The sequence below is a fragment of the Theropithecus gelada genome, chromosome 15, assembly GCF_003255815.1.
Source record: "Theropithecus gelada isolate Dixy chromosome 15, Tgel_1.0, whole genome shotgun sequence".
Taxonomy (NCBI): Eukaryota; Metazoa; Chordata; class Mammalia; order Primates; family Cercopithecidae; genus Theropithecus; species Theropithecus gelada.
This window is the reverse complement of record NC_037683.1, coordinates 43318796-43390884: the sequence shown is the minus strand read 5'-3', so window position 1 is coordinate 43390884 and position 72089 is coordinate 43318796. Positions and strand designations below refer to the sequence as shown.

The 72089-nt window shown below is 39.9% G+C and overlaps 2 protein-coding genes and 1 pseudogene across 8 annotated transcripts in view; 2 read left to right on the top strand and 1 right to left on the bottom strand.

The window, feature by feature from the left end:
- Positions 1 to 27494, top strand: part of NCBP1 (nuclear cap binding protein subunit 1) — a 40302-nt gene extending 12808 nt beyond the window's left edge. For 2 of the 5 annotated variants that reach the window (XM_025358628.1, XM_025358629.1), the window contains exons 6-23: positions 349 to 470; positions 2201 to 2270; positions 2809 to 2932; positions 5212 to 5309; positions 6012 to 6075; positions 7491 to 7601; positions 8575 to 8639; positions 9398 to 9460; positions 9707 to 9781; positions 12332 to 12435; positions 14640 to 14762; positions 15768 to 15870; positions 16677 to 16770; positions 18067 to 18170; positions 20532 to 20646; positions 22603 to 22731; positions 23341 to 23454; positions 24847 to 27494. In XM_025358628.1, the coding sequence (XP_025214413.1) occupies positions 349 to 470; positions 2201 to 2270; positions 2809 to 2932; positions 5212 to 5309; positions 6012 to 6075; positions 7491 to 7601; positions 8575 to 8639; positions 9398 to 9460; positions 9707 to 9781; positions 12332 to 12435; positions 14640 to 14762; positions 15768 to 15870; positions 16677 to 16770; positions 18067 to 18170; positions 20532 to 20646; positions 22603 to 22731; positions 23341 to 23454; positions 24847 to 24960 (1792 nt within the window). In that variant the 3' untranslated portion in view covers positions 24961 to 27494. Of the gene's footprint in view, positions 1 to 348; positions 471 to 2200; positions 2271 to 2716; positions 2933 to 5211; positions 5310 to 6011; positions 6076 to 7490; positions 7602 to 8574; positions 8640 to 9397; positions 9461 to 9706; positions 9782 to 12331; positions 12436 to 14639; positions 14763 to 15767; positions 15871 to 16676; positions 16771 to 18066; positions 18171 to 20531; positions 20647 to 22602; positions 22732 to 23340; positions 23455 to 24846 lie in introns of all 5 variants that reach the window. The other 3 variants (XM_025358627.1, XM_025358626.1, XM_025358631.1) reach the window with 3 other exon arrangements.
- A 1138-nt stretch (positions 27495 to 28632) lies between these two features.
- XPA (XPA, DNA damage recognition and repair factor) lies at positions 28633 to 51562 on the bottom strand. Of its 3 annotated transcripts, XR_003115882.1 has the most exons (8): positions 51280 to 51562; positions 47837 to 47947; positions 43714 to 43819; positions 41284 to 41449; positions 39161 to 39278; positions 36415 to 36644; positions 29495 to 29683; positions 28633 to 29313 (listed from the first exon to the last, which is right to left on the bottom strand). XR_003115882.1 is itself a non-coding variant. In XM_025358635.1 (7 exons), the coding sequence occupies exons 1-6, from the start codon at positions 51449 to 51451 to the stop codon at positions 36439 to 36441; spliced, it is 879 nt and encodes a 292-aa protein (XP_025214420.1). In that variant the 5' UTR covers positions 51452 to 51562; the 3' UTR covers positions 28633 to 29313; positions 36415 to 36438. The 3 variants fall into 3 exon arrangements, 2 of the variants coding, with proteins under 2 accessions (XP_025214420.1, XP_025214421.1); XM_025358635.1 differs by lacking the exon at positions 29495 to 29683; XM_025358636.1 differs by lacking the exons at positions 29495 to 29683; positions 36415 to 36644.
- Positions 51563 to 52163: 601 nt separating this feature from the next.
- LOC112607703 lies at positions 52164 to 54330 on the top strand (annotated as a pseudogene).
- The last annotated feature ends 17759 nt before the right edge of the window (positions 54331 to 72089 follow it).

The following is a 72089-nucleotide window of genomic DNA, read 5'->3' as shown; positions in this document are numbered from 1 at the left end:
GGGTTCTTGAGGGGTTACTGAATCCTGGTACTTCCATATAGTACCAGAAATCTTTCGCTGATAATCCATTAGCAATAAAGAAAAAACAGCAGACTATCACACTGTAAGTTCTTACTATCTAAAAATTAAGTTGACTGGCACACTGGTGGGTTCTCATAATATCTGTATGTTGATTTAAATGATGCTGTCCAGTAAGATTAGAACTAATATATCTGGAAATGCTCTGTATAAACCAGATGTCTTAAGTCCTATTAAATAGCTTCCATAGGATTTCATTCAAGAATAAATAAAATATGAATGAATATAATTAAAGCATATTTTAAACTTAACTTTTTAAAAATCCTTTAGGTGCGGCGAGATTGGTATGTGTATGCATTTCTGTCATCTTTGCCCTGGGTTGGAAAGGAGTTGTACGAAAAGAAAGATGCAGAGATGGACCGCATCTTTGCCAACACTGAAAGCTATCTTAAGTAAGGGCACAGCTCATAGTACTCTTTGTTGCTTAGGTAAAGGATATCTTATATCAGTGATATCATTTGAGTTTCTCAAAAATAAGCTGTAGAGTTCCTGAAGGTATTTTCTAGGTAATCCTGTTCTGCTGTTTTAACTCACCGAGACCTCAAAGTAGTCAGATATGGTTTGCTTACTTTTGCCAGTGCACAGGACAGTTGGTAATATAGCTTCTTTTAAGCTGCTTTTATATGTTTATAAAAGACATAAAACACCCTAGTGCAATAGTTCCTCAAATATTAGCGTGGATAAGAATTACCTGTGGTACTTAAAATGCTCAGACCCCAACCCCCAGACCTAATAAATTATACAATTTGAGAGAGAGGTTTGGACATCTGTATTATTAACACATTTCACAAGTGGAGAACCACTGCCCTAGCACATACAATGTGTTTATTTCATGTAAATTAATCCTAAATCAAGCTCTTAAAACAGTGGTCCTTAACCTTCCATCCAGGCAGTACTTCTTAAGTAATATGACACATTTCAATTAAAATAGTCACATGTCTTCCCATTACCCATCTCTCCCAAGCCGATGTAAAAGCTTGGTTTAGATTGTTAGATACAATGATAATAAATAGGTCTTTTTAGTAAATTTATGCTTAACTATCCAGCAACATGGTAATGGTTATGTGGCCCTTAAGTTTTTACAGATTGATTTTATTGTTAAATTTCACTTTCTCTTTTTTAAGTACTTTTTTGGATAACTGTTAATAGCTACTTAGTTGATTATTAAGTAAAGTTAAAAGAAGCTTAAAAAAATAAGAATCATTTGGCCGGGTGCAGTGGCTCATGCCTGTAATCCCAGCACTTTGGGAGGCCAAGGCGGGTGGATCACCTGAGGTCAGGAGTTCGAGACCAGCCTGTCCAACATGGTGAAAACCCATCTCTACTAAAAATACAAAAATTAGCCAAGCGTAGTGGAGGGTGCCTGTAATCCCAGCTGCTCGAGAGGCTGAGGTAGGAGAATTGCTTGAACCCAGGAGACGGAGTTTACAGCGAGCTGACATGGTGCCGCCACTGCACTCCAGCCTGGGCGACAGAGTGAGACTCTGTCTCAAAAAAAAGAATCTTTTGTGTGTGTATACATATCCTTTCTCTTTTTTATTCAAGTGATAGCCCAATATACACACTGTTCTTCACTTGGCTTTTTTCGTTTTCTTACTATAACTTGGATTTGTTGCATAAAAATACTTTATAAATCTTTTTAATAGTCGCAGGGTATTTCACTTTTTAATGTACCATAATTTCTGTAGTCTCCTGTTGGTGGACATTTAGGTTATTTTCAATCTTTTGCTATTATAAACAGTGTTTCAGTGAATATCTTTGTATGTCTTTGTGTACACGTGCAGATATATTTATGGGGGATACAAATTTTTAGAAATGGCATTACTGGGTTGAAGGTTCTAAACAGTTTTAATTTTGATAGATTTAGTCAAATTACCTTTCAAAGAGATTATACTCTCCCAAAGAGATTATACCAGTTAACCTCTTTGTCAACGATGTTTGAGACTGAATCTCGACCTGCGTCTTGATGATACACAGTACATTATCAAAACTGTTGATATCTGCCGCTCCAGTAGGTAAAATGTTATTTCATTGCTTTAATTTGCATTCTAATAACTATGAAGGTGACTGAGCATCTCATGTTTGTAAAAGCCTAAATGTAGATTTTCATTTTTATCTTTAGAAGACGCCAAAAGACTCATGTACCCATGTTACAGGTGTGGACTGCGGATAAACCACATCCACAAGAAGAGGTAAATTGATTTCAATCTCTTGTGATACAAGCTCAGTCAGCTCTTGAATAGATTCTTATCTCTGTAAGATACTCAGACCATTCCATTTTACCCCTTGGCTATGTTTCTGCATTTCATGATAGCTCCTTTTCATAGCTCTAGGTGTACGGTAGATTTTTAATAGATGATAGAATGTAATTGAAATATTCCCTTGTTCTTTGGGATGCCAGCTATTACAGAGTTGACGTATATTTATGTAAATGCTCAATTTGAAAAATGTAAAAACAAACAGTTCCAAACAGATAGACTTTATAAGTAAAATAAAAACAAAAACTTAGCACCTTTTTTTGTACCGTCTTACAAGTTAGCTTACTTTTGTGTCCTGTATTTTAAAGGGTAGTGATATTTTTATTTTGTCTAGTCAAAATGTTAATTATATTAATGATTAAAAATTAATCTGTCTTTAGTATTTAGATTGCCTGTGGGCCCAGATTCAGAAATTGAAAAAGGATCGCTGGCAGGAACGGCACATCCTAAGACCTTATCTTGCCTTTGACAGCATCCTGTGTGAAGCACTGCAGCACAATCTGCCTCCTTTTACACCACCTCCTCACACTGAAGATTCGGTGTACCCAATGCCAAGGGTCATCTTCAGAATGTTTGATTACACAGATGATCCCGAGGTAGGTGACCGACTAAAAGTCCTAGATACGACCTGTGTTGCATTGTGCTTGTGGGTTAATCCCGCTCGAATTATGCCTGTGGTGTGTTTTAATTTTGAGTTGTTTTTTGTCTAAGAAGGTCAATAGCAATGAAGTTAACTTTTTAATTCAGTGAATGATACCACCTCATTATGCAAGAAATTACATTTGGCATGTGTAAATAGATTAGAGAGACATGCACAGTTTGCAGGCTAAGAGTGTGGGTTTTGGGTTTTGAGAGCTACATTGGGTTGTGTTTTAATCTTGGTTTAGCCAAATACTAGCTGTGTGAATTTGGGAAAGTTTACCTCCCTGTGCTTTCGTTTTCTGAAGGTAATAATAATAGTATATATATCATGTTATGAGGATTAAATTATTATTAACATGTAAAATGCATAGAACAAGAACAGTGTCTGTCACATGATGAATGCTCAGTCATTCTGGCCGTTTTTCTTTCTTTTTTTTTTCTTCTTTTCGAAATGGGGTCTCACTCTGTTGCCCAGGCTGGAGGGCAAAGGTGAGATCTAAGCTCACTGCAACCTCTGCGTCCTGTGCTCAAGTGATCCTCCCACTTCAGCCTCCTGAGTAGCTGGGACCACAGGCATGTGTCACCTAGCCTGGCAAATTTTTTGTATAGTTGGGGTTTCACCTTGTTGCCCTGGCTGGTCTCGAACTCCTGGGCTCAAGCAATTCGCCCACCTCATTTTCCCAAAGTGCTGGACTTACAGGTATGAGCCACTGCACTTGGCCGTAATTATACTTAATAAGGTTATTTCTCAAGAAAAGCACCTAGTTTTAGATATGGTCCCTCTTTCTTTAGGCAACACAGCCTGTCTTGTGATTATTCGTATTGTGTGATTATTTGAAAACAAATATTTAAAGTATTTTTAATTAAAAAATTCCAAAGATTAGTCTAAGCTGATTTTATCGTTTTTAATATACATATTCTTTATTTCAAAGTCAAGTTTCCTGGCAGCCATTGTACTATTAAAATTGTATATTGTACAATTAAGAAAACTTACAGTTTTCATTGTGGGTGCTATCCTGTGTATTGTAAGATGCTCAGTGGTATCCCTGACCTCTACCATCTAAATGCCAATAGCAGTCTCCCTGCCTCAGTTTTGACAACCAAAAATATCTCCAGAGAGTGCAATAGGTCCCCATGAGGGCAAAATTACCCCCAGTTGAAAACTATTGCCATAAAAATTAATATTACCACCTAAAGTCAAATTTGAGTTTCTTTCTCCTATTGTCTCTTTTCTATCCTGTGGTAAAGTGCTTATGACCAGTAGGAATTTAGTATATATGTAATCTATTTTGGAATAAAAATTTGTCAGTCAGTTACATATACAAAATTATCAGCTGCCCTCTTTGCTATATTCCATAAGTAACCAAATACTTTAGTCAAAATTTTGTAGTGATCTACTTAGATATATTTAACTGAAAATCTGGTTTACATTTAAGACTGCTCATGTTTGTGATCAGATATTTTGTGTGTGTGTGTGCAAGGGAAACTAGAATGGGACCTCAAAATTTTTTTCTCCTATATTTATATTTAATTGGTATCACCTCTGTAAGGTGCATGTCCATCCCTTGCTAGAAGAGTATAAATATATAAAATACTTGTTACTCTCAAAACGAACAGGATTTTGTTTTTGTTCTGGCCTTTTACAAGTTGTTTATTAAAAAACATTAGAAATTGTAAAAAAAAAAAAAAAAAAAAATTAAAATCATCCAAAAGTCATTATTAAAGGTCTATTTTGTGTTTTTTGAACCTGTTTGCTGTGAATATACTTAAGAATGAAATAATGCCATGTAGGGAATATGTTTTAAGCTTAGACGATATATTATGGTTTCAATTCATGCATGATGTTTTATGGGTATGTGGTATTTGAATAGAATTTTCTGTCTCCATAGTTACTAATGGAAATAATTCACTCTCTTGGTTTAAAAAATAAACTCTGTAAGGCTTGTATTATCCAAAGTTATTTAGTTTCGTATAATAATTGGTGTGTAAAGTAGGCAGTGGTTGTATGGTTAGGTATGAGATGTAGTAGAAGAAACACTACAGCTGATACTCTGGGATATAAGTGAACATGGCAATGGAATTTACTGAAATATAGAGCTTTAACACTTCAGAACTTTTATCCCCACCACCCAGTATAGTGCCTGGAACATAATAGTCTCTCCAATATTTGTTGAATAAGTGAAAGAAATCTGTGTTCTAGGCCTGTAGTGTGCACATTTGGTTTTCTTTCCAGGGTCCTGTCATGCCAGGGAGTCATTCAGTGGAAAGATTTGTAATAGAAGAGAATCTTCACTGCATCATTAAGTCCCACTGGAAGGAAAGGAAGACTTGGTAAGATTCTTTCCATAGTACTCTTAGAAGGGAGAGAAAGCAGCAATTTTGATGATTCAGTAAGAGCAAAATGTGTGTTGAGAGTGTAAGAAAATTTTATCCTCCTGACTCCCTGTCTCGCTAAAATCAATTTCTAAAAACACTTGCATTACTTTCTTGAGGCTCTTCACCCTTATATAGTACTTTTCAAGGTGCTTTATAGTAATAAGCCTATGATGCCAGTCTTTTTGGTGTGGATATTTAGCATATGCTATGGAGAGCTTGAATGGCAAGTTATTTTGGGTTTGGATATGAGTGGTTTTGCTCTGTTTTCAAAACACCCAAACTTTGGAGGTTTTTTTTTTAATAAAATTTTCTTAAACTTTGGAAAGTTTGGTTTAGATTTTAAAGTGGAAATGAGTATAGTATTTTGAGAGTGATCTACTCTATTAAAACTTCTTTAGGTTAGTACATCTGAATATGCTTCCTTAGTATTATTACCTAGACTCCTTTTGATCTTTCAAGAAATTTTGGATGCATTAAAGATTTTCCATGTGGTAGACAGAATAATTGATGCCATAGTTAAATGAAGTAACTGAAATCTAGGACATTTCAAAGAAGATTTTTCTCTGCTTATATCTAAACACATTGCTTTTGAAACTGCTTATTTGACTTTTCATGTGTCTTCGTATACTTATTAAACTTAAATTACACTTTTTATAGTGCTGCACAGTTAGTGAGCTATCCAGGGAAGAACAAGATCCCCTTGAACTACCACATAGTTGAGGTATGCATTCCATGTGGAGCGTGTTTCTGAATTTCAGAATCTTTCTGTTGCCTTTAAAGTATAATCTACTCTTGGCTTATTTATTTATTTATTTATTTATTTATTGCTACTTGTCTGGCATTCAAAATTAACAGAGAAATGAGGAAATTGCTGTTAGTTTTGGTGCTCTATTAGCCATGTTAGGAAAGAGAAAAAAGGAGATTGAAACCAGTAGCCAAATGGAATTTTGAGTTGCCTATAAGCTATTTATATAGTATGTCTTCATTCATGGATCGTTGTTGTGGATAATGTAAGTTACCTCTAGCTCTGTTAATACATTGTCTACTTAACAGACGTATAAGTGGCTTAAATACTTTAAAATACCATTTTAGATAAATAACGTATCTTTAGTTGTGTTTATCTGGCTTCTCAGTACTAGCATAAACTTGGTTAGTGTATTATTTCCTGTAATACCAAGTATAGATGAATCATCATTTTTATACTTAGAAATCTAAAGAGCCAAGCAGTTTAGAAATAGAGTAGCAACACTTTTGACTTCATATTAACTCATACAAAAGGTTGATGTTAGTATACAGTTGAATACATTATAGAGATGTATATCAAAAAAAAGTGTTCATTTGACATGTGAGTCAAACTGTTAACTGCATTTTTTTTTTTTTTTTTTTTTTGAGACGGGGTCTTGCTCTGTTGCCCAGGCTGGAGTGCAGTGGTGTGATCTTGGCTCACTACAGCCTCTGCTGCCTGGATTCAAGTGATTCTTCTGCCTCAGCCTCCCGAGTAGCTGAGACTACAGGTGTACACCACCACGCCCGGCTAATTTTTGTATTTTTAGTAGAGACAGGGTTTCACCATATTGGCCAGGCTGGTCTTGAACTCCTGACCTTGTGATCTGCCCGCCTTGGGCTCCCAAGGTGCTGGTATTACAGGCGTGAGCCACTGTGCCCATCCCACTGCATTATTTCTTATTATTAAAGTATTCATGGACCAGGCTCAGTGGCTTATACCTATATTTCCAGCAATTTGGGGGGCTAAGGCAGGCTGATAGCTTGAGCTCAGGAGTTTGAGACCAGCCTGGGCAACATGGCAAAATCCTGTCTTCACTAAAAATACAGAAAAAAAAAAAAAGCTAGCTATGGTGGCATGCACCTGTAGTCCCAGCTACTTGGGAGGTTGATGTGGGAGGATCACTTGAGCCTAGGAGGTCAAGGCTGCAGTGAGCTGAAATTGTGCCTCTGCACTCCAGCCTGGGTGACAGAGCGAGACTCTGTCTCAAAAAAAAAAAAAAAAAAAAAAGTAATTCCATTTTCATTATGAATGCCATGGAGTTAGAGCTCAGATTTAGAATGTTAAGGTCTTTCTAATAGAAGTGCAAAGATAGCAGTTGGATTGAATTATGACTCATGATACTTTTGTAGGTGATCTTTGCAGAGCTGTTTCAACTTCCAGCACCCCCTCACATTGATGTGATGTACACAACACTCCTCATTGAACTGTGCAAACTTCAACCTGGCTCTCTACCCCAAGTTGTATCCTTTCCTTTGTTTTTAAACTTAATCTCTTTGGCCGGGTCTTAAAAGATTATTAAATATTTCTGCTTGTGGGTTTAAATTTTGTAGGTAAAAAATGTGGCTTTTGAAGTGTGTTGTGTGTGTGTGTATTACATGTATGTATTTTTATGTCTGTAAATACATATGTACCTATAAATATGTAGATACATGCTTCACTGTTTGGGTCAGAAAGTTCAAAAATAGACAACAATGAAAATTTGTTGCCTAGATTGACTTTTCCTCTCACAAAAGATTTCTCTGAAGCATGTGATGCTTGCTGTTTGATACAGCATTTTTCCCACAGTAGAACTACTTTCAGAGTTGGAATTAATCTTCTCAAACCCTGCCACTGATTTATTAGCTAGGTTTCTATGATATTCTAAATCCTTTGTTGTCATTCAGCAATGTTCCAAGGAGTGGATTCCATCTCAAAAAACCACTGTCTTTGCTCATCCATTGAAAGCAGCTTTTTATTTTTTAAAGTTTTATTATGGGATTGCAGCAATTAATAATAATGGAAAAGCTTGCTTTATTGTAAGAATTACCAGTATGTGACACAGACATGAAGCAAGCATATGCCATTGGAAAAATGGTGCCAGTAGACTTGCTCGTTGCAGGGTTGCCACAAACCTTGTTTGTTAAAAAAAAAAAAAAATGCAATTTCTGCTAAGCACAATGAAACAATGTATGCCTGTGCGTGTATGGAGGAGTATGGGGAAATTTGGGATCCGATGAAAATATTATCTTGATTTCACGAGTGTGTAGAGGTCAGATTAATTATACATCACTGATATTTCAAAGCTGTAAAAAAAAAAACAAGATCGATTGTATGAAAAGATGTTCAACATTATTAATCATTATAAAGACTTGAAATGTTTTATTTCTATTCTTGTCTATTACAACTTATTTGGGGTAGAAGTGGAGAATAGTTTTCCTTATCCTAAATTCACAGCTTGCACAGGCAACTGAAATGCTATACATGCGTTTGGACACAATGAACACTACCTGTGTAGACAGGTACAGTAATTGCTTTACTGCTGAGCTGAGTTAGCAGCTTTTACTTCCTGTACTTCATAAAGGAATTTGATAAAGACATTTTTAAGAGTTTCCATGTTTAGTTTTTTTTCTTGCCTCCCAAAATAACCTTTGTACAATAACCAGACTCATACTTGTTTAATGTAACATTACGTTTTTTGATGTCCATGCTATGGTTTTCTTTAATTTCATTCTCTAGTCAAGTATCAAAGACTATACTTTGGCTCTGCCATTTATAAAATGTTCTATCTGCAATTTCTTTTTTTTATTTGAGATAGGGGCTTGCTCTGTCAGTCACCCAGGCTGGAGTGCAGTGGGATGAGCATAACTCATTATCACCTTGAACTTGTGGGCTCAAAGCAATCCGCCTGCCTTAGCCTCCATCCTTGGTAGCTGGGATTACAGGCATAAGCCACTGTACCTGGCCTACAATTTCATCTTTTTTTTTCCTTCAGTTTCATCATCGTTTATATGAGGAAAATAATACATACCTTGGAAGTTGTGAGAATTAAATAATAAACACGTTAGGTGCCCACACAAAACAGATACTAGAATTTTATCTGTCATTGATCTAAAAATGATAAAGACAGTTTGCAGAAGATACAGCTGCATGTAGGGGAATATGCTTTTCATTAACTCTGTAAAATCGGGTTTTATCTGTTTGAAGACTTACATAAGTTTCTGTTCTAAATCCCAGCCATTCTTCCTTTTTCTCTCCCCACCACCCCTTCTCTACATAGGTTTATCAATTGGTTTTCTCATCATCTGAGTAACTTCCAGTTCCGTTGGAGCTGGGAAGATTGGTAAGTGATGGTGTGTTTTATCCTACTTTTCTGTAGTCAAAAAACTGCTAATTTTTAAAACTGTAACATAAAAGTGACTGAAATATTTAATTTCTTGGAAACTATTTGTAGTTAAGTACAAATAGTTACAAGTGCAATTGTAACTTAAAACTTGTAAGTTGTTATAAGTTCACAGATAATTATAGTACAAATGAGTGTAAGTGCAGATGATACATAAGAATTGATAAAACTACATTTCCTCCTTAGGTCAGATTGTCTTAGTCAAGATCCTGAAAGTCCCAAACCAAAGTTTGTAAGAGAAGTTCTAGAAAAATGTATGAGGTAAGTTTTTTTGTGTCTTCTCCTTTGTTTAGGTCTTTTAACTTCTTTGGGAGGATTTCTTTCTCTTCTCTGCACTTGTGATATGTGTTCAGAATATTGGATTCAAAATCTACTTACTCATCTTCCATCCCATTTTTAATCAAGATTTAGGCTAAAAAAATTAGGCAGCCGTGCCATACAGATCCCATGTGAATTTAAGCTGGTAAGTTCTTTTAAAGATGTTACAGGCTGGGCGCAGTGGCTCACCCTTCTAATCCAGCACTTTGGGAGGCCAAGGCGGGTGGATCGCATGATGTCGGAGTTCAGACCAGCATGGCCAACATGAGGAAACCCTGTCTCTACTAAAAATATAAAAATTAGGCGTGGTGGCACACACCTGTAATCCCAGCTACTCGGGAGGCTGAGGCAGGAGAGTCGCTTGAGCCAAGATTGCGCCTTTGCACTGCAGCCTGGCCAACAGAGTGATACTCTCATCTCAAAAAAATAAAGTTAAAAAAAAAAAAGGATGTTGTATATGAAATGAATTGAGATTTATAGAAAAGTTGGCACAACAGTACCAAGAATTCTGTATCCTGTTCACCTAGATTCCGTAGCTGTTAACATTTTATCATGTTTGCTCTCATGCTCACTCCCTTTTCCTCTCTCTCTCGAGACCCGTTATGTTGGTTTTCCTTTGAGAATCAGCTGCATACCCAGCTGATGTAACAGCCCATTATCTTTTAATGTTCCATTACATATCTTCCCAAAACAAAACCACTCTCCTACCTAGCAAGCATACAGCCTTCTAGATCAGGAAATTAGCTCTAGTACAATCCTACCACATAATTCACAGGTGCTGCTGAAATTTTGCCAGGCATCCCAACGTCTGTATTTCCTGTCTAGTCTATAATGTGTTTTTTTTTTTTTTTGGAGACAGTGTCTCACTCTGTCACCCAAGCTGGAGTGCAGTGGCGCGCAATCTCCACTCACTGCAAACTCCGCCTCCCATGTTCACGCCGTTCTCCTGCCTCAGCCTCCCAAGTAGCTGGGACTAAAGGCGCCCGCCACCATGCCTGGTTAATTTTTTGTAGTTTTAGTAGAGATGGAGTTTCACCGTGTTAGCCAGGATGGTCTCAATCTCCTGACCTCGTGATCCACCCGCCTGAGCCTCCCAAAGTGCTGGGATTACAGGTGTGAGCCACTGCGCCCGGCCTGGTCTGGAATCTTATCCAGGTATATGTGTAGTGTTGAGTTGTCATTCTCTCAGATTCCTTCAGTCTTGAACACTTATTATTTTTCTCTCTTTGTGTTTATACCAGTTTGAAAGAGTCTAGACCTTACTTGGATTGCTCTGATATTTCTCATGAGCAAATTGAGGTCTTAAATTGTTAATGCTCTTGGTGTGTGACATCTAGAGGCACATGATTCCCACCCCTGGTGATGTTAATCTTGATCCACCTGGTCATGTCAATATCTGCCAGCTTTCTCTACCTTAACCTCACCATTTTTCTCTTTAGTAGAATTGATCAGTATTTTGTGGGAGATATTCTGAAGTTTTACTCTTACTCTGTTCTTCATCAGATCTCCATCCTGCTTTTAGCAGCTACCAGTAGATGGTTGCCAAGTGATGATTTTCTCATTCCATTATTTTTTTCTGCATTTATTAATGGGCCTTCTGTAAGAGCTGTCCTTTCTCCCCTATTTATTTATTCCTTTATTTATATATCAGTGGGGACTAATTAATTTATATTTCATTCGCTGGGTTATAAACTATGAGGATCATTTATTTTGATGCCCAAATTGTCCCTGATATGTACATGAGGAGTCCTGGTAAGCTCTCTGTTTTGTTTTGTTTTTTTTTTTTTTTTTTTAGTTTTTTTTTTTAATGTCCCCCGCCATTCATTGAGCATTTCCTTATTTTCTAGAACAACATGTTTAGGATCATCTTGCGTATTTCTCCTAAATACCATATTCCGTTAGTAAAGGACTAATTAGTAAAGGACTAATGGAATACGGTATTTAGGAGCCAAGATCTGGGCACTTGATATGCTCATTGCCATTGGGGTGTCATTGGTTCTAAGCCTCTTGGTGGACACACATCCATCCATCCATAACTATTTTTATGTCCACCTGTGTGTATATATGCCTCAATTTCCAACTCAATACCTTATTTCTACACTTCTTCTCTACCATGTTTTGTAAATACCTTCTCAGGCAGTAAGAAACTTGGCTCCCATTATCCTCAATATTTATTTATTTGATACAATGTAGCCAGTCTCCAAAGTGTACGGACTGTCATCTTCACCACACCCCATCATCACACCACATCCTTGGCCACCAGGCTCATGAGCTCACTCACCCATACCTCAGTTGCAAGCCAGTAAGTTCCGCAGTATGCCTGAGATTTGGTGTGCTGCCTTAGACAAAAACTCAAAGGATTTTTTTTCCTTTCACTCTTGGTTGTCAGCTGAGTTCAAGTTGTTGGAGATTGTGACTTTCTAGGTAAGTTGGGTGTTACCGAAGAATGGGACTGATAAAAGATATTTTCTGAGGCTGTTATTTGTATTGTAGGTTGTCTTACCATCAGCGTATATTAGATATTGTTCCTCCTACCTTCTCAGCTCTATGTCCTGCAAACCCAACCTGCATTTACAAGTATGGAGATGAAAGTAGCAGTAAGTAATGAAACAAATCCCTCTGTCTTTAAAAGGTACCAGTTCAAATATATTTAAATTGGTTGTTTAAAGTGGAGAAATTGAACTTTTTCTTTTCTTGGGGTTTATATTTCCTGTATTCGAAGGGTAGTCTAGCATTAGCCACTGTTTTATTTGCCCTGTCATCATTTTGAGGATTTGGTTGTGATAAAATTAATTACTACTGGCTTATCTTTTCTTTCTCTTTTGAATGTGTTAAGTATAGCAAGATGAATTTATAGTTAGAACTTACTAAACTGCAAATGCGTATTTGTCATGGTGATGGAGATTACTTGAATTAATTATCTTTTTCAGGTGTGGTATTGAGAACATAGATGTACATATTCTGTGGCAGTATGCCTTTAAAAGTAAATTCTTAATTATTATTTTCTTACCTTTTGGTCACATAATCTCTGAAATTGCACCATAAATCAGGGAGTATAATTTGATGTGCCATTTTGCCCTTTGCACAGTATTTACACTTAATGTAGGTAGAGTATTATACATTGTTGATCACTGGTGGAGTTAGGTGTGGAGTTTTTTCCAACTTATCCTTTGCAGATTACACTTAACACAGCCCCCTCCATGATCCTTCCATTTCATGTTGTGTAGAGGTTCTTTGCATCTCACAACTATCTGCTGTTCCTTGCTTTTCATACCGTACGCCTGTTTCTCCACCTCTGTCTCTGACTGTACCTGTTTCCTTTGAAATAAACTGTGTTGGTTCTGGTACATTTCCTATTTCATTATGTCAACTCTGAAAAATAGATATGATTATCAAAACTACAATGAGGAAATGGCTTCCAAGAGGTCAAACTAGAATGAGATTGCTTCTGAGTGGTGGAGCCCAAATTCAGGCGTAGGTGCACTGCTGAGTGGCCATGCTGTTAGCCACTGTGCTTTTTGGCAGATCAAAGGTTCATGCAGCACTTAGAAGTGCCAGGTTTTGAGTTTTGTCTTGTACTCGTTCCGAGAATGATAAAGTACAGTGTTTGCTGTCAGAAAGCTCAGACTTTTGTTGAAGATTAAGCTTTCTTTTTTCCCCATAGGAATAACTCAGCCTAACATTTCAAGGCCTTCATAACCATTGTTCCTACTTTGTTATTTTTCACTTCTCCCGACATGGGCCTCTACTTCTCCCAGGTCCATGTCCTTTTTTATTTTTTCCATACTGTTTGTTCTTGGCTTTGCTATTACCCCAGTCTGGAAAGCCCTTTCTAGCTCCACTTGCTTTTCTCCTTCTAGATTCTAGCCCAAGCTCAATAGCTGTAAATACTTTTTAACCTTTAGTAAGCCAGTTTTGTATTGCTCCCTGGCTGTGTCTAATGTGAATATCTTGGTTCTCCAGCTGGAATGTAGACTGGTGACAGGGGATTCTGTTTTTCTTTGCCTTCTTTCTTTTAGAGAAAAAGCTCACAGCAGGTGTAATATGACCATCCTCACGTGACTGTTGTAATTTACTTCATTCATTCCAGTAACTCGTCCTCTATGACAGGATTGCCTTTTTTGTTACCTCTTTGTCTACCTTACATTAAAAGCAGATTTCTTGTTGCTCTGGTGATGCCTTACGGTGTATATTAGCACAAATTTTTATAATAAGGACTTAACTGTTACCAATAGTAAATACAAGGAGTCCTATCACATGAGCGTCTGACTTACATAGATTCAAGCTTGTGGATTCAGCAAAAAAAGAAAAGTACAAAAACAAAAACCTCTCTAAACTTGGCAGCCATTACCTTGTTGAGGCTCAGACTTCGTTTCCATGGTCCCAAGGGAAGAAAGAGGAAATGGGTGTTGGCAAAATGAAAGAGAAGTACGTTGGTTCTGGGCTTTTGAGCCCGGGAGAGTTGAGGGCATTAAAAGACAGTTTAACTGTGTCCACTCTTCTCCTTACCATTCATCTTGAGGATGATCAGCACCTTGTACTCTAAATTTTACTTAGCTAAGTGTCCTTAAGGAATTGTTGAAATGAGAATTGTCCCTTTTTAGGTGAAAAACCATTAACCTATTAGAAAAAGCTTCCACTTGTGGTACTTTTATACAGATTAAATATTGACCTTGGGATAAAGAGCATCCTATTTTGAAAGGAAGAATTTAAAAAATTTTTTTCTCAGTTATTTAACTATTCGTTAGAATAGTCTTGAAACCTGATCTGTCATTCCCCTTACCCCCAATTCTGTGTTTAGATTCTCTTCCTGGACATTCTGTTGCCCTCTGTTTAGCAGTTGCCTTTAAAAGTAAGGCAACCAATGATGAAATCTTCAGCATTCTGAAAGATGTACCAAATCCCAACCAGGATGATGATGACGGTAAGTGGAATTCAGTATTTCTTGAGTGGAACTATGTATAGGCCAAGTTAAAGCATAAACATAACTCTGGCAACATGATGCGCTTAAAGCAGTATATCTGTATCTGTTTGACCTGTTCAGACTGTTAGTTGTTCTTAGCATCCCAGGTGTTTTCCCCTTATATAAAAGGAGATCCTAACATTTCTGTGATAATACCTTCCTTAAGAATATAAACTTCATCGTAAATACAAAGTGAAATATGTTACCATTCAAGGATTTTTAACCCCTGCTTTCACCATAGGTTCCTGAATAGAAAGACTTGGTGTATTATAAAGTTCGACATTTTCTCCAAGTCAAGCTATTAGAATAATAATGCTTAACATTTACTCAGTTATATACCATGTAATTCCAACCAGAATCCTAGGGGTTTTTCTGGGCAAGAGTGGGAAAATTGACAAAATAATTTATACAGTTGCCTGAATCAATAAATGGATATGTACATAGAAAAGCTACTTCATCAAAATAAGATATTAGTGACCTTTGGATATTTATTACTGGGATTTTGTTTGGATATCTCTAAGAAACTTGTGTTATGATATTAGAGAAAATGAGTTTAGAAAGCATAAGCCAAAATGATGGCATTAAATTTAGACATTGTCAGACATCTTAAGATATAAGCTTAAGTGTTAAGGGTTTGCTGGGTTTTTTTGTTTTTTGGGGGGTTTTTTGGTATTAATATAATAGAGACTATGAATAAGGAAACCTGTGTGATTTTTTTTTTTTTTTTTCAAGGAATGGATGATAGAATTAAGATAGTCACATAAAACTAAGAATGAAAATTACATGTGGTTTCATATTTGCAGTATTTGAAATCAGTGACGGTCTTTTATTGTTTATTAGAACTAAAAAACATTACACAAATATCTGTGTATAGATGTGAGCATACCATCTATTTAGCATTTGAGGTAAGGCACCAAGGAATTGCTGTACTTACATTTTTCTATTTTACTATAAAATATTTTTCAGATGAAGGATTCAGTTTTAACCCATTGAAAATAGAAGTCTTTGTACAGACTCTGCTACACTTGGCAGCCAAATCATTCAGCCACTCCTTCAGTGCTCTTGCAAAGTACGTATGAGTACAGAGCCTTTCTTGAGGGTTTGGAACTTTGCTTCATGAACACCAGTGGTATAGTAATTTTTACCTAAGATTGTTGAATATGAAGATCTTAATAATGTATAATTGGATACAGTGGGTTTGGGTTTGTGGTAGCTAAAATCTATATCCTAAGGCTTCCATCAGTCTGTTTGTACAGTTGGCATATGTACATGGTAAGCGCTTTTTTTCATATAGACATTTAAAGTAGTGAAAAACCTAGATTTTTAGGACAGTCATATGCAGTTGGAAGTTCCCACGCTAAGTATCTTTGCAAAGCAATGTAAGAAGAAATTAGAATCAGCAACATTGTTGGGAGCCACCCAAAGGTTGACATCTAAAGACAGATATTTTTAACTTGTTAGACAGGGTCCAAAGGAAGAAAGAGCACATAGATTTTCCTCCAACCAAGCAGAGAAACTGAACATCTCACCCCATCTCTGCCTCCAAAGCTTTATGTTACTTCCAGGGTTCCCACAGAAGATGCAGTTTGAATATTCCACCATGTTTGAAGACAGTTCCTTAGTCCTTACCTATTTTATAAACTGTAGCCCTGGGCTAACGGTAGTATATTGTAAATGTCTTGAGATTTTGTGACAGCTTCCTTAAAAACTATGAATCTCTAATCACACTTTTTGCATCCTTAATGGTTAATACTTACAGTTATTTTGCATTTGCATATTGCATTATAAATTGAGTAACATTGAAAAGGCTTTGAAAACACTGAAATGTTTAACGAATAAGTATATATGATATTTTTTTCCCACCATTATCAAAAGGTTTCATGAAGTCTTCAAAACCCTAGCTGAAAGTGATGAAGGGAAGTTACATGTGCTAAGAGTTATGTTTGAGGTCTGGAGGAACCATCCACAGGTAAAAATTATTTAATTAGACATGTTGAAGCTCTGATTATATAGGTATAAAAATAAGGCCGTCAATTGCTATTGTTTTGTTTGTAAAACATGAAATTTGACTCTGCCTAGATAATGGTTTTTAGATCTAATTCTTTCAGTGCTATGGGAGTAATGATGTTTGATTCATTCTTGAAAGAGCAAGCATTATTGTGATTTGGTTTTGAACTATAATATCTCAACATATTTTAAATGTTCAGCAAGAAGTTTATCTAGTCTATCCAATTTCTAAATACAAGCTCCAGATTTCTCAAACCTTGATATATATTGTGTATTATAAAGAAACATTTAAATAAATTTCATAAAACAGTTGAGTTTTTAATGATAAAACATTGTTTTACATTTAACTTCTGAGGTTCCTCGAAATTATGTATTTTTTTGAATAGGTATTAGTAACTGAAATTTAAATTTTTTTTTTTTGGAGACAGAGTCTCACTCTGTCACCCAGGCTGGAGTACAGTGGTGTGATCTTGGCTCACTGCAACCTCTGCCTCCCGGGTTCAAGTGATTGCCCTGCCTCAGCCTCCCGAGTAGCTGGGATTACAGGCGTCCACTACCACATCTGGCTAATTTTTGTATTTTTAGTAGAGATGGGGTTTCACCATGTTGGCCAGGCTGGTCTTGAACTCCTGACCTCAGGTGATCTACCCGCCTCGGCCTCCCAAAGTGCTGGATTACAGGTGTGAGCCACCATGCCTGGCCAGTTTTTTCAAATTTTAACTGTTACTATTCAGAGTTTTTGTTTAGTCAACCTGTTTCTTGTAGTGCTAGAGCAAAGCAAAGGGGAGAATAAATCTTAAGACCTAATGATCAGGCCAGGCGCGGTGGCTCTTACTGGTAATCCCAGTGCTTTGGGAGGCTGAGGTGAGTGGATCACTTGAAGCCAGGTGTTTGAGACCAGCCTAGGCCACAGAGTGAAACCCTGTCTATACTAAAATTACAAAAATTAGCCGGGCATGGTGGTACACACCTGTAATCTCAGCTACTCAGGAGGTTGAGCTAGGAGAATTGCTTGAACCTAGGAGGTGGAGGTTGCAGTGAGCCGAGATCGTGCCCCTCCACTCCAGCCTGGGTGACAGAACAAGACTCTGTCCCCCCAAAAAAAAGACCTAATGGTCAAATTGATCAATCAGTTCTACAGCCATCAAAACTAGATTTTATAGCCCTCCTGTTTTACTTTTATGGCAGCAGTGTCGTGGCACATATACGTGTGTATGTGTGTGTGTGATTTACTTGAATAATTCTTCTCTCATTGTAGATGATTGCTGTACTAGTGGATAAGATGATTCGTACACAAATAGTTGATTGTGCTGCAGTAGCAAATTGGATCTTCTCTTCAGAACTGTCTCGTGACTTTACCAGGTAATATGAATTATTTTATGAAACTTGTGTTCTCTAAGAATTGATATATGTGTGGTCTCTTATACATAAGCTTCAAATTCTGGTCCAAACCAGGTTGATATTAATATACTGTGGTCCAATCTGGTCGGATTGGACATGGCAAAAATTCCTAGACAGTGGAAACATACACAGCCTGCATCTCTTAGCAGGGACTCTCTTAAGTTGCAGCATCTCTTAGCAGGGACTCTCTTAAGTTGAATCAAGACTAAGCTAGTGAAGTAGAAATCCTGTTGAAGGATCCAGACTGTTGGGAGAGAAAACTAGCAAGAGCCAGCTATGTGCAGAGTCTCAGCTAGTCCAGATGGAAATCAGGAAGTGTTCCAGCTTCTGTGGGGATGGCACCTGGAATGCACACCAGGAAGTAGGAGAAACCAAAGTCAAAGTAGATTAAATCATGGGGGTATCTGTGAAGGCTTGGTGATTACCAAGATGCCTGAGGGATGGGGGAAAAGGGGTTGTCACCACAGTCATAATCTTAGGTTTAATGCAGAAGACTCATTCTGCACTCATTCCCCCTAAAGGAAAGAGTTTTTGCTGTTTGGTTCTTATTTGTGAAGTTCACAGACTTTACAGTTGATAGGACCAGGACAGCAGGAGTTGACACAAAGCAGGAAACGAAAGCAAATTACTTGTAAAAACATAAAAATCCATCACAACCTTTAACTTTTCCACTGTATCTGTTATTGCCAGAGGACACTGATCTGAAATATACTGAATCATTAGGGTGATAAGGTATGATCTAAGGTTGTCATACCAGCCAGGTTGGCCTTCACAAATAAAGACAACAGAAGGACATTTTCAGATTTGTAAACTCCAGAAAACTAACCACCCGAGTATGTGTTAACTGTTGTCCTGAGTGATTTACATTTTCAGTTCATTTTATCCTTACCGCATCACCATAGAGGAGGTTCCATTATTGTCCACATTTTACAGAATAGGGAAGTGTCACAGAGTGCTTTAGCCTGCCCAAAGTCACACAATTAAGCACAGAGCCAGCATTCAAACCAGGCATTCTGGAATCTGTGTAGTGCTCAGCAGCTCCATCTGTTCTTTAACACCTAGCTCAAATATTTGTAACTCTGCAAACCTTTCCCTGACTACAGTCCACCGCCTTCAGAGTTAAAGTGCTCTGCTCTTTTGTCCTGTTTCGTAACATTCTAGACTTGGAGTTTTATGAACAGATTGTTTTATTATCTTCCACTTAAACTATTATTTGGGTCAAAATTTGTAGAAGGAAGTACAGTTGACCCTTGAACAACATCAGGGGTTAGAGACACCGACTTCCCGCCACCTACCCCACCCCCACACAGTCAAAAATCTGCATGGAACTTTTAACTGCATGGAAAATTTAACTAGTAGCCTGTTGACCAGAAGCCTTAGTGATAACGTAGTCGATTAACACATATTCGTGTTGTGTTAATATTCTGTATTCTTACAATAAATCATAAGAGAGGAAACATCATTCATGAAGTGAGAGTGGATCATCATAAAGGTCTTCATCTTCATTATCTTCACATTGAGTAGGCTGAGGAAGAGGAGGCGTTGGTCTTGTTGTCTCAGGTGGAAGAAAACCCATGTGTAAATGGACCTGCACAGTTCGGACCTGTATTGTTCAAGAGCCAACTGTACTATTCTGTGCTGGGTTAGGAGACCTAGTTTATAGACACAAAAGTAGCTAAGAAGTTACTTAAAAAAAAAAAAAAAAGAAAAGAAAAGAAACACTTATGCAACAAACATTTTGAAGCACCTACAAAGTGATCTTAGTATGTATTTGCTAGTAAGAAAGCTGACATATAATTATCTCATTCTTAGAGCCTATCAGTTGATACCTATTATCAACGAATGAGTTTCTTAAAGGTTCCAAGAGAATAATTGCCTGAGTGTGCGCTAAAGTGTAAATAGTGTAAAGCATGTACAATCAGTCTCAGGTTAGGTCACCATTTTGAGAAAATTTCTACACATGGTGTTTACATTTAGGAGAGGAAAAAATGTATTTCCATTTTTAATGTTAGTGTCCATCATAGTTTGCCATTTCAATTCAGTGAGTATATACCTCTAGTAAGGGATGGAAATAAGAAAAATGACTACACAGTACTGCCCTCAGGGGACTCACCTGAATCTAATGGGTGTGAAGATAGATATTTGCACAATTTACAATAAAAGACCAATTCATAAGTATTGCTGGAGAAATATGACTAATTCAGCCCAGAGGACAGAAGGCTGTATCAGCTGTTAAGAATGAATAGATCATAAAGGTTGAAAGGTTTTATTTTCTATAACCATAGCTTGACATACAATAACCAAATGCCATATTTCTTTAAGATTGTTCGTTTGGGAAATCTTGCACTCTACAATTCGTAAGATGAACAAACATGTCCTGAAGATCCAGAAAGAGCTGGAAGAAGCTAAAGAGAAACTTGCTAGGCAACACAAACGGGTAAGTTTTGTGTAAACTTGTAAATAGTTAAAGAAAATATACCAGAAACTCTGGAGAGGATTCAGAGTTCATTATCGTGATGGTATTTCATTTTTTTCTGAGCCCAAATTAATGCAGAGCTGTTTGCAGAAGCAGAAGAGGAGGAAGGAGCAGGTAGTGTGTTGTGTGCTGTTACACTGCATGATGAACCAGTTCAGGAAGCCACAAACTTCACTTTCCATAGTTTACCATCTCTGGGTCAGCCTCATGTTTGCACAAGGGAAGTAGCAGAAGGGAAGAGGACACTTGTATTTCTATAGGAGTCTCTGGGGGAAGAGGGAGAAGACTATAGATACTTACACTTTCCCCATACTGTGAGGAGGAATGGGGCAGTCATTCCCAAGTTAACATAATACTTCTCATAGTATTAATTTAGTATTTTAGCCATTTTGGAGGGAAGCCGTGAGTGACTTAACATGATACCCTTCCTTATGAAAGTATTTTCCAGTGTTATGTGTATTTATCATAGTAGAAGGTGAAAAAAAAAAAAGTTGAGTTTAGTGCCCTACAGGAACCTTTAGCAAGTTTGAGTACAAGTCTCCGTGTAGACATATATGTATACATATATGGATATAAACACTCACAGACCTAAAATACTGTAAGATAAATGGTGTCATCTCATTTTGTAGATGTTATAAAGTGAGACACAGAGAAGTTAAGTAGCATAGCTAGTAGGTTGCATAGCTGGTAAATGACCAGAGCTAGGTTCTGACACAAGTTTATCAGACTCCAGAGACTTTCTCTCATGCCACACTGTTTCTAGAAATGTGCTGTCCAACACAGTAGCTACTAGCTGCATGTGACTATTTTAGTTTAGTTAAATACAATTTAAAATTCAGTTCTTTGGTCACACAACCATATTTCAGGTGCTCAGTAGTAACGTGTGGTTGCCGTCCTAACAGGCCGCACATATTTATATCATTGGCCCCATTGAAGAAAGGTCTATTAGGTAGTAGTGCTCTAGAACCTTACCTTTGAGTGGTGTTAGGAAAGGACAGTCATGTACCCACGTGTCTAGAACATAAAGCAGACCTCATAAATAGGCTGTGTTTATAGAGAGAAAAGTAAGATTCTGTGAAATCCGAGAGCAGGGTTTTGATAATTTTGCTTAAAGCGGAGAGGAGGAGATCAGTAGCTGGGGCCTTAGCAGTTAAGTATTACCTCAAAGAATTACCAGGCTTTCTAGATTCAGTGATGCCACTTCTTGCTGAAAGTACCTTGGTATGTAACACCTAGAGCCACGTTCTGGCTCTGCCGCTTTCTGGCTGGGTGATGCTGGGAAAGTCATCTAACCTCTCAGCCTGTTTCTTTCTCTGTAAAATGGAAATAAACCATGCCTTGTTTTTCTTTTCCTTTAAAAAAAAAAAATCAAAATTCTATAAACTCTTCAGAGTGAGCTGGAGGGGGGCAATTATTAAAGTTTTACGGGAGTGTATTGAGCCCATCATTGCCAGCAGAAAGTCTTAAATGGCCCACTTTGAATTGTTTTATGTCAGCTGTAGCCATTTCTAAATTATAACAAGAATGAGCAGGCTTGGCCCGTAGGACTTGTTCAGTTTTTCTATATGGCCCATTAGGAGATTAATGATTAGCAGGCCATCTCCCTGTTGTTACTGCTCAAATGGTCAAATAGTGATAAATTGTAGCCAAGTCCCCCATGTTGTTACCAAGACAAGTGCCACTAAATTTCCCTGGTCTAGATAAGAACCCATGGTATTTCTGAGTGAGAAGACAGTGTCTCCGAACCACAACAGGACTTTGAGGTATATGTGTGTGGGTGGCAGAGTGGGGGCTACTTTCACTGTAGAATATAAAGTCTTAACATTTGGCCAGACACAATAAAATGCTTCCCCTGGAGGAGATTTAACACACTAGAATCTAAATGGTATTTTCCTTTTGTTCCTTTGCCTTCTGTAGCGAAGTGATGATGATGACAGAAGCAGTGACAGGAAAGATGGGGTTCTTGAGGAACAAATAGAAAGACTTCAAGAAAAAGTGGAATCTGCTCAGAGTGAACAAAAGAATCTTTTCCTCGTCATATTTCAGGTATCTTGGCTTGGGACATTTATACATAAAAGGAAACAATACGTTTCTTTAGTTTTAGTTTTTTAAAATGTTATTTTTCATTGTAAAAGGAAATCACATTTATAGAAGAGATTAAAAATAAAAAAATTTAGGAAGGAAATAAAATACTCAGAGGCAACCATGTATGTTTCTGAGTTTCTCTGCTGTTTACTTAGTATTCTTGCATGAGCATTTCTCCATGCTTGAAAAAAAAATTGTGGGTTGCTTTTGTTATATATGTCTCGTTTAATCATTCCTCATTGCTGATCATTTTCCTTCCATGAACATTTTAATGCAGATTCCTGTTAACATTTCTGATTATTTCATTAGAATAGATGCCAAGATAAGTAATATTACTAGGATAAGTAATTTAAGATCATTAAAGGTCTTTATGTATTGCCAGGAAGGACGTACCAACTCATGTTATTACCAGTCTGCCTTTCTAGGTTGACTTAATGAATAATAAAAGTTAGGCACACACACCACAAAGACAGGGTAGAACAAGCAATACTTTGGGGTTTCTTTGTCATGAATTTTTTTCTGAAGTATAAGATTCTATCTCTAGTACTACCTTAACTTTTCCCTTTCCAGCGGTTTATCATGATCTTGACTGAGCACTTAGTACGATGTGAAACTGATGGGACCAGTGTATTAACACCGTGGTATAAGAACTGTATAGAGAGGCTACAGCAGATCTTCCTACAGGTATGTGGGGAACTTTGATTAGATAATAAACAATACTATTCTCAGCCACAAAGATTTTTCATTAAAAAAAAAATCCTTGTCAAATTTGTTAGGAGGCTATGTAGTACCTGTTAGACCCTTTAGCTCATGTCCATTTGCTGCTACCATTGCTCATCAGAATATTTAGGCTTAAACTGATTCTATACCACTTAGATTCCTAATCGCATCGCAAACCCCCCCCACACACACCCCCGCCTCACCTTTTTTTTTTGAGATGGCGTCTCACTCTTTTGCCCAGGCTGGAGTGCAGTGACACGATCTCAACTTACTGCAACCTCCACCTCCTAGGTTTAAGTGATTCTCCTGCCTCAGCCTCCCACATTGCTGGGATTACAGGCGCCCGTCACCACTCCCGGCTAATTTTTGTATTTTTAGTAGGGACAGGGTTTCACCATGTTGGTCAGGCTAGTCTCAAACTCTTGACCTCAGGCGATCTGCCTCCACCTCCCAAAGTGCTGCTGGGATTACAGGCATGAGCCATGGTGCCCAGTCTCCTAATTACCATTTTCTGTGCTGGGGATCCTAGCTGTAATATGAAATGTAGAGGACAAAAATATCAAGAGGCCAGTAATTGGATTTATAAGTCCCTAAAAATCCAAGGTTCCGGTGGTAAATTGTACACAGAATCAAGGTAAGCTCCCAAGGGTCCCTCTGCAAAAGCAAAATGCCAGCACCTATTCTCACCTAGATTTAAGTTAAAGGTATATAGGAAAGTGGAGCTAATTCATTGTGTCTTCAGACACTACTCCCCTAAATCTTCATTTGTTCATTCTAGAAGAATGATTAATGTAGAAGTCACTCTAAGTTCAATTATTTGAGCCTCCAAATAGGGATTCCCTCTGATTTTAGTTACTGCCAGTTTTAAAAGCTTTAACAGTCTCTAGTCCTACAGGAATCTCTGAGCGTTTTCAAGGCTTATAGAGGAACACATAGAAAAAAGTGTATTTCATTTTCTGACTCTTTATCTTCCAGTTAGTCCTTGTCTGGCTGCTTTTTAAAAAGTCATAATGTATTATGCCCTGATTGGGGAGTGAGCCAGCTGAGCCTAGTCTGTAATAGTACTAGCAGCAAGCAGGCACTGCTGCCACTGCCTTGAATCATGAATTCTATGTACATGAAGTTGGTAAGAACTGGATTTTTTAAAAAGCTATTGAGCATTCATTTTTTTCATTTCCCTTTTTTTTTTTTTTTTTTTGGTTAGGGACTTTTAGGGGTCCATTATTCCTATCAGCACTTTTTTTCCCTTCCTTTTTTCATCATTCTGCAGCGTGGGTGGGCTGCTGAAGGAAATGTTCAACAAGATTGCTTATGTGCTTTTTCCTGACCTAACTACCCCCTTTTCCGTGTCCACAGCATCACCAGATAATCCAGCAGTACATGGTGACCCTGGAGAACCTCCTCTTCACTGCTGAATTAGACCCTCATATCTTGGCCGTGTTCCAGCAGTTCTGTGCCCTGCAGGCCTAAGGGTTGTTTTTTCGTCAAGTTTTTTTTTAATATCTTAAAATAATTTGTCTTATTTTTTGATGGTTTGAATGCTTGCTTTCTTGTAGTATCCTTTCACTTCTTAAAGGAAACAAAGGGGGAAGAGGACAGTGGATAACATGGCATTACTTTTAATTGCCCTGAAAAGCAAATACGTCCTAATGGCAGTAATGTGACGATGACCATGATGTATTATATATGTGACAGATACAACTTCTCTGTGATCAGTTTGGTATTTTTTTCTCCTTAAGGCACAAAATAATTGGTTTGAGGTATGTGAAACACTAGAGGTCAACCTTACATAGTATATAGAACTGATGGGTTTACCCAGCTACCCAGTAGCATAACTTTTCACAGCTCGGGGATAACTTAACATGGCTGAAATAAAACTAAAAGTATGGTTTTTAAACTTTGGCATTTCATGATTTATCATCTCACTCTACTCTAAAACTGGTTGTTTCTTACTGAGGGTGTTCTCCATTTGAAATTTTCTCTTCAAAGTATTTTTAAGTAGTATCTTAAGACACGACTTGTTAGTAATAAAAGTGTTACTAGTTGGAAGAGTAGTTCTCAAATTTGTCTTAATGTAAATCACCTGGGACTCTTTCAAGTTATTTTGAAATTTAAACCACCCTCAGGGTGGAACGCAGACATCCTCAGTAATCCTTAGTTTCCCCAGGTGATTCCAGGTTTGGTCACCATTATCTTAGAGCATCTACTCACTTCCTCTAGCCTCTGGGTTATTTGTCCAAGGTCTTTAGTGAGTTACAGAATACTAAAGTGGATGTAGAAGTGGTCAGATTGACTGAAACCATACCCTGAATTAGATGTGAGTTTAGATTTTGTTTATATGGATCCTGATCCAAAAAACTACGAAGTCCTGAGCTTGTTTCCTGTATGGTGTTGATGCTGAAATGACAGCCGTTTGTAAAATAATACACAAGTATGAGGAATTGTCTGACATTCCAAATTTAGAGGATTTTTAGACTTTTTTCATTAAACCTTAGAAAAAAATTACCAGTAATCCTACAACTACTGGTAGTGGTATTGTGCATTTGCACAAAATAGGTATAATTTTTTCTTACTACATCCCAAGTTGATGATGCATTAAGCGTTTTGCATATTTTGATATATTTTCGCTTTGGTTTACCATACATTTGAGTGGCTACAGAATGTGGTCCACTTAATAGACTGGAATTCCTAGGATTTTTAAATACCATACTGTTTAAGACAAAATACAAAATATTCAGAAAAATCCAGGTTGCGTGGTGGGTTAGTAAAACTAAAACCAGGTTCTTGGCTAAATATTGTCATTTATACTGTTTCTCCTTCCCATTGCTTAAGCACAGCACAAACTATGTAATTATATATAATTACAATTGACCCCTGAACAACATGGGTTTGAACTGTGTGGGTCCCCTTACTAAACATGGGTTTTCTTCCACCCCTGAGATGGCAAGACCAGCCCCTTGTCTTCCTCAGCCTGCTCGACATGAAGATGATGAGGATGAAGACCTTTATGATGATCCACTTCTACTTATTAAATAGTAAATATATTTTTTCTTATGATTTTATTTTTTCTGTATTTTCATAATTATATAGCATATGGGCTGGGCGCAGTGGCTCATGCCTGTAATCCCAGCACTTTGGGAGGCCGAGGCGGGCGGATTACAAGTTCAGGAGATCCAGACCATCCTGGCCAACACGGTGAAACCCTGTCTCTACTAAAAAATACAAAAATATTAGCCAGGCGTGGTGGCATGTGTCTGTAGTCCCAGCTATTCAGGAGGCTGAGACAGGAGAATCGCTTGAACCTGGGAGGTGGAGGTTGCAGTGAGCCAAGATCGTGCCACTGCACTCCAGCCTGGGCGATAGAGCAAGACTCTGTCTCAAAAAAAAAAAAAAAAAAAAAAAAGAATATAGCATATAACATACAAAATGAGTTAATAAACTGCTATTGCTAAGTCTCCAGTCAGCAGTGGGCTATTGGTGGTTAAATTTTGGGGAAGTCAAAAGTTATATGCAAATTTTTCTGCAGGGTGTCGGCATTGCTAACCCCATGTTCAAGGGTCAACTGTAGTTTAAAATGACTCCTGTCTCAACCAAAGGATAACCTTTAAGGGATTGGTAACTTTGACTCGAAACTGCTTTGTAATCTTTTCACAATGTACTCAAAAGTGTGGCTAGTTATGTTTGATCCACATTCTAGAGAAATTTGTAGGTTTTAATTTCTTTTCTCTTGGTCCTCTCTTCATGTATAATGGTTGCTTTTAACAGCTGTTCGCTGATGTGATCCTGCTCTGTCCCAGTCTAGCAGCTTAAGTGTATGGAAAAACTGAACTAGGAATTGAGTTTTGAAGAAATAAAGGTGTGTAACAGCAAACATTCAATAGTTGCTGTCCCCACTAATGAAGTTCATACAGACAAAAGATAGCATGTCACTGTACATCATACCTTGCAATAAATGCTCTGTTAAATTGTGTTGGTGCAATTTAACATGCTTTTGTCAAAGTAAACATACTGTTTTCCTAATTTGTAATTACACTTGAAAATGAAAGATGAGGAAGGGGCCTTGCCAACCTGTGTAGAGCAGATTTAGCTGTTAGTGATGTCTGGATACCAGGATTGTCTTAAACTGATAAGGGTGTAAAGGGTGAATAGAAGCATCCCTTAACCACACAGATCTATTTTCTGTAATATAGTGGCCTTGATAATACATGCTCTTTAACTAGTGGTTATTATGTGCCAGGTGCTATAGGTTCACCCTGTTAACTACTTCAAACAATCCTTTGAGAGATGATTATGCCCTCTTAACAGATAAAAACAGGCTTTTGGAGTAATTTACCCAGGGTCCACAGCTAGTAAGTGGAATCTGAACCTAGATCCACTTGGTCCAAGAGCTCCTTTCCCCCCACAATGCTCTTACAGCAACCTGAACCCCTAGTTACTCTGTTGTCATCAAGCTGAAAGCTTTTTTCCCCAGACACATCTTGCTGCCCATTCAGAATCAGTTTTTACTGAGCTGTAATATTTAGCATAGCACATATTAATCGAGTGTGAAGGTGTTTAAAAAAATCAAACTTGAAAAATACATAAACATTTCTGTGTAGTCTCAATTATTTGGACATGACTTTTTTCGACTTACCCTTTCTCCAAGCATCTCCACTAGAGGAAAAAACAAATGTTTAAACTTCTTATTCTATTTGTAGGATAAAATGTCATGTCAAACAATTTGAAAGTATCTAGTCATTTTAACTGGAATTTGTTTTTGTCAAAAAAAAAAAAAAATCCCTAGACCCAATAATTGTTTTGACAAGATACGGGAAAATTTCACTAAAGTTGATGCACATGCCTGTGGTGATATGAGATTGGGTTGTCACTTTCTTTCCTTAGAAGTCTGAAAGCAGCATGGAAGCAAGCCTGGGACTAAATGAACATACTCCTAAGGCACTTAGGTGCACACCTGGCACCTGGTTGGTAAATGCTCAGTAAATGTTAGCACTACTTAACGATGAACATCAGTGCCGCCTTTGATCAACAATCAGACACTCAACCATGAAAACAGCTCTTTTCCACTTTAATCCAACATTTAAAAAGCTATCTAGACTAATGTTAAGGCCCACAATAGAGGCCCCAAGAGTACAGAAAACATGATCAGACTCCTACAACTCAGTGTTTATTTCTGCTATTAGGGCTTTTTCCAGCAGTAGTTCCCCACTGTTTCCACCATCGTGGAGACAGAAATCGTCCTAAAAAACACATGACCAGAACCTGGGGTACAGTGGTACACCACCATTTGTTTCCTGGTTAAGAATCCAGTTCAGCCAGCTGTGGCCTTTATTGAAACTTTTTCCCTCTACCCCAGTCAAGGGTTTGCCTCGGTATCTTGTCCACAAATTTGTAGCTGACCTACCACTTTTTCACCTACTCTAGCACTCAGCTCCCATCTCTGTTGTAAGAAAGCAATTGCAGACATGACATTCTGCACACAACCAGGCCAGGCGACCTTCACTGAAATGTGCTAATTTTAAGCCATAACATACATAATTATTACTGAAGCATTCCTTATACAAGGATTTCATTCATCTATGAAGATGTTGCATTTTTTTGAATTTTGAACATGACCAATCTAAATTTCCTTTATTTAAATATAAAATTCTATAAAACAGGTCACTGAACTAAAAAATCACATTTTTTCATATGTCAGTTCATGGCCACACACAGTACAAGTCTTGCGGTACATGTCATCTTCTAGGTTTTCTTCTGGTCCATACTCATGTTGATGAACAATCGTCTCCCTTTTCCACACGCTGCTTCTTACTGCTCGCCGCAATTCTGAGAAAAAAATTTAAAAGTCATCTTTTCAGTGGTGCTATTCAGCTGAATCCAAAAATCCAAATCCATCAAGCTTTCAGCAATGTACGTGTGTGTGTCTATGTGTATTTAAACCATATATAGTTTACCTTAATTTTATAACAAAGTTGATTATACAAACTTGGCAAACTTACTTTCTTACCTCACTAGTTCGGCCTGTGAATCAAGTTTTCACTGGAGCAGTGTGAAACAAGAGATTCAGAAATGGTTATGTGGGTTGGTGGTATGCAAAACAGAACCATATTCAGAAGTGAGTTGAGTAACAAAATAGGACACATTCAGGTATGTTTGACTTCAGATAACAGAATGCCATAGTAGGAAAATGAGTCAGCTGAAATAAGAAAAAGTATTTTTAAGTTCTTGTCAGGAGCTATGTCAATAAGCATCAAGTCAAGCTTTGCAAGAAAACTAGAAAGTAGAGAACTCTACCACTACGCTGGTATGGTTTCATCTTAGAAAAACTGCTTGTGCAATAAGACCTCAAGTCTACTGAAGTTCTTATAAGAGGGCTAAAAATAAGAATCACAGAATATTAAGAGCTGGAAAGAACCACAGAGTTTTGATTTTATTTTGCAGGTTGGGAAACTAAGCAAAGATAACTGTGAAGCCAGGACACTGGTCATATTCTAATGTTTGGAGCTTTTTCTGCTACTTCCTGTCAAAATCATTTTACAAAGAAAATTATATTGGGTTCTTTGAAAGCAACCAAGTAAATCATATTTTAATAAAAAGCAACACTTTACATTTCTATTCTCACCAGTTATCCACACAGTTCATCACTGTCTTTGACAGTGGCATTACCTAAGGGAGAGTATGATAGCTGTCTTGTATAATTTCAGCTATAAAACTCAACATACACCAAGTAATCACATATTTTCCCTAATTCATTTTAGATCTATAAGTAGTATCAAAATACTACTTGAATCTTATTTTCAGCTTTTATGTCATGAGGATGAAAACACAGGGCTATGTGTAAGGCAGTGTTCTTACCACTTTAAATACATTTAATCCTCACAACCCTTTAAGCTAAGTAGAATTATTCCAGTTTTACAGATGAGAAAACCAAGGCACAGAGAAGTTATAAGTTGCCCAAGGTTGTATAGTTGATGGATACTTCTAGCATGAAAAGTACTTTGACATTATTTCAGTGCACATACCTCTAGATAGGTTTTGGTCTAGAAGAAAAAAATGTTCATCCAAACTCTTCATTTCTTTCAGTATCCTCTCATATTCTGAAGGCCTTGGTTTTTCTAGATACAGATCTGGAATGCCCTCCTTCTTTTAAATTTTACCTTAGGATATCTTCTAAATAAAAAATGATATGCTAACCGGAACTCCACAGATGCCCCCTGGTTTCAGATAATGTAAGGAAGATGTTGCCTACTTGAATTCTAATACCTGCTTTTCAACTTGGTTCTCATGTAAGACATCTGGCCACCTTATCCCACTGAAAATCCTACAAAATTTTGCTGTGGCGCAATCATGCTAAATTAACTTTTCTGCCTAATTTGAATATTATGTGTACTTAAAAAGAGGTACCAAAGAAAACTTTTCTGAATACTAAAAAAAAAAAAACCTTGTAGGAAAACTCTTTCTAGCCATAATTGAACCTAAGGTTTTACACTGACTTTGACTTTTTCTCCCCACTCTTCAGCTAATGTGTCAGGCTTAATGGTAAGAATAAAGCCACATCTTTAATTTATTTACTAGACATTCCTGGAAAAACTTGTGCCAGAAAGGAAGTATTTTGGGCCAGGTGCAATGGCTCATGCCTGTAATCCCAGCACTTTGGGAGGATTATCTGAGCCCGGGAGTTCAAGACCAGCCTGGGCAACATAGTGAAACCCCCATCTCTTAAAAAAAAAAAAAAAAAATTAAAAAATATGTTTTTAATTAGCTAGCCATGGTGGCATATGCCTGTAGTCCCAGCTACTTGGGAGGCTGAGGTGAGAGGATCACTTAAGCCAAGGAGTTTGAGCCTGCAGTAAGCCGTGATTGCACCACTGCACTCCAGCCTAGGTGACAGAGCGAGACCCTGTCTCAAAGGAAAAAACAACAGAATATAAGGAAGTATTTTTAAATAGATAGGTCTGGAGTTTTTTTCACCCTTCTTTCCCTTTCTGAACAATCCAGTCCTATGGAACAAGTAAGCATCCGCAGCAGGGTGAGAGAGCCCAAGAAAAAGAGGGCTCCCTCCAGAAGAGGAAGCAGCAACAGTAATGGGAATTAGTCACACACAGGGCTTCGATCAAGTCACTATATTAAGGATCATGGGAGCCACCAGGTTTCTCATCATCCAAAAAGCCCGTATAAGTAAAACTAAAATGACCAATGAAATTTTAGAACTGGATGTATCAGTGTGTAAACTCAAGGTTTACGTACATTTATAGACAGAGACATAGGAATACAGGTACGCATGTGTTGTGCTAGAAAGCAGGAGTGCTCAAGAAATGATGACATAAGGCCAGGCATGGTGGCTCACACCTATAATCCTAGCACTTTGGGAGGCCAAGGCAGGTGGATCAACTTGAGGTCAGGAGTTTGAGACCAGCTTGGCCAGTATGGTGAAACCCCCATCTCTACTGAAAACACAAAAATTAGCTGGACATGGTGGCACATGCCTGTAATCTCAGCTACTTGGGAGGCTGAGACAGGAGAATCACATGAACCCGGGAGGTGAAGGTTGCAGTGAGCTGAGATTGTGCCACTGCACTCTAGCCAGGGTGACAGAGCAAGACTAGGTCTCAAAAGTAAACAAGTAAATAAAAATTAAAAAGGAAATGACATGTCAAAAGATACAAAAGCTAGTCACTAGGCCAAATCAGACCATTTGAGCAACAAAGTAAGGACAGAAAGAACCAAAGCCACTGGAGAAAAACAGAAATTAATGAATTCATACCAATAAGTAAATGGGGCAAAGGATGTTACAGAATGCTGACTGCCAACTGCTTAAATGCAGAAGGAATGCTGGAATTAGAAGACAATTCTTATAACCATCATACTAAAGACTGGTTCTAGCAAGAACCATCAATGGATGGATACTAAATCTAGGGGGATACAATTTCTTTTTGCTTATCAAATCAAAAATCAGAATTACCACTGAGGGCTGACAGACATCAGTGCCTCCAGATACGAGGCCCTGAGAAAAGCACATCACTTACATACTGTCCCTGGCCTGAAATGCATACCCTACATCCAGCCAGCAGGACACACCAGAAACTGCCCCAAGTGAGAAGCATGTTTTGAAAGGCAGGGCAGGGGAAGCAGACTTTTCTTCAAAAATGTCAATGTCAGAAAAAATAAGAGCTGTGTAAATATCCCAGAAAAGTTTAGAAAGACTTGGTACCTAAAGCCAATACCCAATCCCAGACTGGATTCTGTTCTAGAAAGGAATCACTAAAAAGAATATTAGATCGGCCGGGCGCGGTGGCTCAAGCCTGTAATCCCAGCACTTTGGGGGGCCGAGACGGGCGGATCACGAGGTCAGGAGATCGAGACCATCCTGGCTAACACGGTGAAACCCCGTCTCTACTAAGAAATACAAAAAACTAGCCAGGCGAGGTGGCGGGCGCCTGTAGTCCCAGCTACTCGGGAGGCTGAGGCAGGAGAATGGCGTGAACCCGGGAGGCGGAGCTTGCAGTGAGCTGAGATCTGGCCACTGCACTCCAGCCTGGGCCACAGAGCGAGACTCCGTCTCAAAAAAAAAAAAAAAAAAAAAGAAAAAAGAAATACAAAAAACTAGCCGGGCGAGGTCGCAGGCGCCTGTAGTCCCAGCTACACGGGAGGCTGAGGCAGGAGAATGGCGTAAACCTGGGAGGCGGAGCTTTCAGTGAGCTGAGATCCTGGAACTGCACTCCAGCCCGGGCGACAGACAAGACTCCGTCTCAAAAAAAAAAAAGAATATTAGATCCACTAACAAAACTAGAATATGGAGGGCAGATTAGACATAAATACTAAATCAATGTTAAATTTACCCAAGTTAACAATATACTTTGGTTGTGTAACAAAATATATCCCTATTAGGAAATATACACTGTAATATTTATGGGTAAAGGGTGGTAATGTATACAACTTAGTCTTAAATGGTTCAGAAAAAAATAAATACTGTATGTGTATAGAAAGAGCATGCAAATGATGCAAATAGCATAAAGTGTTAACAGTAGGTAATCTGGATAAAGGATATATGAGTGGCCCTTTGTATTATTATCCTTGCAAGTTTTTATAAGTTTGAAATTATTTCCACACAAAATAGTTTAAAAAGACAGGAGCTAGTTTGAAGGGGATTCTACTGGACAAATTTTGGACAATTTCAACACCAAAATGAATCATGACTGGAATGGACTATAATACATTGACTTCAGAATAAGAAACAATGAGTCCAGCTGATGCTTTAAAAAAAAAAAAAGTTTTTAAAAGGAGAAAAGCTCCTCTTTCCAAAAGCCAAATAACAATTACAGAAAGTGACAGAAGTAAAATATCACCATTTATATCCACCACAATAATAACTAAAGTAAGACTCAGCCCTGTGTACTAAATAAAACCACTAAGGAAAGGTAAGGAATGAGATATTCACACAGTATTAGAATTCTCACTAATTACAAAGGATAAAGGGTACCTTTACAATGGACAAATGTGGCAGATACCACCTTAACTAAGCAGTCAAACTACCACTCCCTTAAAAGAGCTGGTACCATGTGTCTACTGATAAATGCTCAAACACATCAGCTTGAAAGTATTCCCACCAAAAACATTCGACCTGAGTCTAACTGTGAGGAAACAAGCAGCTAATAAATCTGAATGGAGGGACACACTGAATAGCAGCTGGCCTGGGCACTGACTGCAAAATGTCAATGTCGTGAAAGACAAAAAAGGCTGAGAGACTAGTTTAAAAGCAACTATCACTATGCATCATCCTTGAATAGCACCTGGATCCAACAAAAAGCTGTCAAGGACACCAAAATAACTGGGGAATATTAAATTATACACAAGACAGTAGCATTATATTAATGCTAAATTTCTTGAGTATGATCATTGTTCTTTAGCTAGGTAGAAGAACACCACTGTTTTTTGTTTTGTTTTGTTTTTTGTTTTTTTGAGACAGAGTTTCACTCTTGTTGCCCAGGCTGGAGTGCAATGGCACAATCTCAGCTCACTGCAACCTCCACTTTCTGGGTTCAAGCAATTCTCTTGCCTCAGCCTTCTGAGTAGCTGGGACTACAGGTGCCCACTACCATACCCAGCTAATTTTTGTATTTTTAGTAGAGACAAGGTTTCACCATGTTGGTCAGGCTGGTCTCAAACTCCTAGCCTCAGGTGATCTGCCCGTCTCGGCCTCCCAAAGTGTTGGGATTACAGGCGTGAGCCATTGCTCCCAGCCGAATGCCATTGTTTTGAGGAAAAACATGCTGAAGTATTTGTAAGAATCACAATGTCTGCAAGTAACTTAAATGGCTTGGCAAAATATGTGTGTGGAAGAAGAAGTAAATATGGCAAATGTCAACATCAGGTAAATAAAAAAATTTAAGATTAATACTTTTTTCACATTACTTCATTTAACAACTTAAAACTTAGGAAAGCAGAAATCAACTACCTACTGCTGAGAATGGGAAGGAGGTAGTTGTAAAAACAAGATAAGGCTTTAGAAGAGTGAAAGAAGGTCTGTAGGTCTGAAATTGACTTTGGGAAAGCCGAGGAAACCTGGCATGGGTGCAGGTCCTACGCAGTGCTGAAGGCCTAATTGAAGCTGGAGACAAAATAGTGGTTTACCATGAGCCAGCCTCCTAGTTCCACTGGCCTAGAATTTCACAGTGCTGGAAGCTATTAACTAAAGGACTGCCTTTTGTGGAAATTTATAACAATTTTCATGGTAACCAGTCTTGTTACTGATATATTCAGGGACTGCTTATACTTTTTACACAAAAAAATTTTCTCCTAAATCCTTTTTTAAATGAAAATGTTATTTTATACCAATCTAAAACTTGTATTCAGTTTAACATCTTGGTTTTGCAAAAGAGGTGGTCTGTATTCAAGGAAACCCAATGCTGCTTCTGAGGTCAACTTATAAGACAACTAACTGAGACAGACAAGATACTACTAAATGCTTCATGGTAGGGCAGGAAGTATTGACTCATGGTGCCCCCTGTTAACAGGAGGAAAAAAAAATTACAAGGAAAAGACACAAAGATAATATGATGCTTTGGTCTTATTTAGTCCTCCATAAACTAAACTAAAGCAGAGTAACAGAGAACTGAGTCTCCCAAACTCTCTTGAGAGATGACTCCAAAGATTCATAAATATAACCACAGACCCACAATGTAAAATGTCCACAAACTTGGGCCTCCATAGGAGATTTCTTACCTACCTCTTTTGGGAGGAAAGTACATAGTAATAAATAATGAAAATGAATTTATTTTCCTTTTTTTAGAAGGGTAACCTCTACCAGTATTGAATAAGAGAAAGCTGGTATAACTAAAGAAAAGCCTTATCTCTACCTTATTTATAGAGTAGACATGCAAACCCAAAAAGTTCTGTACATTTGAACCAGGTGAACATTCCCATCTAATATTAAGGCCAGTGCATCCTGAAGTTTTGAAATCAAAACTGATTTCTATCATCTATAACTGATTACTGTAATGTGTAACGGTCCTTTCGCACGCCTTAAGATGCCTGTTCACTACTTCATCCTTCAAGGCTCTCCTTGCTCCTGGAAAAGAGGAAGGACTGGTGGAGGGCACTGAAACGGCCAAATTCAAAAGAACTCTTTCCAAATACTCTCAATCGGTCCTTTGAATATTTTGATACAGAGTTTTGATACCAGTTAAAAAACTGAACAGCAGTTTCTGCCTTCTTGTATCTAAAATCCGTTAACAATTTGAATTCACTAACAAGAAAACACTTTGTCTTTCACCCTATTTTTATATATCTATATAGATATAGATCTATATAGATATATACACACCTTACACTATTTAAACTATAAAATTATTTTTGGTAGTCAGATCAATTCTCAAATTGCTAAAGTAGAAGATCATATTCTCAAAGCAGGTAAATATAATCTCTTACCTTCCCATAAAGAAGTAAACTGTGTCAGCTTCTTTGCGGATCAAAATCAGAAGACCAAGAGGAACCAGGTTCCAATTTCTTTTCAACTAAAATACTTTTAGACTTGCTTTTATTCCTCTCTGTTCTGAGCCTCTGAGGAAACTGTACAGTAAGCTCCTTGTGTCTACTCTCTACAGTGTCTACTCCAATCTCAGCCCTTTGTGGCCTATTCAGGAAGGCGGGAACAACCTCTAAAGTAAATCAACAAGAAGCCATAATTAAAGGCGGCATCACACTGACCTCTCTGAACATTAAATACCAGAAGACAGTGGACTAATGTCACAGAACTTAGGTATTCATATGCACAAAAGCAGAAAAACATTTCTATTTGCAGAGACTTGGAAAATATATGACTCATGTAACCACTTTGGAAAATTTCCTCGAAAGACATGCTTCATTCAAGTAAGCGAACTGGAAAAGAAACCAGACCCAAGAGGTCTAACTCTATAAAAAACTTCAGGGCAAGTTCAAACTCTTCAAAATGAGGACAACTGACAGTAGCTTATCTGGTGACTAACAGCAGCAATTTAATGTAATGAGAAAAAAAGCCAATTACATTAAAGTTCATATTTCTTTAAAAAGTAATACCAATGGAAACTAAATCTTTTTGAAGAGTTCTGTTCATACTAATAATATATATGCCACATAGAATTTTTATTAAAAAAGCATGTGATGAAATGGATGCCATCGTCTTTCATTCTGTTTGTCAAATTACAGGAATTTGTTACCATTAGATGACACTGTGACCAAACTACAGAATTAGTATCTAAGAAAGTACAGACAGCCCTCGTTTCAAAAAATATTTCATCACCTTGCAGATACAGGTTTTTAATTAATACTTATTATTTTATCCATATATTATTATCTGCACCAAAATACCACCTGGAAATGGTTTAAGGAAGCAGCAGACAGGTAAGAGTTGAGGTGATTTCAGGTAGCTGGAGTTAAAAAATCCTAGGCTAGCATATAACTAATCTATAACTCTGTCCTCTCTTTCACACCTCTTAAAATGCCTTTTCACTACTTTATCTTTCAAGATTCTCCTTGCTACTGGAACGGAGGAAGGACTGGTGTAAAGCATTGAAAAGACTAAAGGGCCAAATTCATAAGAACTCTTTCCAAATCCTCTCAATACAGCAGTGGCTAATTCTGGGGAGTTCTTTAATGAAATGTTCTTAGGTGACACAACTTATTACAGGAAACCTCTCTACAAAGCCATGAATGTGTGCCTTACCTTGTGATTCAGGAATTGCTAAGTAACTATATAAAAAGATGTGTATACGGATGTTGATCATGGAGTTGCTGGCTTAACTTCGTGTCAAATAGTGCTTCCATTTTTATTTTTAAAAAATTTTAAGGATCTTAGGATAGAAAAGAACAGGAAGAGCAAAAATTAAAACGTTGCTGATGATTGTCTCTGAGTAGGAAAATCATGTGATAAGAGCTCTTTGTAATTCTCTAACTTTTCCGCACTGTAATGGAATTACACTTGTAATGACAAAGGAAAAACAAATCCTCACAATGAGAAGGATTACAACAACGTGTTCCTCACAACAAGGAAGGCTTACGTTCAATTTTTGGTTTTGCTTTTTTGTTTTTAGACATCTGATCTTATCTTATTCATTCTCCAAAACCACTTATTAATCCAATCCAAACCACTCCAAAGCCAATTATGAAAAACAAAAGCAAAATTATATGGATAGGACATTCATTTTCAATGAATTAATTTAGTATATATATAAAACCCAATATATACATAAAGTATGTGTTATCTCTACACAGTGTACACTACAATGGGCCTCTGCAAAATTACTGCATGAAGAACATGGATGTTTCCTTTTTTAAGGCTCTTTCAGGGATTCTGTGATAGAGCAGAAAGTGACCACTGTGCTCCCACAGCACCGCTCGCTCATCACTATCATGGTACCTAGCACACCTGCACGATTTTAAGTTTCTCTCCTGACAAATTCTGACTCCAGAATTCATGTCAGCACAGTGCCTGGCACATAGTTGACACTTAGTAAACATTGGATGCATTGATAGATGGATGGATGAAAATTTCAGACAGACAGACTTAACAGACATACATACCTGGATGGATAACAGGGACAAATCAATGCAGAGATAGATGGACAAGGGAATGCAAACACAGATGCATGGATAGAGAAATGACTACTTCATGGAGACTTTCAGTCAAAAAAGCCTCCTTCCAGTCCCAACTCTGCCAGTAACTATCTATGTAACAAGTCACTCCACCTTTCTGGGTCTTTTGGTCATATATAAAATAAAAGTTCCTTTTAGCTGCTGAATTAGATGACTAAGACTTAGGGCATGGCTCTTCATTTTAAGCAATTAGAGGAGATTGTTGGTGGGCGTGTTTTTTATAACACTATTGATTATACTTAAGATTTAATTGATGCCAAATCCTTGACCAGTGATACCACTCCTGATCCTCACATTGTTCCTATATAAAAACACGATTCACTTTAAGATGATGATGTACATGCTTTTCAGAAATGTCGTATTGTGAGGTTTGAGCTGAGTGCCTTGAAGACCAACATATTGAGGCAAACTTTAAGTCATTTTTTTCAACCTCTGAAAAACACATTCCAATCTATTGGCGACATTAAACAGGAAGAATCTAGCTAAAGGCTTTTTGCAAAATGGTAAAACACAATCCTTCACGATATAAAATGTGGCCATCTACCTTTTACTTTTTTATCAAATTTCTTCTGTTTCATTTTTTCTCGGTTTTCCTGTCGGACTTCCTTTGCTTCTTCTAATGCTTCTTGACTACCCCAAACTTCAAGAGACCTCTTCACAATCTACAACACAAAATCCATATTTAAATAAGTTGTGATTCGGACTTGCAAAATATTATAAAGTTATAACTGTCAAATCCACAGGTACCAAAGAATATCTAACTCAAGTATAAATTTATAAATACTTATGAGAAATGTAAAGGTTCTAAATATTAATGATCAGAAACAACTCTAATAAAACATCTATCCAAACCTATGAAACTGTCAGTAAACATATGCTGAATTAGATTATAAATAGAAAAGTTGTCCTCTGACTGTATCGTCACAGGAATCAAAAGTACATGTGGTCAGTGAGTTTGATCAACTCTGGCGGGCTCACCAAAGAAACAGTTTGTTGACAGATTAGCCACATCAGACCTAAACATGAGGTCATCTCCAAAAAATCTCCAACCGCAGGAAATTACCAATTACTACTACTCATCTCCTTCAAGATCAGTAATTGTTTCTATCGACTTGACTTCTGATCTGCAGGATATATATATTTTTTTAATTTTGGTACCGAAATGATGTAAAAAGTCTTCATTCTACTTTTAAAACTTTACATTCTATACCTTTATTCTTTATAGTATTTACTCACATTTTAAGAGAATTTACCACTAAGGATTATGCTCAGGATACCTCTCACAATATGTTAAAGGACCATAATATTAATCAGTGTAGCCAAACTCAAATTTCTTACATATTCAAGTGATATACTTGTTTTTCATATATTCTGGGACATCACGTTTTCCACAATTTAACATCCCTGAAAATGCTGCATCACCAGTGCACTTAATGGTACTTTAACAACTCTGAGTCAAAAAGTGATAAAGAACCGGACTTTGAATGGAAAGTTTAGGAATACCATCATAAGTCTTCTGCACTTGCATTTTCCCTTTTATGTATGCAAAAGTTGTGATATATGACAAAAAACTGTAATAAAGTCTACTGGCGCTATTTCACCAAGTATAAAATAAAAGCATCAAGTGATAAGAAAGCGTATGTTGATTTAATTAGCGGCATTTAAAAATATTTAATGGTACATAAAACAATAGTGAATTTTCTAATCAACAGACTCTTAGTATTTAATGAAATTCAGTACATGTTTTGTTTTACAATACTGTGCTCTAAAGCAATGCCTCCCAATATTTTAAGCTAACAGCACAAAAAGAATATTACAATATTTGTACCACTCTGAGGTAGATACAAGAGACTGCTTGTGACTCAAAGAAACTGGCCTGGGCACTAGCAGTCCTAGCCACTAAGTGGATCAGCATCTTGGCACGCCTGTAACCCATCTGCAGCAAGTGGCGCTGAGAAGACCTGCACTGAGATTACAGAGCTATATGGACACTCGCTAGCATTTCAGATGGGTAGAGTTAGAGTTTAGGTATTTATGAAATTCCTGAAATTTTTCTTTTTTTTAATATTTCTTTTTTGGTGGGAGATGGAGGTGAAAGAGGGTAAGGAAATGGGGCCTGACTCCCATTCCAACCTTTTTTAGTTTCCAAATTGTACTCTTAACATCACCCAATAGCAACATGTTTGTTTCAAAGTGCCATATTAGAAGCAAAATGAGGTCAGGCATGATGGCTCATGCCTGTAATCCCATCATTTTGGGAGGCCAAAGCAGGAGGATCACTTGAGCCCTGGAGTTCGAGACCAGCCTGGGCAATATGACAAAACCCCATCTCTACAAAAAATACAAAAAACTAGCCAGGTGCTACTCAGAAGGCTAAGATGGAAGGATTACCTGAGCCCAGGAAGTCAAGGCTGCAGTGAACCATGATCTCACCACTGCACTCTAGCCTGAGTGACAGAGTGAGACCTTATCGTATAAGACAAAAAAAAACAAAAGCAAAATGAGAAAACATGTTATTAAATGTCATTATACATGACTGTGATGCATATGCAAAACTAGAGAAAAAAGTTTTTTCACACTCTGTAAGCAAAAACCAAGCTGACTATGACTAGTTTGTTATTAAGACTTTACCAGAGTTAAATATAATAAACACAACTTATTAGAGACCTGTAACTTTAAGTAGAGTTTCATATCACCCCATTGTGAATGATGTGGATTCTTCTTCACAATAAATTTAAGAGGCGGCTCTCTTTTTTCTAAATCACAGTCTTTCAGAAGATATTCTTGTTTTGCCTCTGTTTTGGTTATAAGCTTATGTTTATCATCAGCATCTCTGAAAACAGATTAAGTCCATTATATAAATTAGTTATTTTAAATAAACTAAGTTTGCAAATGGCCCAGCAACTTAGGGGCACACACAGCAAAAAGGACATATAAAATACTTTTTCCTGCAACTCTCATGGTTACATTAGCAACATAAGAATTCTAATGGAAAAATACTTTATCTTTTACTTATTCTGATAAGTTATATTATCTAGAGAAAAAACATTCTTAGCAAAGGGAACAGCAAGGGCAAAGGCTCTAGGGGATGGGTGTATTTTGCAAAGAGAGCTTACAGCAAGAGGACCAGTGTAACTAGAAGACCTGCAGTAAGCGATGGTGAGGAGTGGTGGGAGATACAGTCAGAGACAGTCAGGGCCTTGCAAGCAATGGTGAAGACAATGGTTAGAAACCACTAGAAAGTTTTGAGCAAAATACGATATGAAAAGGACACCCTAGGGGTACAAAAGGGGTAGTGGGGGAGAGACCAGTTAGAACACTACGGCAGTGGTCCAGGCAAGAGCTGATGGTGGCCTAGACTAAGGCAGCAGTGGGAGAGGATGAGATGCCAATGGATTCAGGATATGGTTTGAGCCTAAAGCCAAACAGGTTTGGAATTAATGCACACAGGAGAGTGGAGACATAGCCAGTGAATGAAGCTGGCTTTACTGAAATGGTAAACACTAAAGAGCAGGTACAGGTCAGGGAGGGGAGAAATCAAAGGTTCAATCAGAGGATTCTATCACAAACACATAAAAGTTAAAACTGGGAAGAGCTGTATGAAAGCTAAATAATTCAGAAGTATAAACTAATATGAGACATGTAGACTACATGGTACTAAAACTATCATCTTTGACAATGTTGAAAAAGAATGGAGGCCTGTGTTCCTGATTATGATTAAACATAAAAGCGTAACGTTTCCAGACTTTTCAAGGTGTTGGCAGGACTGCGTTCCTTTCTGGAGGCACTAGGTAAGAATCCATCTCCTTGCCTTTTCTAGCTTCTAGAGGCCACCTGCATTCCTTAACTCATGACCCCCTCCTTCCACTTTCACAGCCAATGATGATGGCTTCTCACATTGCACCACTCACTTCTTCATTAATCGCATGTCCCTCTGACTCTCAGCTTTCCTCTTCCACTTCTAAGAAAGCTCGTGTGCTTGTATTCGGTCTACCTAGATAGCCCAGGATAATCTCCCCATCTCAAGGTCTTTAAGCTTAATCATATCTGCAAAGTTCCTTTGCTATGGTAAGGTAATATATTCACAACTTTCTTTAAACCAGTACAATAGTTGCTTCCATTTTCTCTTGGAAATAAAATTCTTTGTAGTGTTTCATTTCCCAAAAGCTATACTGGCCTTTAAGGAGAATGATGACAATACTGTGGACCTTCACCACTGTGTCGGTGGGAAATGAGTTTGTAATCTGTAGTTCCAGCTGTGGTGCCGGAACATTCCCAGCCATATATCTGATCATGAGACCAGGGACCACACCTCCCTCTCTATCTACCTAGGACTCCGCTCAGCAACAAGCCAATCACGATGGTTCCCAGTGTCTGCAGCAGGGACTCTAAAAGGTCGGGTCCTTCAGGCATGTGAGGAGTTGATTGAGGGCTGTAAGGACAAACTAAGCACAGGGAGCAGGTAAGAGGTCCAACTAAGATTCCAAGATAGTACCCTCAAAGTGCAAAAGATACCAGCACAGCATCTGGCTGAGTCAACAGTAGCGATAGGAGAACCATGTGAAGTGAGAAAGGTTATTCTGGGTGATATAAAAAAAGGATAAAGTCTAGAAGAAAAAGAATGGAAGAATATGGTTTTTCCTCATCTATTCTCTTTATGAGGGTAGCAAAACATGAATGAAAAAGGTATTCTGAGCTACAGTCCTCTCACTGAAGGCCCCAGACCTCTGACCAAGATGTAACACACCCTGGAATAATTAAGAAATAGAGGGATCATTAGGGCTGGGTGAAGAGAAGGGTTAGGAGCCTGCTACTGAGACATGTTAAAAAACAAAAACAAAAAACTCAGGCCAGCAGAAAAAGAAAAGGAAATTTCTATGGCAGAACCATCCTTCCTATTTTATGGGGTATATCATAAGCTTTAATAGTCACAGATTTACTGTATTTGGCAAAATAGAAACCATAGAAATTTTAGGAAACGCCCAAAATAAAAATCATAATTACTAAGAAAATATCAAATCCAAACAGACATAACTTGTTTTGCCCTAAACCTACCCATAAACATTAGCAATTAAGAACATCATCTAAAATAAGTACCTGCAGTTATCACAAGTTGGCAAATCAAAGTGGTTCATAAGATAAGAATCCATAAATTCTTTCCCACATTCTTCACATATTACATAATCAAATTCCATAACAGGTCCTAAGAAAAGGAAAATGAACTCTTTAAGTTTCCTTTTTTATGACTAGAACAATATATTTTCCTCTATTTTATTAGCTTATCCGCATGTATGCTATGCCTCACATAAATACATTTAAGTAAAAGACAAAATAAGACCTTGATTATGTTTATCTAAAAAAAAAAATTAAAGAGGAAAAAAGAAAAGGAAGTAACATAAAGAAAAAAAACCTAGCAATTCCACAAGTATTTCTGAATCCCAGCCATGTGCAAGGTACCTGTATTAGTGCTACATTGCAGCTATAAGAAACTATCACAGACTAAGTGACTTAAAACAACACACATTTATTATCACACAGATCTCTAGTTTATTCTGACATGGGTCTCAGTAAGCTAAAATCAAGGTGTTGGCAGGGCTGTGTTCCTTTCTGGAGGCTCTAGGCATGAATCCATCTCCTTGCCTTTTCCAGCTTCTACAGGCTGCCTGCATTCCTTGACTCAGGACCCCTTCCTCCATCTTCACAGTCAGCAATGGTGGCTTCTCACATGGCATCACTCACTTCTTCCATAATCACATGTCCCTCTGACTCTCAGGTTTCCTCTTCTACTTTTTTGTAGAAAAGGAGTCTTGCTCTGCCGCTCAGGCTGGAGTGCAGTGGCACGATCTCGGCTCAGTGCAACCTCCACCTCTCAGGTTCAAGCGATTCTCCTGCCTTAGCCTCCCAAGTAGCTGAGATTACAGGTGCACGCCACCATGCCCAGATAATTTTTGTTTTGTTTTAGTTTTGTTTTGTTTTTTGAGATGGAATCTCGCTCCGTTGCCCAGGCTGTAGTACAGTGGCGTGATCTTGGCTCACTGCAACTTCCACTTCCTGGGTTCAGGCAATTCTCCTGCCTCAGCCTCCCAAGTAGCTGGGATTACAGGCACGCACCACCACACCCGGTTAATTTTTGTATTTTTAGTAGAGATGGGGTTTCACCATGTTGGCCAGGCTAGTCTCGATTTCCTGACCTTGTGATCCACCCACCTCGGCCTCCCAAAGTGCTGGGATTACAGGCGTGAGCCACTGCACCCAGCTCTAATTTTTGTATTTTTAGTAGAGACAGAGTTTCACCATGTTGCCCAGGTTGGTCTCAAACTCTTGATCTCAGGTGATCCATCTACCCTGGCCTCCCAAAGTGCTGGGATTATAGGCGTGAGCCACTGTGTCCAGCCCCTCTTCCACTTTTAAGGAAATTTGTGTGCTTACATTGGGTCTACCTGGATAACCCAGGATATTCTCCCCATCTCAAGGTCTTTGACCTTAATCATATCTGCAAAGTCCTTTTTGCTATGATAAAGATAATATATTCATAGGTTCCAGGGTGATTAAGGCATGGACATCTTTGGGGGCCATTATTTTGCCTACCACAGCACCGCTGAAAGTACAAAACAGATTAGTCCCAGAGTGGTAGGGTGAAAAGGGATCTGCTTACAGACAGGGCACCAACATTACACAGGAAAGAGCAATAAACAGCATGGTAACAGAAGAAAGACAACAACAGCATTCACTTCCAAATGGAAACATTTTTTTCTCCCTCCATTCTACCCCCTACCAACAAAGCAAAAAGCTTCTTTATCTGTCTCACCTTCTGGATTATAAACTCCTTGAGAGGAGAGTCTGTATTCAGCCATGTATCCTCAACTCCCAGCACAGAAAAACCACTCTAGGTAAGGCAAAGCTAGATTATTTAAGGACTTCAAATGCCTAGCTATGAAACTTAATCCTGTAAGAACTGTTTCTCCCAGCAAGTCTTTAAATTTTACTAGTAAGGCTGGGCACAGTGGCTCACACCTATAATCCCAGCACTTTGGGAGGCCAAGGTGGGTGGATCACTTGAGTCCAGGAGTTCGAGACCAGCCTGGTAAACATGGCAAAGCCCTGTCTCTACAAAAAAATACAAAAATTAGCCAGCTGTCAATTAGCTGGGCGTGGTAGCAGGCACCTGTAATCCCAGCTACTCTGGAGGCTGAGGCAGGAGAATCGCTTGTGCCCAGGAGGTGTAGGTTGCAGCAAGCCAAGATTGTGCCACTGCACTCCAGCCTGGGCAATAAGAGTGAAACTCCGTCTCAAAAACAAAAACAAAAAAATTAACCAGGCATGGTGATGTGTGCCTGTAGTCCCAGCTACTTGGGAGGCTGAGGTAAGAGAATCCCTTGAACACAGGCGGTACAGGTTACAGTAAGCCAAGATCACGCCACTACATTCCAGGCTGGTGACAGAGCAAGACTCTTTCCATATATATATATATATATATACACACACACATACACACATACATATACATATATATGTAAACACATAAATTTTACTAAGAAGTCTTTAGGCTGAATGCTCCAACTCTCAGAGCTGCCACAATTTCCAATGAGAAGAAAGAGGAGTTGTCGACTGGGCGCAGTGGCTCACGCCTGTAATCCCAGCACTTTGGGAGGCTGAGGAGGGTGGATCACCTGAGACTGGGTGCTTGAGACCAGCCTGACCAACATGGAGAAACCCCGTCTCTACTAAAAATACAAAATTAGCGGGGCCTGGTGGTGCATGCCTATAATAACAGCTACTCGGGAGGCTGAGGCAGGAGAATCGCTTGAACCCAGGAGGCGGAGGTCACAGTGGGCCGAGATCACACCACTGCACTCCAGCCTGGGCAACAAGAGTGAAACTCCATCTCAAAGAAGAAAAAAAAAAAAAAGAAAAGGAGAATTGTCATTATGTCATTAATTAACTGTTTGTTTCAAAATATTCCTATCACTGCCTTCCCTTACCTCCTTCGTTATAACACACTAATCTCCAAACTTTAAGAAAACAAATAAACAAAAAAATCATGCTTTTTTTGTAGAATATTAGAGGAGCATATCCATAGACAAAAGGAAAACTAAAAATTTTGGAACAAGGCCAGTGATAGCCAAAGTGGTATATTTGAAAAATTTACCAGGATGCGTTAGAATGAAGAGAAAGTGTGACAGAAATACCAATTAGGAAGCTATTACATAGCATTATTAATTAAAACATTTAAAATGTGCAGTTTTCTAATTTAAAACATTCTTTATAATGGGAATTCCTAAATAAACACAATGATAATTTTCAAATTGTCACTCCCTTTTACATTTACCACTCAGAAACTGGCAGTCTACCATAAGCAAGAGTTGTGTAATTATTTCATTATATATTACAATGTAACAATAATGGAAATAAAGTACACAGTAAAATGTAATGCGCTTGAATCATCCTGAAACCATCCCCAGCCACCCCCCAACCCCACCCCGGGTTTTGTATTCCACAAAACCAGTCCCTGATGCAAATAAAAACAACTATTTTAATCCTTCAAGTCTCAGCTTCTGCACACAACAGTACAGACACACACAGATTAGAGCAGCGCAACCACCTACATTGATGAATGCACAACACTTCTGTAGCTACAACTAAAGACTGGAATAGGTTTTCGGTTTTTTTAAATCTGTTATATTGCACTGTTGGCTGCTAAACTTATAAAAAAATAAAGTGTTTCTATCTTTTTCCCAAAGACTGTGAAAGTACCCTCACTGTGAAGATACGTATACACATAAGTGATTTACCAAAGCACTAACCTTAGATCATAGTTATATCCTTCTTTGTATGCTGGTCTACCTTATATTTTGTAAGCTGCTTTCTTTCTCCACAGTTATCTCCCGGATGCTGGCACCTCATTTCAGCCTATCAGGATAATTCTGAGTATTTATTCTACCAATCAATATACTGACTAACCCTGCCTATTATAAAACAACAGAGAGCATCAACCCCTAAGTACATCAGCCACAAGTTAAATAATCATTTCCATATGCATGGCTGTTTCTTTGATTTTTTTAATCTACTAGCAAAACTGCCAAACTTTATCACTTTTATAAAGATAATGTACTCACTAATTAAAGTAATTGCGGCATTATGTAGCATCAGTTTGCATAGAATTAAGCATGTTACTCAAAATAACCAATCTAGATACTTATTTTTGAAAAACTCACTTTACCTGGTTGATGAACAACTTTTCCAATTTTATGTTCTTCTTCTTCTTCCTCTTCTAAAATAAAGCCTCCTCCTGTGTCAATTATCTTTGGGGCTGCTTTTACATTAGCAATGCCTACAAAAGTAAAAGCAGTCAACAATTGAAGTAGGTAAGCCCGTATGTTACCTTGTTCACAAAGAGAAAATTCCTCTGAATTCAATATATCTCACACAACACAAGGATGTCCACGATCACCACTTCTATTCAACATTATACTGAAGGCCCCAGCTAGTCCAACAGAGCAAGAAAACCAAAAAGGCATAAAGGATGAAAAGAAAGAAGTAAAACAGCATCTGTTCACAGATGATGTAATTATGTGTGTAAAATATCCACAAGAATCTACAATTAGAATTAAGAAATAACAACCTAGAAAGAGATGTGTAAAACCTCTGCCCTGAAAACTACAAAACACTAAGAGAAATCAAAGAAGACTTAAATAAATGGAGAAATATACTGTGTATGGATTTTAAGCCTCCATATCATAAAAACATCAATTCTTCACAAATTTATCTAACACACTCCAGCAGTGGGGTGTGTTGTGTTATGTGTGTGTGTGTGTGTGTGTGTGTGTGTGTGCGCGCGCGCGTTCACCCGGAAATTTCCATTTCATATTTTGGGCCATGGTTGACTGTGGGTAACTAAAGCCACAGAAAGTAAAACCTTGGATAAGGGAGGACTAACGTATGCATAGCTGACAAAGGGGTCACATTCAGAATACATAATAAAATTCTCTAAGTCAGTAAAAGACAAATAACCCAACTTTTAAAAACAGGCAAAAGATCTGAATAGGCACTTAACAAATGAGGATATCCAAATGGCCAAAAAGCACATGAAAAGGTTCTCATTATCTCTAATCATTGGGAAAATACAAATTAAAACCATAATGAAGTATCATTAGACTCTCACCAGAATGTCTAAAATGAAAAAGACTGACAATACCAAGTGTGAGGATGTGGAGCAACCAGAACTGCCATACATTGCCGGTGAGACTGGAAACTGATATAATCACTGTTTGGCAATACCTACTAAAGCTGAACATAACTACACCTCTCCTATGACCCAGCAATTCCATCTCCAGGCATATACACAAGAGAAGTGTGTATGTCCACTAAAGCACATAAACAGGAATGTGTACAGAGGTTTCATTCCTAACAGCCCCAAAGTGGAAACAACCCAAATAGCCACCAAAAGGAAAACGGAAAAATTGCAGAATACAAAAGAATCTATACAACATCTAAATGCACAAACTACCAATGCATGCAACAAAATGCCTGAATCTCTCAGATACTATGTTGCGCAAAAAAAGGGCAGATACTGTACAGACTCAATGTACATCAATTTCAGAAAGAGGTAATACCAATCAAATGGTCAGAAGAGTATTACTTCTGAGAGTAGAGAGTGGACACCGACTAGGAAGGCGCAACAGGAAAACTTCTAAGGTTCTGGAAGTGTACATATCTTGATCACTATGGTGTTTACACAAGCATTAACATAGGTAAAATTCAGATGAGTACATTTTACAGTATGTTACACCTCCATTTTTTAAAATAAGACAAATTTGGTATGTTTTATTCTGCTAAAGTCAATCCCCTTCTCTGGCCTCAATTTCTCCCTCTATTAAATGAAAGGATTAGATTATAAGCTTGTTTCCACTGTTAATAGCAATTCTCACTATAACACCTGTTCATTTCTCTGTATCCCTTCATTAGACTGAGTGCCTTTACCTGTATACTTCTGACAAACAGTAAACATTCCATGAGTACCGACTGGATGGATAGAAACGAATGAACCTACCAGAATATGTAATATAAATAGCAAAGTAAATGAATGGAATGACAGTAAGCACAATGAGAATTCAGAACAGGGAAGGCTGGAGTAGTCGAGCCCATGACTTCAGCAGGATCCTAAACAACGCTAACTCATGCCCAAAACAAAGCCCAATTTCTCTCTGCTGCTATGACTTGCTGTTTCCCCAGGACCTTAGCAACACTCTTCGTATTCTAAGCAAGTTTTTTCAGTCTCTTTCATGGCGTATGTCATGGCACACAGAGAAAAAGAAAACTGTATAGTACTTGGAAATAAAAGTATCACAAAGATAAAAAATCCCGGCACTTACCTAACTCTTGAAACATGGTGGGTTGTACTCAACGCTACAATACAGTTCAGTTCTTGGGGAACTGCCTAAGAAATCTTACAGAATGTTCATTCTACCTTGCTTTCCATGATAACAAGTTTAATTTAATACCAGTTTTTGCTATTTTGTACCTTGTGTTCCACAGCCATGTAGTATAGATCTATGGAAACCTTTATGGAATCATGACTATGAATTAATCAGTGCAAATGAACTTTCTGTCCAACTCTAGTGTGTCTCAAGTTGAGAAAGGAATAAAAGGAAACCACTATAAAGCAGAAAGAATGAGACCAGTACCATCAAAAGTAGCTGGAATTTGCAGTTTCGGTGTTAGTACGAATATCAAGACATGCTGCCAGCTTCAGACTCTTCTCACTCTCACTACATCTGGCTGATAAAAAAAGAGTAATAGATAATACAGCTGTAAACTGTGCTCGACACAGGACAGTACAGAGCTCTAGGAACACATGTACTTCATGTTATAGAGGTCGTCCTGAAGAACTGGCTATCAACCAAACTATATTTCAAGTACCCTGGAAAAAATTATTAGTTGGCCCCAGTGGCAAATTCCATAATAGAATAATCTGCAATGAGAGATCAGTCTTTAATTTACTTCAATCAATAAACATGTTTTGAGTATCTAGCTTTTGCCAAGAAATCGTACAGGTCACATGTCCAAGAAATAGACTCATGGAATCTATGGATTAGAATCTTAAAGGTTTACTATCCAGTCCCTTCTGATTGCTGAATCTCCTCTCCTCCACATAAGTAAGGGTTCTTCCAGTCCCTATTTGAGCACTTCTAGTAACCGGTAGCTCATGAGAAGCAATCCGTTAGACTTTTGGCAACTCCAATTGCTGAAAGTTCTCCCTAACAAACACCAAGATCTGCCTCTTCCACCAACTAGTTCTAGGTATATAGGATAGAATCAAGAACTAGTCTAACTCCTCTTTCTGGGACAGCTGAGGCCCTGACACCTGGCAGTGGCTGGCACCTCCCAGCCGGGGCGGCTGCAGCCCTAAACGAAAAATCGAAGCTGAGCAGCCCAGGTGCAGCAAATAAGGCCCGGGGGCGACCGCGGAACGCTCTGTGGTCGTGGACAGGACGCTCTGACAAGGCGGCTGGGCGGATTCCCTCTACGACTGGGGAAGAATCTGCGCACAGACGCCAGCGCAGTTGCCTCGATCCCCGGGCCCCGGGACTCGGCTCGCACGAGCCAGTCTGGGGACCGGGGAGGCGGGGAGAGGGAAGGGGCAAGCGCCGCCGCGGCCCAAACCTCCAGTAGCCGCAGCCGCCGTCGCCGGGTAGGGCCGGGCAGCCAGCCGGGCCTGGCGCAGCATCAGTGCCCGCTGTCTCTTCCGCTCGACACTCGCCCGCACCGAGGCAGGCAGCTCCGCGGGTTGCTCTAAAGCCGCCGCCTCCGGCGAAGCCCCGTCGGCCGCCGCCATCTCCGACCTACTCCGAGGACCCAGCTCCCAGGCCCACGCACGCGCACTGCGCGCCCAGGCGAGCCGACCGCCCGGCACAGCCTCTGCGTTCCCCGTACCCAGCGGCCTTTCGGAGTGAGAGCGCCTGCGCAGTTAAGGGGCTCGGCGTGGCCTGCAGGGGCGCTGTGCGGAGTCTGGGCATGCGCGGACACGGAGTACCCACCTATCTACCTGCTCACTTGTCATCTGGGAGAAGAGTCCCTGCTGAGATCATATGTCAGGACCTGGTCACCTTTAAAATAGGTCTCGCTTGGTGATTCAGAGTATAGGCTTTGGAGTCAGGCCTGGGTTAAGTCTGAACTCTTGACAGTTAAAGTCTGTGTGACCTCGGGCAAGTTACTTAACCAGAGTTCAGTTTCTTCAGTAGTAAAATGAGGACAATTATGGAACCATTTACTGAGTCGCTGGGAAGATTAGATTGCCAGGACAATACCTGGCACGTAAAAGACCTCAAAAAATAGTAGTAGTGCCAGTCATAGAGCCCAACAGATGATAGTTCTGATTTCATGTTGGATACATGGCCTAGAGACACAGCCTTAGACTTAAAATGAGAAGACCTGGGTCGAAACTCCCAGTTAACTTGCTGTGTGACCTCAGGCAAATGCAGCACTTGGTCCAGGGCTGATATGCATAAGGTTGGCTACCTTTTCCATGGAATATTCCTTCAGTGAGGATGAGCTGCTGCCAGGTAGACAGTGGGTTTGGATCTGGGCCAAATATCCTGACTTCCCAAAAGTGTGGCTAGTGGAACAAAAGAAACATAGCAGGCTACCCCAAAAATGTATGCTTTCCCTTTGTTACAAATAATACTTAATTGAAACCAGAAAACATTAACTTCTAATTACTACATGTACCATTTAGGACTGGCTTTTAGAAAGACAACCTGACACACTGATGTTTCCCACTAATATTCAATGGTTAACGTTTCAGAAACACAGTTCAGTAGTTCTAGTTTATCGGTCATACATACATAAAGCTGCAAAACCTTGTATAAAGCAGTTACATGCTGAAATCTTCTGGTTGAACTGGAGATAGAAATCTCAAGCCATCCGCATCTCCCTTCCCCTCAGATCTTTCTTTCTCCCTATCCATCGATCTTTCCCAGGTGAAAATATTTCAAATTCCATAACACCAAAAGCACAAGCAGCAAAAGAAAAAAAAACTGGACTTCATTAAAATTAAAAACTAGGCTGGGCACAGTGGTTCACACCTGTATTCTCAACACTTTGGGAGGCCAAGGCAGGAGAATCACTTGTCATGAGTTCAAGACAAGCTGAGGCAACATAGTGAGACCCCATCACTATTAAAAAAAAATAATAGTTGGTAAGGTGCAGTGGCTCATGTCTGTAATTCCAGCACTTTGGGAGGCCAATGCAGGAGGACTGCTTGAGCCCAGGAGTTCAAGACCAACCTGGGCAATGTAACAAGAACCCATCTCAGGAGGTCAAGGCTGCAGTGAGCTGTGATGGCACCACTACCCTCCAGCCTGGGCAACATAGTAACATCCTGTCTCAAAAAAAAATTAAAGTCATCGGCAAAGCCTGAGTCCTGTCCTCTCACTCTCCTCCCTGGACAGCATGAGCTTCACCACTCGCTCCACCTTCTCCACCAACTACCAGTCCCTGGGCACTGTCCAGGCACCCAGCTACAGTGCCTGGCTGGTCAGCAGCAAAGCCACTGTCTATGCAGGCGCAGGGGGCTCTGGTTCCCGGATCTCCGTGTCCCGCTCCACCAGCTTCCTGAGTGGCATGGGTTCCGAGGGCCTGGCCGTGGGAGTGGTCGGGGGTCTGGCAAGAATGGGGGGCATCCAGAACAAGAAGGAGACCACGCAAAGCCTGAACAACTGCCTGGCCTCCTACCTGGACAGAGTGAGGAGCCTGAAGACCAAGAACCAGAAGCTGGAGAGCAAAATCTGGGAGCACCTGTAGAAGAAGGGACCCCAGGTCAGAGACTGGAGCCATTACTTCAAGACCATTGAGGGCCTGAGGGCTCAGATCTTCACAAATACTGTGGACAATGCCTGTATTGTTCTGCAAATTGACAATGCCGGTCTTGATGCTGATGACTTTAGAGTCAAGTATGAGACAGAGCTGGCCATGTGCCAGACTGTGAAGAGCCACATCCATGGGCTCCACAAGGTCACTGATGACAAATGTCACTCAGTTGCAGCTGGAGACAGAGATCGAAGCTCTCAAGGAGGAGCTGCTCTTCATGAAGAAGAACCATGAAGAGGAAGTAAAAGGCCTACAAACCCAGATTGCCAGCTCTGGGTTGACTGTGGAGGTAGATAACCCCAAATCTCAGGACCTCGACAAGATCATGGCAGATACCAGGCGCAATATGACGAGCTGGCTCAGAAGAACCAAGAGGAGCTGGACAAATACTGGTCTCAGCAGATTGAGGAGAGCACCTCAGTGGTCACCACGCAGTCCACCGAGGTTGGAGCTGCTGGGATGATGCTCACAGAGCTGCGACATACAGTCCAGTCCTTGGAGATTGACATTTCCATGAGAAATCTGAAGGCCAGCTTGGAGAATAGCCTGAGGGAGGTGGAGGCCTGCTATGCCCTGCAGAGGGAGCAGCTCAATGGGATCCTGCTGCACCTGGAGTCAGAGCTGGCACAGACCTGGGCAGAGGGACAATGCCAGGCCCAAGAGTACAAGGCCCTGCTGAACATCAAGGTCAAGCTGGAGGCTGAGAGCACCGCCTACTGCTGCCTGCTGGAAGATGGCGAGGACTTCAATCTCGGTGATGCCCTGGATAGCAGCAACTCCATGCAAACCATCCGAAAGACCACCACAAGCTGGCTAGTGGATGGCAAAGTGGTGTCTGACCAATGACACCAGAGTTCTGAGACATTAAGCCAGCAGAAGTAGGATACCCTTTGGGGAGCAGGAGGCCAATAAAAAGTTCAGAGGTCAAAAAAAATTAAAAACTTTTCTGCATCAAAGAACACTATGAAGACAATGAGGGTAAAAAGCCCCACAGAATGGGAGAAAATATTTGTAAATCAGATATCCAATAAGGATCTAGTATCCAGAATTTATAACAAACACTTCCAGCTCAACAACAAAAAGAAAACCCAATTTAAAAATGAGCAAGGAACTTAAATCGACATTTTTCCGAAGAGGATGTACAGATGGCCAACAAACACATGAAACAATATTCATCATTAGTCATTAGGAAAATGCAAATTAAGGCACAGTGAGATACCACCTCATACCTCCAGGCAACCCTTCCTTCTCTGATTTCAACCCTGCCAACAAACCCCCCTCTCTCAGTCTCCCTCCCACCACCATCCCCTCCTCCTTCTCCTTCGGCTCCTCTCCCCCACCCCCTTATCCTGGTCCTCCATCCCAACCTTCCTTCTCTACCGCACACCCGGTCTTGTACCCAACCCCCTTCTGCCAAAGGTCACTCCCACAACCAAATGTTTTCCAAAGTCCTTCCCTTGCGAAAGGTGTCAGGGTCGAAGGTATAGTCCAAATTCATGTTCCCTTCTCCCTAGCCAACCTCTCCCAGCTTAAAAAGAGACTCAGCTCCTTTTCCACAGACCCCATTTCCTCGCGCAAGGAATTTCTGTATGTCACTCAATCTTATGACCTTACCTGGCATGACATTTATGTCATCCTCTCCTCCTCCCTCACCCCGGAGGACAGGGAATGTATCCGGACAGCCACCTAAGCCTATGCAGACACCCTCCACCAACAAGATGCTGCCCATAACCTTATAGGGACCCTAGCTGTCCCCAGAACTGACCCTAATTGGGATTATGAGGCAGTTTCCTCAGACAGACAGAAACGAAGCCATATAATATCATGCCTCCTAACTGGCATGGATAAAGCTGCCCTTAAGGCTGTAAACTATGAAAAGATAAAAGACATCACACAAGGCCCCAATGAACATCCTGCTCTTTTCTTCTCCCTCATTTCAGGGGCCATAACTAATTATACCACCTTAAGCCCTGATACCCATGAGGGCAGAATCTACCTACCCATTTACACTTCATTTCCCAGTCAGCCCCCAACATCGGAAAGAAACTTTAAAAACTAGAAGATGGCCCTCATACCTCCCAAAGAGACTTAATCAAAGTGGCCTTTATGGTCTTTAATGATGATGGCTAGAATTTTGAAAAATAACAAAACAAAGAAAAGAAAAGAAGTATTGGCAAGGATGTAAAAAAAAAATTGGAACCTCATGCGTTATTGGTGGGAATGTAAACTAGTGCAGCTGCCGTGGAAAACGGTTTGACTGTCCCGCAAAACACGAAACATAGGATTACCATATGAGTCAGTAATTCAACTCATGAGTATATTCCCACAAGAACTAAAAACAGGTGTGCAAACAAAAACCTGCACACAAATGTTCACGTAGCACTATTCACAATAACCAAAAACTGGAAACTACCCAACTGCCCATCAACTGATGAATGGATAAACAAAATAGAGTATATCCACACAAAGAAATATTATTTGGCCAGGCACGGTGGCTCACGCCTGTAATCCCAGCACTTTGGGGGGCCAAGGTGGGTGGATCACAAGGTCAGGAGATCAAGACCACCCTGGCTAACACGGTGAGACCCCATCTGTACTAAAAATACAAAAAAAATTAGCCGGGCATGGTGGCGGGCGCCTGTAGTCCCAGCTACTCAGGAGGCTGAGGCAGGAGAATGGCGTGAACCTGGGAGGCGGAGCTTGCAGTGAGTGGACATCTCGCCACTGCACTCCAGCCTGGGCGACAGAGCAAGACTTGGCCTCAAAAAACAAACAAAAAAAAAGAAAAGAAAAGAAAAGAAAAAGAAAAGAAAAGAAAAAGAAATGTTATTCAGCCAAAAAAAAAGAATGAAGTACTGATACATGCTACAACATAGATAAACCTTGAAAATATTACGCTAAGTGAAAGAAGCCAGACATGAAATGCTACAGAGTGTATAATTCCATTTACATGAAACATTCAGAATAAGCAAACCTACAGTGACAGAAAGCAGATAGTAGTTGCCATGGGCTGAAAGGAAGAGGGACCAGGGAGTGAGTGCTTAATAGATAAGGGGTTTCCTTTTGAGACAATAAAAATATTCTGGAACTAGATGGTGGTGATGGTTGCACAACATCGTGAATGTACCACATGTCACTAATGGTCAGTTTTACTTTATGTATATCATACCACAATTGAAAAAAAAAAAAAAAACCTCAATATCTCTCCGGGCCCAGGTAGGTAATAGAAGTTAAAGAACCTAGCCAGTTGTGAAACTGAGGCAAACTGGAGTGTGGAGATCCCCTTTAAAGAGGACAGCTACTGTACAACTCCAGCTGGTGGTTTTAAAGAAAGAATTTGGGACCCTTGTTGCCAGATTTTTCAATCTTTCAAGAAAAGGAAAAATCAAATTCGAATGCACATAGAAGTCTCTTGTAACTTGTTAAATACATATTCTGACTCAGTAGGTCTAATGGTAGGACCCAAAATATGCATTTCTGTTTTTTAGACTTTATCGTTGGAATAATATTAAGTTCACAGTCAAACTGAGAGTAAGATACAAAGATTTTCCACATACTCCCTGCTCCCACACATACATATCCCCCCCATTATTAACGTCCCCAACCAGAGTGATACATCTGTTACAACTGATAAAGCTATATTGACACGTCATCATCACCCAAAGTCCACAGTTTACATTAGGGCTGCTCTTGGAGTTGTACATTCTGAGTTTGAACAAATGAATAATGGCATGTGTCTACCATTACAGTAAAGAATGTGTGTGTCTAATAAGAAATGGCATTATCTCTGGTGGTGCTACAGCACCACAGATCACACTTGGAATGGTAAGAGTCTAGATTACAGGTTCCCAAATTTGGCTGTACCGGGAAGCACCCGGAGTGTTTAATAAATACCAATGCTTAGGCCCCACCCCCAGGGATTCTGATGTCAGGGGGTCAGAGTGAGATCTGAGCATCAGGATTTTGTAAAGCCCCACCCCCACCCCCTACATCATTCTGATGGGCAGCCAAATTTGAGAGCCCGCATACTAGATGGCCCCTATGGTCCCCACAGCCCTAATAATCCTGATGTGGTGAAATATTTCTAGAGGGCAAGGTCACAGTTTTCCCCCAAGGTAACCTTTTGAAAATAATTAATCCAGAGAATCTCCTCCCCAACAAAGCATTCCAAGCCTCAGTGCTGGAGAATGTGACCTACAGCTCGGATGCCATACAGGCCCTAGATTCTGTAACTCTTGGCAGCTTTTGTAACTGTGGTCTTCTTTTGCTGGTAACTCCCTCTTCTTTGGTGTACTGACCTTTGTTAGCAAGTTTCGTATAGTTGGGTCTGCATTGTTAGTCAACCGAGCTAAAAGGACTCCTTTAGAGAAAAGAAGAATGCGTGCCCGAATCCATGTAGCCCACAGGGTGCCAGGCTTGAGGGCCTGCCCAGAGCAAAGCAGCATGAGTCATTTTGGTCAGGGCACAAAAGGAAAACAGGCAAGGAAAACACAGCAGTAGATGTGTTCTTGCCTCTCCTGATTCAGTCTCGGGGAAACCTGTGACTGCATTTATCTTCCTGCTTTCTACCTCCCTCACCTACCAACACACCTGTGGTCCTGGCTCAAAGAGGGATACTTAACGAAGCACAGAAAGAATTGAAAGCCCTCACCGAAGCCTCAAAAAGAGCAGGAAGATAAGAATGGAGGCCAGAAAGGAGAGTGAGAAACTTGGCAGGGTTTCCTAACAGGGCCTGCTCTCTAAGTGCGTTACCCAGGTGACTCATGCCTGAGATGACAGGGTATGAACACATTTGTCTTTATTAGCTAGTAAATAGCACCTGTGTGTGGCTTTCTTTTTTGTTTTTATTTCTTTCCTGGTTCCCTGGGGCTTTACTTCTTAATGTGGTCACTTTGAACATCATTGGCATCAATTCACAACAGGGAAACATCTGTGAGAAGAAGCACACTAAGTGGGGAATCTTTCTGGAACGAGGACACAGCAACACAGAAATTAGCCTGATCCTGTTGCCTTAAGCTACATTCATTTAGTACTCCAGGAAATGCAGTCTCTTTTTTCTGTGATCAGCCAGACAAATCCTCCTCCTGAAGAAACTTAGATTTCAACCTCCCTGAACCAAAAGGAAAAAAAGAATCGGGCAAAAACATCATAGTGGAGCATCTATCAACAAAATGTGTGCACGGAGAGGTTTCAAAATCATCTCGAAGACTCACGAGATTTGTCTTTCCAAAAGCAGTAAGGAGTGGGAGTGTACAACGGCTTCAACTAAGGACAGGGCCATCAGCTCTGGATGTCAAAATCTTCACCACTCACAGACCAGCAAGGGCACGTCTTCCCACTCTGCATCCCTAGATCCTGAATATGCCCAGAGGTCCCTAGCTTCCCGTTGCAGCTTTTTGGAAGCCCGACTCCCTCCTCTGGCTGTCCCTGATCCTCCTCTGTGCTGGTGCTGTGGCACTTAGCCCACCAGAAGTGATACCCACCTGCCATCCGCACTAGTTTTTCAGGTCCTTAAGAGCTAAGGCTGTGTGATTCATCCCAATATCTCCAGGGCTTAGCATGGTATCCAGCACAGAGTAGCTGCTCAGCAAATGCTTGTGGGATTAAATAAATTGGATGAATAATACTGAATAAGACTGCTTGCATATCTTTTTAGCACTGACAACTCACAGTCCAAAGCTGAAACTTATAACCACCTTGTCTCTGCTTGTGTGCCTTTGGTGATGCGGAGCACTCCACTTGAGAACAAGCCGTTCCATGGTTGTCTACCATTGGCCATTATTTATTGTAATAATAACAGTAACAATAGCAACACTTATATGGTGCTTACTGTAATACTAGGTGGTTTTTAAGCACATTCACTAGTCTTAGTTTAGAGATGAGGCAACTAAAGCACAGAGATGCTAAGCAACTTGTTCAAGATCATGTAGCTAATAAGTGACAGAGCTGGGTTCAGGCACGCACAGCCCAACCCCAGCATTAATAGTCTCAACCACCAAATTATAAGCCTCTGAATTAGAACAAGTCTCCTCTTACTTCCTCCACTAGAGATTGTCCTGCATGGGTTAGCACAGAGCTGGAATCAGAGCAGGTTCTTGCCAATACCCTACGTGGCTAACCAAGTGGCTTGAAACAGAGAGGGCGTCTCTGCCTCAAGCTTAGTCTTGGAGTTATCGTTGCCCATTGTGGGTAGGGCCAAGGGAGGATGAATGTGGTCCAGGGTTCACCCATTATGTAGATGAACTCTGCTCATAATGGGGTTATAGTCTTGTGGTTTCCTCCTCTCTTATTACCCCCAATGGGGGTTTTCCTTTCAATTACCTTTATAACAAGTGTGGTTGCAGCTTCAAACCACAAACCACTAATATTTTTATTGGCAAGTGTATCCTCTAATACGTATCGTTCTGTTGAACGGGCAAAATATTTATCACCAGATGTACTTGTTTTTGTAGTTTTTATAATGCTTGGAAAGAGGTTGAGTGTCTCTGGCCTTAATTCCTTCTTTGGCTGTACTGCCACTGTCCTGGTTTAGCCCCCACCAAATTTTACCTGTGTAGCCTCTGAACTGGTCTCCCAGACTCCAGGCTGACCCCTCTAATCCATCTTCCACATAGGCTTACAGCTCCATCTTTCTAAAGTACAGCTTTGGCCATGCCATTCCTTTGCTCAAAAATCATTTATTGACTCCCAATTGTAGATAATTGTAAGTTCCCATCACCTGGTACCCGCAGCCCTTTAGGAACTTTCCTTCCATAAACCTTTATCGTGAACCTTATGCGTTAGCCACACTGGACAAGTTTGCATTTTCCAGACCTGTCCTGTGCCCTTCTATTTCCATGCTTTGCTCATGCTGTTTTCTTTCCCTGTAAATCTTTTGTTTATATTGTCACTCATTCTTTCATTTGTATGTTCAAGCATTCCACAAACTTTACTATGCACCTTCTTCAATCCAGGTCCTGCGCTGAGGACCAGTAATGAATTAGCCATGGTCTTCCGCTCAAGGAGCTTAAAGTCCAATCTAGACTCCTTCTGGTCACATCCATGACCATCTGTCACAATCTTATTGGAAAGGATACAATTTCCCTCTCCTTGAAGCCTTTTTCCAATGTTTCAGCTGGAAGTAATCTTTTCCCTCCTCTGAGGCTTATCCCTTGCCCCTCATCCCCAACTTCTAAGGACCCCCATTTTCCAACCTTGCATCTTATATTATAATGATACTGATGCTTATTTCCCCTGGATGATACAAGATGCACTTGACTTCTTGAGGCGGAATTCCTTTGCATCCAGGGACCAGCAGAGGAGCTGGCCCGCAGTGGACTCATATCCAACCAATGCTGCTGATTGACACTGCATCCACCATTGGTGAGAACACAACTAGAGAGATTACACAAAGCACTCATAAAAGGTAGTGTCTCCCAGCTTTGTTGAGATGTAATTATATAATTCACATACCATACAAATTACCCACTTAAAGTGTACAACTCAATGATTTTCAGTATATTCACAGAGTTGTGCAACCATCACCACAATCAATTTTAGAACATGTTCATCACCCCAGAAACAAACCTCATACGCATTAGCAGTCAAACCCCCATTTCCCCTCAAGCCTCCTCAGCCCTGGGCAACCATTAATCTGCTTTCTTTCTCTATAGACAGAAATTTGACTATTCCTGACTTTTCACATTAATGGAATCACACAATACATGGCCTTTTGTGTCTGGCTTCTTTCACTTAGCATAATGTTTTCAGGGTTCATATGTATTGTATGATATTTTGGTTTTTTATTGACAAGCAACATTCCATTATATGGATGTACCATATTTTATTCATCCAATCCTCCACTGATGGACACTGGGTTGTTTTTACTTTTTCATGATTATGAATAATGCTGCTGTGAACATCCGTGTACAAGTTTCTACGTGGATGTATATGATCATTTTAATCGGATATAGAACTTGGAGTGGAATTGCTGGGGAATATTTAACTCTATAACATTCTGAGGAACTGCCAGACTGTTTTCTAAAGTATCTGCACTATTTTACATTCCCACCAGCAGTATATGAGGGTTCCAATTTCTCCACATTTTTGCCAACACGTATCTTTTTGACTATAGCCATTCTGGTGGGTGAGAAGCGGTATCTCATGGTGGTTTCAATTTGCATTTCCCTAATGATTAATGATGTTGAGCATCTTTTGAGGTGTACATTGACCATCGGTATATCTTATTTAGATAATTATGTGTTCAAATCCTTTGTCCATTTTAAAATTGATTTATTTGCCTTTTTATTATTGAATTGTAAGTGTTCCTTATATATTCTACATATCACAGGGTTTTTAATTGTTTTCTTTATGCTTTCTCTATTTTCTAAATTTTCTACAATGATTATGAGGTACCTTGATGAGCAGAATGCATAACCAGTATGTACCAACATATATAAAAATGTAGAAATTGTCCTAATCAAATTTATGAATGACACAGAACTGGAAAAGATGACTAATGTGTCTTTCGACAAAATCAAGATCCATTCTTGGAGGAATGGAACAAAAAGCGAAATACAAATTCCTCACTTCAGTTAAAAAATGCTGTAAGGGTGTGGTATGGTTTGGCTGTGTCCCCATCCAAATTTCATATTGAACTGTAGTTCCCATAATCCCCACGCATCATGGGAGGAACCCGGTGGGAGGTAATTGAATCATGGGGACAGGTTTTACCCGGCTGTTCTTGTGCTAGTGAATACGTCTCATGAGATCTGATGGTTTTATAAAGGGCACTGGGGAAGTGTGCACACGTGGAAGAGTGCACAGGCTCTCTTGTCTGCCGCCATGTAAGAGGTGCCAATGCTCCTCCTTCACCTTCTGTCGTCATTGTGAGGCCTCCCAGCCATGTGAAACCGTGAGTCCATTGAGCCTCTTTTATCTTTATAAATTACTCAGGCTCAGGTATTTCTTTAAAGCAATATGAGAACAGAGTAATACAGGGTATTTGAGGAAAGGGTCTCTTTCTGCATGTGTGGGAAGTGGCCTTAGATGACCTCTAGGACAATGTTCTACCTTCAGTGTCTATGATTTTCATGTTAGGTAAGGGTAGATTGCTCTTGAGAAGGGCTCATAAAATAATCTGATGGCCTTAGTGTCCTACAAACTAAGTGGGAACCAACAGTGTGACATGGCTTCTGAAAAGAGATGGGTGACCTGAGGTGACAAGAACAAAAGCAGTGCCCGAACTGAGGGAGGTGTTTGTTCCGCTGTTTGGGGCTGCTGAAACCACATCTGGAGCTTGTGTTCAGTTCTAGACACCATCAGGGAATCAGAGAGCCATCAACCAGGCACGGTGGCTCACGCCTATAATCCCAGCACTTTGGGAGGCTGAGGCGGGCAGATCACAAGGTCAGGAGTTGGAGACCATCCTGGCCAGCATGGTGAAACTCCATCTCTACTAAAAATACAAAAATTAGCTGGGTGTGGTGGCGCACACCTGTAATCCCAGCTACTTGGGAGTTAAGAAACCCTATCACAAGAAGAAAGTGCAGATTCATGACCAGGCACTGCATCTCCAAAGGGCTCCCCTGGGACAGAGGGCATAGATGTGGTCTGCCAGGCCTTTATGTTCCCACTTACCTGGACATTCATAGCAGTCTGCCTGGGCAGGATTTCTTCTCCCCTCAGACCACAAGACCCAGGACTGCTCCACATCCTCCATCTCTCAGAAGCTAAAGACCGAAGCAGCAACAGGGTGAGAATCTGACCTGAGGTCCACACTGCAGAGATAAGAAGGTGCCAAAGTCTCAACTGGCTGGCAAACTCAGGATGCTGTGGAGTCCAAGCTGGCAATAAAAGCAAGTTGGGTGTTTGCCTTTAAAATGTATAGAAATTTATTTATATACACAAATAAATACATTGTACTCAATTTTTCTTTTTCCTCCTGTTTAAAAGTTCTCTTTTCACTTGAAAAAAACTTCAGGCCAGGCACGGTGGCTCATGCTTGTAATTCCAGCATTTTGGGAGGCTGAGGTGGGAGGATCCCTTGAGCCCAGAAGTTCAAGACCAGTTTGGGCAACACAGGGACACCCTGTCTCTAGAAAAAAATACTGTAAAAATTAGCCAGGTGTGGTGGTGTGTGCCTGTAGTCCCAGCTACTCTTATTTGTTTTTACAATAAGAAAAACAACAGCACATGTGTGAGGCGAAGTAGCCTCTACCGGTAGTCCTCAGTGCTGGGGGACAACGCGGAGGGGAGGGGCAGCAGTGACAGGCTGCAGCAGGCCCAGTGAGGCCAAGTCTCCCACTTTGTTAAAGAGGAGTTAGAAATCTGGGTTTTAATGTGAAATCTTCCAATTTCTAAATGTTTACACCAATGTTTAAAAACACACAGGCAGCCAGGCACGGTGGCTCACGCCTATAATCCCAGCACTTTGGGAGGCTGAGGCGGGCAGATCACAAGGTCAGGAGTTGGAGACCATCCTGGCCAGCATGGTGAAACTCCATCTCTACTAAAAATACAAAAATTAGCTAGGTGTGGTGGCGCACACCTGTAATCCCAGCTACTTGGGAGGCTAAGGCAGGAGAATCACTTGAACCAGGGAGGCAGAGGCTGCAATGAGCTGAGATTGTGCCACTGCACTCCAGCCTGGCAACAGAGTGTCAAACAAAACAAAACAAAACAAAACAAAAAAAACACCCAAAACCAAAACACATACAGGCTCGAAATCCCCTTTCGACAACTCCACTGAAGTCTTCTCAACTTGCTTACATATCCCTGGGATGTGGAGTTCACCCCCACGGGAGCAGCCTTCTGTATCTGTGGACTGCTCTGATCTATAGAAATGGATTCCTCAAATTAAATTGGGATCAATCTCTTTATAGTACAACTGCAAAACCACCCCTGACCCGCACAGCCTCTGCCAATAGTCCTCATCCTAGTGTCTAGGCCACTCCATTCATTCATTCATTCATTCACGCATTTACTCCTGGGGCTCGGTTGCACAGCATGGTTGAATCAAGTGGATCAAATGTGTTTGCTGCAACTCTGAGTCTCTTGGAACCTCCTTCCTACGTATGCCTGGGTACAGAGAAAGGCCCAGAGACACCCTAGTTCTCCTCCTAGTTCCCCTTCTGGGGAAAGGCTACCACAGGGAAGAAGTTTCGTTGGGCACTTTGTATGCCGCTTTCCTTCTGGGGAGCAGCCTGGCACGGTGAACAGCAAGCATGGGGTTTACCGGACTTGTGGTCTTGAGCAAGCCACTAATGTCCAGCCTAGGCCTGCCCACGTGTTCAGTAGTAGTGCTGACACAGAGAAGCGGAAGAAACATGGCTGGGTTTGAATCCAGCCTCAATAATCTTGAGCAATTTCATCCTTTCTAAAATTGGGATAAAACTGCCTACTCTCCAGGCCTGTTGTTTGGATTCAAAATTAGAAATAAAGTTGCACGTTGAATGTCCTGCTCAGCAGATGCCCAGGAAGAGGGGCAGTGATTGTCATTGTTACTGACAGCCACTAGAGGGCACCAAACTATCCTTTAATGAAGCGGCCTCGATTGTCCTGGCCACAAACGCAAGAAAGCCTTTATACCCCAGGCAGCAGGAGGTTCCCCAAGTATGTAGGTTACTCACACACACACTCCTTTTTTATCGGAAAGTTAGAAATTACACTACATGGCACCTTGGGGGTGAGGGTGACATTAACAAAAGCAGCTTGGAGTAGTGGAAAGGATATTCCAAAGGGGAAGGCTTGCAGGACATGGGTTCTTGCCCTGCCCTAGTCCTTGTGCTGTGTGACCTTGGACAAGTCACAGCCTGTGTCTGGACCCCCTCTTGTAGCCTGAGAGCGTTGAACCAGGAGATCTCTAAGGGATCATCCAACTGTCTATGATTAAGATTCTGGTACAGGCCGGGCGCGGTGGCTCAAGCCTGTAATCCCAGTACTTTGGGAGGCCGAGACGGGTGGATCACAAGGTCAGGAGATTGAGACCATCCTGGCTAACACGGTGAGACCCCGTCTCTACTAAAAAATACAAAAACTAGCCGGGCGAGGTGGCGGGCGTCTGTGTAGTCCCAGCTACTCGGGAGGCTGAGGCAGGAGAATGGCGTGAACCCGGGAGGCGGAGCTTGCAGTGAGCTGAGATCCGGCCACTGCACTCCAGTCTGGGCGACAAAGCGAGACTCTGTCTCAACAAAAAAAAAAAAAAAAAAAAAAAAAAAAANAAAAAAAAAAAAAGATTCTGGTACAAATAAATGTCATGAGGCAGCAGGTCGGAGGACTACATGGGGGGGCATGGAATAAATGACCTCTGGATGCCCTCACTGGGGCTGGGACTTGATGATTTGTACACAGTCAAGGGAAGCCACATACAGGCTAATCTTGGCCTCACAAAGGAGTGTGGTTAGAGTTGTTGGGTGGTGGCGATGTTTTCCTGCAAGCACACACGATGTTTATCATCTTTGTACAGGTTGATGCTGAAGCCACGAAGACCACCCAGCCTGACAAAGAAAGGAATTCTTGTCTGCGGTTGACAGCCCTCAGGTTGACGGCTTTCCATTTGCCCCCGAGGCTGTCACTTGCAGAACAATGGCAACAAGCAGGGTGGCTCTCACCTGAGACTGGCGCTGCCGCCAGAGGAGGGGGCAGGCCAGAATGGAATGGGGTGGGTGGGTGTTACCTCTCCTCCCAGGATGGGAAGGTTGTAGGATAACTCCTGCCTACAGCGGACATGCTTGGAGAGTCTGTAGAGGATTATTTTCCTGCGGATGCTGTCTCATCCTGTAGATCAGAAAGCAAGAAGTAGTTAAGATGTTACTCCTTATTTAAAAAAATTATAATGAACTACGGATACACACAAAAACATAAATACATCTCAGAAGCATTATATTGAGCAAAATAGGCCATATATAAAAAGAGTATGGACTGTACAATTTCTATTTCTTCAAAGCAGGCAAAACTAAGCTACAGTGATAGAAATTAGGTCAATGGTTGTCTCCTTACGCAATGGGAGGGTTGACTACAAAGGCTGAGAAGGAACTTTCCAGGGGATGAAAACATTCTAGGTTTCGATTGAGTGATGACATAGATATATATACATTTGTAACTTATTGAACAATGAACTTAAAAATCAGTGCATTTTACCATTTGCAAATTATACCTCAATAACACTGATAAAAACTGCATTACCAAAAAAGGTATAATGACTTCTCATTCTCAAAAGAAATACATGTTCATGCTAGAAGACTGAGAAAATCAGATTTAAAAAATAAAATAAAACAAGCCAGGCGCGATGGTTCATGCCTGTGATCTCAGCACTTTGGGAGACTGTGGGGGTAGGATTGCTTGAGTCTGGGAGTTCAAGACCAGCCTGGGCAACATGGCAAGACCCCCAACCCATCTCTACAAAAAATTTAAAAATCAGTCAGGTGCAATGGTGTGCACCTGTAGTCCCAGCTACTCAGGATGTTGAGGTAGGAGGACTGCTTGAGCCCAGGAGTTCCCAGCTGCAGTGAGCTGTGATCACACCACTGCACTCCAGCCTGGGTGACAGAGCTAGACACTGTCTTAAAAATAAACAAATAAATAAAAATAAAATAAAACAATTCATAATTTCATTACCCAGAGGTAAACATAGTTATCATTTTATATTGATAGTGACAGTCCTTTATTTTCACAAAAATGAGATTATAGTTTTATAGTCTGATTTATTTATTCATTGAATTGGCAATACATATACACAGTTAAATCTTCAGAAGGTACAAAATAGCTTAAAGCGAACTTGTCCATCCCACAGCCCATGGGCCACATACGGCCCAGGATAGCTTTGAATGTGGCCCAGCACAAATTGTAAACTTTCTTTAAACATTATGAAATGTTTTCTGCAATTTTTTAAAGCTCATCAGCTATCATTAGTGTTAATGTATTTTACGTGTGGCCCAAGACAATTCTTCCAGTGTGGCCCAGGGAAGCCAAGAGATTGGACACCCCTGACATGAAGTGAAATATAAATCTCTCTCCCATTCTCAATCTCCAGAAGCAATCACTTTCATTAATTGCTTATATATCCTCCTAAAGATATGTCATGTATTGAAAAGCCATATGTATGATGACCTTGAAGGGGAATAAGAGGAAGCACACTATACACAAATCTGTAGTTTTTAATATAACATGACAACACAAATATCTTTCAATGTCGTGAAAATGTTTCTATGTCATTTTTAAGCAGACTTTTGATTAAAGTAGAACATAAAAGCAGAAACATGCAAAAAACATAGGTGTAAATCTCACAGAAACGTGCAAAAAATCATAGGTGTAAATCTTCACATACTGACTCTGCTTTTGTATTCACGACCAAGATAAACTACGAGAACAGTACCAGCATCCCCCAAAATCTTTTGGACCCTCTCCAAGTTACTGTCACCTCTTGCCCAAAAGTAACATAATTCTGACTTCTGATTTCTAAAAATGGTCTTGTCTGGTTTTTAAACTCTATGGTAGAATTATACAGTATTTATTTTTGTCTATATTTTTTCACTCAACAGTATATGAATGAGATTCATGTTGTTGCATATAGCTATAGTTCATTCACTCATTGACATACGTAGTATTCTTTTGTATACATATATCACAATTTACTTATCCATTCTACTGTTGATGGACATCGGGGCTGTTTCCAGGTTTCAGCTATTTCAGCTGCTATGAACATTCTTTAGATGTCTTTTGGTGAACATAGGTATATACTTTTGTTACCTACCTGCTTGGGAGTGCAATTTCTAGACTACAATGTTCAGCTTTAGTGGAAAAAGCTGATAGTCTCCAAAGTGGTTGCAGCAGTGTATGAAAGTTCCGGTTGCTCTACATCTTTACCTAAAACATCAATGTTCATATCAACACAGCATTTCATTATATGGATACACCAAACTTCATTTTATCAGATTCCCAGAGATCAGGGATTCCTTGCCATAGACCTCCGGCACCCTGATAAAGCCGGAGGACTCTGTCTCAGAATGCAACATAGTAAAATGTGGGTTTTATTATTAACACACCTAAATCACAACATCTAGTAGCAGGTGTAATAACCAAGCAATTTGAAAATTTCAAAATGAGCATCAACATAAAAATATGTCTTTTGGCCTTTGTGCTGCTTCTCCAACACAAAATCATTTTCTTTGTTTATACATTTATTAGCAAAAGTCAATGCATATTCTTGACTTTTGCCAATTTTTTAATGGCCCATATATATTTAAATTTGTATGTAAGCACTCTTCATGTGTTATGGATATGAACCACCTCTGTGAAATGTTATGATTGTTTTCATTTGTCATTAGTTTTGCCATTTTGTGGTCTTTAGAAAGAATGGATGCCCTGTGTTTAGTGCGATGACAAAGATTGGCTAAATAAGTGATAAAGTGAATAGTGGAGTCTGTTTTATCCTTAGAACAGTCCTGGAAGTTAGACAGGTCCTAGGGCTCATTATCTCCATTTTACAGAGAAAAAACAGAGCCCCAGGAGGGTAACTGCTGAAATCATAAAGCCAGGACATGTTAGAGTTGCATCTCAACAGTCCTTAAGTCCTGACTCAAAGCCTTGAAAAACCCCTGTTCACCAGGGAAAGGAAGTCAAAGGTCCAGGGTGTGTACACAGACAGCCCTTGAAAGGAATGTGGGGTTTTGTGGTTTGGGTTTTTCCTCTCCTTTCTAAGCACGCTTCGCATGCCAGCAAAGGGTGTGCATTTGTGTGTTGGGGGGCAAGAGGGAGGTGCAGGGTTGCATGTCATTCCTCAGCCTTTTCATTAAGGAGGTCAAAGCATGGAGCTTGTGATGAAGCTCAAAAGTCCCTTCAGGCTTTCTGGTGGTGTGCACCTGTAGAACTCCTGCCAGGGAATGACTTGAATGAGACGCATCCCAACAATGAGAACTAGGCTTTGGGTCCGTGTAATATGACTCATTAAATGGTTTATTGTGACCCATATATGAGCTTCAAATTTATAAAATGCCCCCTTTGTTTTGTATGTATGTATGTATGTATATGCATGTATTATGTATTTTGAGATGAAGAGTCACTCTTTTTGCCCAGGCTGGAGTGCAATGGCACAGTCTCAGCTCATTGCAACCTCTGCCTCCAGGGTTCAAGTGATTCTCCTGCCTCAGCTTCCCGAGTAGCTGGGACTATAGGTGCATGGTTAATGTTTTGTATTTTTAGTAGAGACAGGGTTTTACCATGTTGACCAGGCTGGTCTTGAACTCCTCACCTCAGGTGATCCACCCGCCTCAGCCTCTCAAAGTGCTGGGATTACAGGCATGAGCCACTGCACTCAAAATACCCGCTTTGTGACAACAGAGATAGACAAACTCTGCTTCATGGCCTCAAAACTAAAATTGAAAAGATTTTGTAAAGCCTTTATATGCCTATGACATGGCATATCCCAATGAGAAATCTTCTTTGTGGAAGATTTCTATTTTATTTTATTTTATTTCATTTCATTTTTGAGGCAAGGTTTTGGTCTGTTACCTGGGCTGGAGTCCAGTGGGGATGATCTTAGCTCACTGCATCCTTAAACTCCTGAGCTCAAGTGATCCTCCCACCTCAGCCTCCCAAGTAGCTGGGACTACAGGCCTGCATGAGCCACCATATCCAGCTAATTTTCTTGATATTTTGTAGAGACAGGGTCTCTGTATCTTTCCCAGGTGGGTCTCAAACTCCTGGGCTCAAGCAATTCTCCCACTGTGGCTTCCCAAATTGCTTGGAGTGTGAGTCACCATGCCCAGCCTAAGATTTTTAAAAATGACTTTCTGGACAAATGTTATGGGCACATGCTATACATTGTGCACTCCTTTTGGAGAGTCACAGTGAAAATCAATATACTTGAGGCTCCAAAAAGCCATGCAAAGATGAGCCTGTTGAATACCTGGATGTAGGGTTTACCTGACATCTCTGACCACTGAACCTCTTCTCAGGTAACATCTAAGACCTCTTACCAAATGATGGTCCCATGGAATTTAATTTTGGTTACCACTGCTCTAGAACATACATTTCTATTATATATGTTTGCTAGTAACAATTGCAATATTTTAAAATATTAATATATCCCTCCATTAATTCCAATTTATGACTTTGAGAAATGTTGACAATGTTTTTGAGCCTAAATAGATACAGGTTAAATCCTGAGGCTGAACACGGTGGCTCATGCCTGTAATCCTAGCACTTTGGGAAGCCAAGAGGGGAGGATTACTTGAGCCTAGGAGTTCAAGACGAGCTGGACAACATAGCAAGACCCCATCTCCACACACACAAAAATTAGCTTGTGGTTCCAGCTACGTGGGAGGCTGAAGCAGGAGGATAATTTGAGCCCATGAGGTGGAGGCTGCAGAGAGTCAGGTTAGTGACACTGCACTCCAACCTGGGCAACAGGGATAGACCCTGTCTCAAAAAAACAAAAAACAGAAAGAAATATTCTAGTAAAACAAACCCCAAGAGGTTGCCCACATTCTTTTAAACATGTGCTGTGCTTTTAAATGTATCAAATATTCCTTACTATAAGTGTGCTATTGTCTAGGCGTGGTGGCTCACGCCTGTAATCCCAGCACTTTGGAAGGCCGAGACAGGCAGATCATGAGGTCAGGAGTTCAAGGCCTGCCTGGCTAACATGGTGAAACCCCATCTCTACTAAAAACAAAAAAAAATTAACTGGGCATGGTGGCGCATTCCTGTAATCCCAGCTACTCGAGAGGCTGAGGCAGGAGAATTGCTTGAACCAGGACCCAGGAGGCAGAGGTTGCAGTGAGCCAAGATTACACCACTGCACTCCAGCCTGGGCTACAGAGCAAGACTTCATCTAAAAAAAAAAAACATGCACTATTTTCAGAAGTGAATTTTTTTATCATACAGATATTTTAATGTGTAAGAAATTGATCATAATATACTTTCACTGTGCTGTACCTTTTCAGTGACTCAGACTTGGTATCTTTATTAATATTCATAGAACATCTTACTTTCAGATGCTTTAGTATTATTAATAGTATCATTAATTTTTATTGAAATGGTATATGTAATTCTCATAAAAATACATAAATGAATTATCCCTTTGGGGCCTTAAAATATTTCTGAATAGAATATTTTTTTCATATAACAGCAATTCATGAACACTTTTAGGTTTTTAGAAAACATAGAAAAGCAGTAAAAGTTGATTATCTATTATCTCAAATACAATCACTATTAACATTTTCATCAAGTCTTTTCTTCTATGTATATACAGATTTTACGTAGTTAAAATCTGAGCCCTCCGTTTAACAAGAGTATTAGCATTTGTTTTTATATTCAATAAGTGTATAAATGAAGAAAACAATTTTAAGTAAGACTTTCTGCCTTCCAAGAGATGGTGGTGGTTTCAAATACTTGGGGCCCAGAAGGAAGAATGAAGATGTTCCTTCTAGAACATAGAGGACGATTCAGCTGTTCTGAATGATGGCCCTGAGAGTCAGCTAATCCCCTCCCGCAGCTAAGTCCACCTGGGTCCCCCTGCAAGCTCTTCCCACCCCAGGTGCTGGGACCACCTCTTCCCTCAATCAAACATACATCAAAGGACCAAGATTAGGAAGGACGGGTGATTTTGACCTTTCTATAACAGA

Coding starts and splice junctions, on each gene's coding strand:
- XPA (XM_025358635.1), bottom strand. CDS start 51,451: ATGGCGGCGGCCGACGGGGCTTCGCCGGAGGCGGCGGCTTTAGAGCAA. Junction 47,948..51,279: donor GGCGGCTGCGGCTACTGGAG/GTTTGGGCCGCG, acceptor TTACTTTTGTAG/GCATTGCTAATGTAAAAGCA. Junction 41,450..43,713: donor CCAACTTGTGATAACTGCAG/GTACTTATTTTA, acceptor ATCTGTTTTCAG/AGATGCTGATGATAAACATA.